This window comes from Microchirus variegatus (assembly GCF_963457635.1).
Source record: "Microchirus variegatus genome assembly, chromosome: 18".
Classification (NCBI taxonomy): Eukaryota; Metazoa; Chordata; class Actinopteri; order Pleuronectiformes; family Soleidae; genus Microchirus; species Microchirus variegatus.
Genome location: NC_139819.1, coordinates 11,385,237 through 11,455,786, shown reverse-complemented (window position 1 = coordinate 11,455,786; position 70,550 = coordinate 11,385,237). Strand labels below are relative to the sequence as shown.

Below are 70,550 nucleotides of genomic sequence, written 5' to 3'. Positions count from 1 at the left end.
ATGTGATGAAATGTATGTAAAAAGAAGTAAATCATACAGAAAAGAAGAGGAGGAAGAGAGGAGAGCAGGGAGTTTATTCTCCATACCCCAACCCCATTTACCGATTGCAATGACCTTTCATTTTTACCCAGGTTGATGAGCCTGATTTTGTTTGTTTGTTTCCCTAATTTCTTCATGGTTTTGATCAACTATAATTGGAAGGTATTTCCTTTATGTATTCAAATGTGTGGCCCAACAAATCACTGCAAATGTGTAAAGATTTCCCCCCCCAAAAAAAGTTATTTGTCGATTTGTTCATGCACTACTATTATGTGAACCTGAGATGGTAAAATTATGTTCTAATGTGGAATGTGTCTGAGTACCATCAAAAAAGATGGTCAGTGAATCCAACAAGAATGTGTCAACACTGTAAAGTCATTACTGTGAAGAGTAAGGTTTTTGCTCAGAGGGTCAATTCAGTGCTGGTTTTGTTTTTTAATGCAATTTTGAAAATAAATAAATAAATTGCCAGATTAAGTATTTACTGTATACACTTATTACAGAAAAGTAACCCCCTTCCCGTTCTCCAACAAACAAAGAAACGTTTCCAAAATGATTTTATTGACTTGACGTTTATTTCCACTCCTGGCAACAATCAAAGTCAACAAGAATGTGTTTGGAAATCTGCAAGACCTTGTACTTTATTTCACTTATTTTGCTGAGGCTTTTCCTAAATCTTTCATTGGATTTTCTTTCTTTATTTAAAGAAAAGGGCTTACTTTGAAAGTCTCCATCCTTAATGCAAGAATCTATGAGCAGATTGAAGGTGAAGTCATCTGGGAATATTCCATACTGGACCTACACACACACACACACATATACACACACACACACTTAGTTCAGTCACATAACAATAAGATTGTTCCACATTGTTTATCTGTGCTCTGTTTACTCAACATGATTATATATGAAGTGATATATGTAATAAATATCACACAACAATAACAACTGTGGATAACTATTGCATTACTGACACCAATCTAAACAACTACAGAGGTGGCCATACAGGCAGAGTATACCCTGCTGAATCCTCAATGTAAACACATCATCGCCTGGTTTGAGGCCTCTGCTTTTAAAAACAACGCAGCGTATATCAGATACTACGGCACATTCAAGAACAATACGCATGTTGTACCGAAACTGTCAAACATGTTTGATGTTATTTGTTCTGCTCGCATCAGTTTAAAAAAAAAGAAGCATCTGTGTTGTTCAGATGGGGATCCATAATCGCTCACACTGGCAGATAAGTGGAGCCGTCAGCCCCAATCAGGAGACTGGGATTAGATTTCCCCCTCACCCCCCTCTCATTTTGATGATGAGACTCATCTGCATACCAGAGAGAGTACAACATGTTGTGCACCTTGTTTTTAAGCGTGTACAAGGCCTTCTCCCTGGCTCCGTACTTTAGACACTGCCTGACCCAGCTGTGAATGGTCCAGTCTCGCAGATACCAACAATTTGGACTGTGACGGAACCTGGGAAGACACACACAAACACACACAATTTGTCAAAAATCAACTATTTAGAAGCTTAATCTACACAACAACTTAAAATGCAAGAGTCTAAATGCATCAAAATCAGTTGAATGGATTAAAACCGGAGTATCTTTGCTGTTGATGTTAATATTCTGGCTTCGTTTGGTCTTTGTGAACACAAAAAACATACAACATAATGTACCATTATTATTTTATGACGCCTTCATCATCTGAAAACAGGCTCTGACAAACAATATTTGCCGTTGACACAGTCTGTCTTGACATAAAATAAACCACTTCCAGTGTGCAGTACGCTATAAAGAGCAACACCCGCAGAGTCTTGTGGACCTGATGGTTTAACTAGAAAAGCACTCCGAGAGTGCAGACCTCCGCCAAGGCAGCTCAGCGCATACAGAACACACCCTGCCGGCACGCATGGGTCAGACAGCGAGTGTTTTAACCAGCTATAACATTATGGTCAGTCAACCAGTGATGGCGTCAACGGATCACGCCCAAAATTAAGTCACTTTTTCCTGGTCCCATTGTGGACATTTCCTGAAAATTTCATCCAAATCTGTCTGTGACTTTTCAAATTATGTTGGTCACTAACAGACAGACAATCTCCGGCAAAAACATCCTTGGCGGAGGTCAATAAGCGTTGTGTAGAACTCATTTGACAATGTAACAGACATTTTTTAATGTTAAAAAAACATATACAGGATGGGGCGATACCACTTTTGTGTGTCCGATACCTGTATCACAAACTCAATTATCTCCCGATATCAATATTAGTCTGATACGGTCATTTTAGACCATTTACATTTGTACAGTCTGTGCACAGAGAAGCGCGATATATCGGAATTTTGGATTGTACCGATATACACTACCATTCCTAGTTTTAACAACACTTATTATGCTTCTCACTCAATTAAGAAAATGAACGTAAACAAGTGTGCAATTGGGGGGAAAAAACACTAAAGTGTACACTCCGGAGAAAGGAGTAAACAGGAAAGGTCTGGAGTTGCCCTGAACAAAGACAAGCATGTGACTGAACATAGACAACATAAACAAAGCAAACGGACAATTCATTCCAAGAAAAGCACACAAGTTGGTACCAAGGTCCAAAAGTGAGGCAGCAAAGAGCGATATTTGATACACTAATGAAGACGCAGCTAGATTTGTCTTACTTGTAAAGGTAATACTCGGCTTGATCAACTTCCTCCCGAGATGTTATGCTGTCAACAAACTGAAACACAAGCAGAAGAAAAATAAAGATGAATAACAAACTATACAAATTACATGCATTCCTTTTCCATTCCATTTAAAAGTGGACGCAGCTTACCCGCGACATAGTTAGAGAGCTGACTGGGAAATTCCTCTCATATATGCTGTCCATAAAGGCAGCCAGTTTAGCTGAAAGATGAAGAACATATAGATGTTTTATCATGTGAAAAACAAACACAATCGAAATAACGTGTCATAGTGTGGCAAAGTAAGACAAAAGGCTAAATCTGTTCTCGTCATGTCTTCAAGTGCTTCATCATCCCTGGTAATCAATTTAAGTTTTAAAACTTCTCTCTCAACAATTATGACAATTGAGCTATGACATACTGAGTGTAATAATTATACCTTCACTCCTGAACAGCCACCAAATCAATACACCAGGAAGCTGCAGTGTAACACTGCCATCATGTGTTGATCAAATGCACACACATGAGAATCTGATGCTGAGCACCAGCACTAAAGTCATTCATGCACCTAAAGGAGGTCTGCTTTATATAAAACTAAACACACAGGAAGCAGAAAAAGTACAATATCAGGAAGTATCTACTTAAATAAAAACACATCATACATCTTATAGAGTTTATTTTTTATCCATAAAACCATAAACGTGTTCTCAAATGTCTTGTTTTGTCCACTAATCAAAATTACTCTCTTTTAATTACTTTTATGTTATATGGAGCAAAGAAACTAGAAAATATTCACTTTTAAGAAGCTGAAAAATCAGGAAAAAAAACTCAAACCGATAATGAAAACAGTTGACAATTTAAGTAGTCAATTAATTGAGTAATAGTTCCAGCCCTACTTCACCTCTATTATGTATGATAGTATGCATTTCTAACTGCAGAAGCCTCATGGATGAGAGATGATTCAGTCACTTCTGGATAACGACAGTATTTCCTGGATGAATGAGGATCTACACTGACATCGAGGCGACAGTACACACTCACCAAACACTTCAAAACCAGTTTATGTGATTGGTCAATAAGCCAATCGTGTGATGGATGTCTCATTCCATTAAATACAGGTGCAGGTCAGACGCCTCAATTACTTGTCACACTTGAAGTGTTTCGCTCACTGTTAATCAGCATTTTCACACACTTGCCCCTTGATGGTGTGAAAAACTAAAAACATCCAGAGAGATTGGTCCGATCTGGATGCTGGTCTTTCTGAGGTTTCTTTAGGGCAAAAATGTCCCTGTGATAAAGATTTCAAACCAGACGTAGAATTCCCACATGAGATACTATCAAATTATTAGGTACGATATTCTAATGCAAGGAATGAAAACTTGAAATTAATGTATTTAAGGCCTTATTATTTGACATACAAATAATAAGATAGATTTTTGTGCTTCTGTGTTGAAGAAACACCAACTGTGGTTTCAGACTAGGGCTGAACAATCACTGTCAAATCAAAAACATCATCTAAAACAATCTAACTAGCAAAACGCAAAGGCTGCGATTTAATTCTGCTGTTTCTGATTATTCTCTTACTCTTTTATGCAAATTAGAAAATGCAACTCAAACAGTTCATATCTTTTAAGTTCTTATCCTTGCAGTAGAACATAGAGTAGTTACTGTTTTTGATTTGTGACATGTGAATATTGAACTGAACTGAGTTACTACTGATTCCTGTATATTTTCTCTTTTCAGACCATTCTCTCTAAACCCAAGAGGCTTTTGTGTGTGAAAATCCTTGATCAATAGCTCAGCAGTTTCTGAAATACTCAGACCAGAGTAGCTGGCAACTACAACCCTGCCATGTTTCATTAATCACCCGTTTTCCTCATCTTGAAGTTCAGTTTGAATTTCAGCTGGTCGTTTTCACCATGTCTACATGCCTGAATCCATGGAGTTGATGCTGGCTAATAACTGAATGAATGTAAGAGTGAGTGAATGAATGAATGAATGAATGAATGAGTCATGAGGAAAGATGCCCAGAACCAAATTAAGAAATAGATCGCAAGCGCTGCGTGCTGGTGAGACAGAATTCTCCAAGTCATTCATGTGAATTATTGATGTTTTTCCTTCATTCACAATTAATACAATAATATAAATTATCCAGGATTAACTTATAACAAGTGCTTTTAATAATATCGTATATTGTCCCATCACAAAATGCTTAAACAATATATTAATATTATGGATATTGAATCTCTTTTTATTGTTCATGAATGATGTAATGACAAATTGTAATTGACTTATTGCCCAGCCTAATTGTTGTCTATCACAAGCTCAATGACTTTCCGTGGCTTCCTCAGTGTCTAAGGCTGTGTATTGGCAAGCTTCTGGTAATATGATACATATCCTGATACCTGGGAGACAACAAGCCCATCCATCCATCCATCTCCATCCATCTTCTAACTCTTTGTCCTCCACATGACACGTCACAAGAGGCGCTGGTGCCAATCCCAGCTGACAGAGGGCGAAAGGCGGGGTACACCCTGGACAGGACGCCGGACCATCATATTGCCACATATAGGGCTTTCACACCAGCAGGGCTCCGTGCCTGTTCCGGTTCCCGAACCCAATTTGAACCGGCCGGTGCATTCAGACCTGGAAAAGTTGTTTCTCGAGGGAACCAAGAAGCACCTGGTTCTTCCCTGCGAACCATGACATCACCAGTGGGCGTGTAATATTGGAAGATGTGTAGACGAGTGTAAAGTAGAGGAAGTGTGGAGGTTTCGCGAGTAACTTCCTCCCTTTTTGGTTCCTCTTAAACATGTGTGAACGTCAGCCGGTTTGCCAGAAAGTACCAAGGTTCTCAGACTCCAGAACGGAACCAGAGCCAGCACCAGAACCGTGTCTGTCTGAAAGCCCTAATAGAGACAAACAACCATCCACTCTCACACCTACAGTCAACTTAGGGTGTCCAATTTGGCTAATCCCCAAATCTGCATGTTTTTGGACTAAAGGAGGAAACCACAGAACCCTGAGAAAGGTGATTTATCCCCTTTCCCCTTCTCTAATTTAAGAAAAACTGTCATAGTAAAAACTCACTACCAAAAAGCTGCTACCAACTAGTAGTTTTAGGATTAAATACAACACAAAACCATTGTAAGAAAACCACTGTATTTAAAAGATTTGATACAGTATCATGCCATGAAATGTCACAAGACCCGTCTCCCACATGTACAATTTAGTGATGTGGTATTCTGGTACAACAGGACATGGACATTGACATTGCAGGCAGTAGTGAGGGCAACCCAGCATGGTGTACCTAATAAACTGCTCATGTCTGGTGGTGTGGTGATGGGGAACATAACATTTTATTGAACTTACCCAGCGTGTGAGGATGTTTCGTCCTCGCCTCCCACGCTGTGGTGTCGGTGTAAGCTGCCGACAACAACCATCTTCTGGCTGCAAAACACAAAACTCTGCCCATCAGGTCAAATGGATCAAGTCACACTGACACTCTGACACACTCACACGTCGTCCACGAGCAGGTAAATACACACGCTTCACACACTTTAAAACGACATAGTAACTGCGCGTTAACGCCTCAGTTTGTCAACGAGCCGTGAATTTACCTGAAAAAGACGGAGAAAAACGTTTAACTTTGACAACTGCAGTCACACACTGCTTCAACACGGAGGTCGCCATCTTTGGAAGGTACCATTATAGAGCTGCGCGCGGGGGGTAGTAACACAATGAGCTGCATGTCACTTGATTTGTGACGTAGAGGGTCATACCAAAAGCGAGAATAGATGGGTAATATCACGTCGCATGCTGTATTTTATGATTTATTTTCGCACAAAATAAAATTCTTTGTATTTTTTATATATATAATATAAATACATTTTTAGCACTCCTTTTCTTTACCGCTTTAGCCTCAGTGACGTCAACATTTTGGCACCTGAAGCACATAAACCGTAATTAAACCTAATGTGCCCGTTTGCCTCGCTGACATCGCACTTTGTCTCTTAAACTGGAATACAATGTAAGTTGGTATTACTTTTCTTTTTCCCCTCGTGGTACATACTGTCTATAATGTGTCATGTGTAGAAATTCATGTCTATTAATGTTCAAAGTTACAAGGACACATACTATTATGGGCCAGGAATGTACACTATTGAGGCTATTCACATTTTTAAAAATCGAATTTCACCAGTCTGCTCAGTTTTTTGTTTTAATTTGAAGTATCTGACAATGTATTGAAGCAAACATAGGATTTTTTTTATTAAATTCAAATTCAAGGTTTGGAAAATATTAGCTTAATCCCACAAATCACAAGGTGAAAAATCACATGAAATTCAACAAATTCCACTTTAGTTTACAATAAAAAAAAACATGTAAAATATGGTTAAAGTGAATAATATTTTTGCCTAAATTACAAAAACATTTCGTGTTTTCTAGGCCTAAAACATTCCAACAAGCCCTTACATCGTACATTTGACATAAACTTGATTTATACCACACTATACAACCCTAAACACACTGGCATTAGTAAAACCTGTGTCCCACTATATGATGATTGGATAACACTTAAGCTGGAGAAATTTTGTAACTATTAATTGTTGAATAATTTAAAGTGATTGTATGTACTTGGCTGACAACAGACAATAGAGGGTGCTGTTTATGTAGAGAAGGAGACAGATAAATAGACAGAAGTGGAAGTGCAGGAAATCCACTTTAGCCTGAAGCAGTAGATAGCAATGAAAAGTCCCAGATTTAGTAATTTGGCATCATGAACAATGTTTCCTGAAGCTTGTGCGGAAATTAGGTTTGTCCAGTCATGTTTAAATCTTTAGGAATACTCCCTCCAAAATAGTAACGCACTCTAAGAATAAAGTGGATCTTTAACGGCATGATAAAAATGTGCTGAGCTGCTTCAATATTGACAGTATTTGGGTTGCAGGGCCATTGACCTACAGTAATGTTTCACCTCTTTGTCAGGGAGCCAGTGTTTTTGTTTGTTTTCATCAGCTGTGATTACAGTAAGCTCCGTGGCTGTGGGTCAAAGGGGACAACAGGTTAATTCTAGGGTGGGACACTTTTGTTGAACAAAACGAGGAAGAATTGTAGCCCCATCTTGTGTTTTCTCTCACCAGCAAAACAGGAAGCTGGCCTTTTACCTGCGCTGAGAGTGTGAAGCCATTTTTGAAAACACACTGCTCCCTTCTTAACAATAAAGCTGAGTCCATTAGGCTCTACAGTATTTTATCATGAAGCGGTTTTTTTTTAAGTTAATGTTGCAAAGAATTATGTGCCAATCTCAAACATGCTTCTACTCATCTACAGTGGTGTTTGTGGTGTGGACTTCCCTGTAATCTAAAGTCAATTGTCTTCTATACGACAACAACAAAGTCACATAATGATACAACAAGGCAATTTAATGGGTGGTTTTTCAAAAGTAACATACGATTTATACAGGTTTTTGTTATGAGCAATTATGTTTTTTGTGACGTTTTATTCAAGATTCAAGATTTTCTTTGCCATTGCTTATTGTTACAATAAGATAAGATAGTCCGTTATTAGTCCCGCAGTTGGGAAATTTACATTGTCACAGCAGCAAAGACAGGGATAATGAATAATAAACATGCATTTCCACATAGTGAAAGCACAATATAGAAATGTATTACCAATATGACTGTTAAAAATAAAAAGATATTGATATTTACAGTACACAAGGATTGAACAGATGATCATTGTATATCAATATCAGTACAAGTGAGCAGTATTTTTTAAAAAAGTGGTCAAATCTGAATTAATGAGGAAATAAAGAAAGCCATAACATCTGTAAAAGGCAATTAAATACTCACTAAATTTCACTTGGTCAAGGTCTATATTTAGAGATTTTCTAAGTTGGTGCCCATTGCACGCCTGTTTTTAAAAGGGAATATGCGAAGATCCAAGTATATCAGGACACGAAAAGATGATGCGTTCCTCCCTGTAATATGCAATTTTGTTGAGTCAATAAAGCAGCACTATGACTTATTGCACTGGTATTAGTTTACTGGCAAGTGAAGATCCTTTTAAAAATGTTCATGAGCATTAGTTAAAATGTCACATGATCAGATTAGATGAATCACAAGGGTATTATATCGTGTTTTTAATCAGATAAATTCTATGAACAAAGGTTTCCCCCACAATTGCTCTGTTGTGTTTATTTTAAGGGAATATGTTCTATGTTCTGTTTTCCATCGTTAACATCAGACCTGCAGGTTTAGGACACTGGCTTAGACATAATAAAAGACGAGTCTTTGACTCCAATAAAGTGATTAACTTGTCTCACCCCTTTTTCATAATAATTATCTCATAATCGAAAAATAATGAGTGGATTAAAATGATAATGTGCTGAGAATTAATGTCGTTTTGTCGCGATTATGCGTCACTTATTCTCGTAAAAGCACATCTAACTGTGTCTAACTGTTCTCATTGTCTCGAAAGTTTCACTTCATGCCAAAAACACACAGAATTGATCAATACCGCCCTTCTCTGACACATCGTCCCTGCGTGTGCTCCGATCGCTCGAGCTTAGCGGTTGGGATTGAAACATGAAGGTGAGGAGAGGAGAGGAAAGGAGAGGAGGATGTGAGAACTTCCTCAAACTGTTTGTAGTTTCGCCCTTTAGGACACGGTGGTCGCCACTGGCAGAAATGGAGAAGCTGCTGTTCTGCATTTCATCTGGGAAGAAATGACTCATTTACCTGAGCCGTCACGGTTTACAAAGTTATAACACATAATACCATATAGACCTGGCGTGTCAAACATAATGGCCCGCAGCCTGGAACTGGCCCAGAGTATGAATTTGTGAAAATTTTGCATTATGATTAGAGAATGCAACATTTTTCAGTTCCAGATGCCTGTGACTCAATATTTTATCCATTTGTAAATCCACTGTGATCTGTGAGTTCTAATGCACAAACTTAATATTGTTGACTTTTTCTCAAGACATTTCAGGTTTTGATCATAATAGGTTATGTAAAAAGACACTTAATTAAATATAATACAAAAGACAAACACTTCTTGTTGTTTATAGGTTATGATGCTATTATTTTAGTGGTACGGCCCACTTGAGATGTGGCCCCTGAACTAAAATGAGTTTGACTGAATCACAGTACATGTTAAATTAAGATAAGATTAATCAGGATGCCCTGTATGATAATGTGTCTTTAAAAACTATCCTTTCAATCCACTTGTTTTTGCAGTGGAGCTTCTGCACCGAGCGGAAACAATGCTTTTTTTTCTGACTCACACAGACATACGAAGCCTTTGTCTGAGACACCTACTGTGTCTGTCACTGCTGTTTGATCACAACGTTAAAAAAAGAGGGAAGGGGAGAGGTGTTTTCTCTTCCTCTTCCTCTGCTTTGAAAGAGAAGCAGGAGGGAAAAAAAACATGGTTTTCTGAAACTCACAGCAGTCATATCTGCTTTAAAATATCTGTCAGACAGTGAGGATTTAAAATCTAGGCTTATATTCTTTAAAAAAAAATGCCACAGGGATGTTTATGATGCAAACACAAGGTCCATTTTATTTTTGCTTAATTTTGCAGAATCACATTGAGCCGACCATCTTTACACTGTCATACAAAAAAAACAGTAGTTGCCTCAAATTACAAAATCATGTATTAAAAAAAACTAAACATTAAATGTAAAATAAAATAAAATCACAGTTTATTTCTTCAAGCTTTTGTCATAAATGCATTTGTCAAACTATTAAACTTTTTTAATGTTCCCCACAAATAAACTGACATAATTCACAATTGTTTTGAGAACATATATCTTTAGCACTATACATTTACATATAACAAAGGTTAAAGCAAAGCTCCATATTTGAGTTAAAACGGCAAAATGATTTGTAAAAATAAAGTGTATTTTATTTACTAAAAGCTACAAAATCATAGAATTTCATTTGATTCTCATTGATATGTTATGTACATGCAGTATGCTTCACAGCTTTGTATTCCAGTGACTTTATTTCTATTATTTGCTGCATTAACAAACATGATATGTTGATATTTCCCTTTAGGCTATGCTGCTCCACCACAACCTCCATCATCAGAGAGTTCCACACCTCCCTCTCTCCTCAGGCAAGTCTTCCTCTCATTATCTCACTATACTTTGCTCATTCTTTGCCATCTTCGTCATCCTGTGTGTCTATAAATTCACTTGTGTGGGAGCGACACACCATGTCACCTGTTTCCAATCTACTCTGGCTCCCTTCTGCCCAATCGGTCCCTGTCTCATAAAAGCCACCCAACTGCTGTTTGCTTTGCTCATTTGGCTCCTGGTGATGATCTTCTAGCTCTGAGTCAGAGTTATAATCACATGACGCTCTAGAGCCTGCTTCGTGGCGGTACATCTGCTCGGCTAGTTCTAAATCAGATTCATAAGAGGCTTCTGACTGCGACAGGTGAACCCGATCACCTCGGGGATCGTCAGATTGTCCTTCTCCTTCTTCTGCTGCTTCTGCGTCATCATTTAAACTTTGCCGGTACGCCGGCTTGTGTTTCTTGACTGGCCTCAGTTCATCAGGAGCTACTTGTACGCGCTCTCCCGGCTTCGAGTTGTATTGGGCATCGCCTGCAGGCTCATGTTGGTCCTCCTCAGGGCTGTACTGGCTCCTCCTGTACAAACTGTCTTCATCCTCCTCCTGACATGAGCTCCCAGGGACACTTTCCCCATCAGACTGGGCAAGACAGAGGCTGGGCAGGCCCGGAGTCTTCTGTGAAAGATCAAATGGCTCCTCTTGGCTGAAGCGCGTAAGGAGGCCCATTGGGGTGTTCAGGCAGAATCGCCCCCTCCGCCGAAACACTGAAACAAGCGAAGAAAAGCAATGACATCAGTTTCAACCAATTTTTAAACACGAATGCACATACTTTTTATTTACAGAAAACTCCCTACGTCTTTCGTCCAGCCCTCTGTCCATGACGCCGTGTTTGACCTTCATGTGTCTGGTGAGGTTTCCCTTCAGCGTGAACTTGCTCGGGCAGTAGAGACATTTGAAGGGTTTGCTGTCTGAGTGAAGATGCATGTGGCCCATTAAATTATGCATCCTGTTGAACTCCTTCCCGCAGAGCTGAAAGACAATCAGTCATTATTTGAATTAGTTTAACGGAAAGGTAAAAACATAGTTCTATGAGTAAAAATGTCCACTATGAAATCATATAAGCATGTTTTTCTGAGCGTCTGTAAATACGTGGGCTAGTTCTGAGTAAAAGGAAGTGTCATGTACAATAAATGCCTACATTCATTCAATGATTTCATTTTCATAAATGCATTAACATAAGCACCATTTACTAGTATACAGGCGCATACTATAACTTTTGAGTCTACAAATCATAATTACTCCAAAAATTTGATAACTTCAGCAACTGAGTAAATGTACCCAGTGCCTGTAGTAAACCTTATTTCAGGGTAGTCAAACAATAAGGGTACACCGTCTCTCTTTTATTTTTTCCTTAGTTATTCTCAGAATAGACGTAATCATGAATGAATGTGAAAGGCATTCAGATATACATAGACACACGCGCACCCTCCCTCTCTCTTTGTTTTCCTCCTTTCCTCTTTGTCTACCCCCCCCTTCTCTCTCTCTTTCTCCCTCTCATACAAGAAGCACAGAAAGGGAGAGAGAGAGGAAGCAACATGGAGACAGAGCAAGGAGGAGAACAGGGAAGGGCAACTCCTGCGCTGTCCTTCCTCTGCATTCTTTTTTATTAGGGTGGTCCTTTCCTTCAGGAGGAGAGAGGGACTGTAAACTGTCCAAGAGGACCGTGAGAAAACAGGAAGCCCCCCCTCCCCAACAGCAGAGAAAGCGAGATGAAATCTATTTGTGGGCCCAGTTCTCTGGGGAGGCTGGGGGACCATTGTTAGAGAGGCAGTTTGTGCGGCGATATCCTTCCTATGGACAAGGAGGCTCCCACTGCCAAAAGCCTCTCTGCTATCTGGTCATCATCTCAGTCCTCACACCAAACTCCAAGGTCAAAACAAACTCTCTAGAAAAGTGTGGAAATCCTTTAATAGCAGCAGTTACAACTAAATATTGCAGGTCTGTGATTGGAAATACAATTTGCTTCATAATGATAGCGATGGCAGAAACACATTACAGTGTGCATGTACAGATATCAGGATCTGACTGACCAATCCTTCCACCTTATAGTATTAGTACTTTGTATATGTTACGGAAATTTTGTATTGATATCGTATAAATGTAAAAGTATGAATCTTAATCTGCAAGTTGCTTCGTGATTGCTCTTTCTGTACAGAAATAAACTCTTGTTTGATTCCTGAGCTGGCTCCAACATCCATCTTTTACCAAATTATCCTGACAGTATACAGCACTTGTTGCCAAAAAATATTGAACTATTCCTTGAATCAGTGGGGGAAAAAAAGGAGAAACTGACCACCAACCTTGCATTTATAGGGTTTGATGTCCGAGTGGACGATCATGTGAGCCTTGAGAGTCTGCTTCTGGACGAAGCTTTTGAAACACATGTGACACTGGTAGGCCCGTATGTTGGTGTGGATGAGGACGTGACGCTTCATGTTGGCTAACAGAGTGAACTCACGACCGCAGATGCGACACTTATGCTCTTTCACGCCCTGAAAAGCAAGAGAATGTGGAGGTTCAGGCACGGGGAAATACTGTGTGGCCTTGTTTGATCTCATATTTGTACAGTGATCTTCATTTTTGAGGTCTGTATCTTTTAATCCTATTAGAAAAGCCCAGATTTTTCCAGAAACTAAATATGTCTTGCCTGTAATTGTCCACAGTTTATTGGAACGTATCCATTCAACACTATGGTTTTGTTGATTCAGTAACGACTTGGGACACATTAATACATCAACCAGGTATTTTTCTCAACCCATAAAGATTCTAGAGGGGAAATAAAGGAATGTCAAGGTGTTGTTAAGGGGTTAAAATAGCAAGGATTTAAGGGGAAATTGCTTTAAAACAGCTGCCAAAACAACCTGTTTGACTGGCGCCCAAACTCTCCCAGCCAACTTTACAATCGAAAAAAGTAAACAAGAAATAATGAGCTTGTCTTAACGTGACAGCTAAGTTGATGCCAAAGTCCATGCTTTTGCTTCCAGTCCCTGTCAAACAGCATAGTAAAAAATGTTGTGTCTTTTGTCTTCGGTCTCCTAATTAAACCTACTTTGTGAGTTAGCGTGTGCTGTTTCAGGTGGTGCGACTGGATGAACTCCATCCCACACTCACTGCAGATGTATGGTCTGATGTCTTTGTGCTTCATCATGTGGTTCTGAAGCTGACTCGGGTACTGGAAAGTCTTCTGGCACTCTGCACACCTGTAGGAACAAGAGGTATAACCTTCCTCTACAACCAAACAGAGAACTGACATTTTTTTAAAGCAATAGTTTAAAGTTTTTGGCCACTGCATTTCTTCTTGTTGTTTCCCAGAATTTAATTAAACTATTGATTCAACTATGTGTCCTGTCAAATATAGAGCAACGACTACAGGTAAACAGCTAACCTGGGTCAGCCCAAATATAAAGAATTTGCCAAAAGAGCTTAAATCGGATAATCCCTTTGCGTTGTTTTGTAGATTAAACTCGTATATATTTAAACTTGTATCATTTGTTTCAAGCTGGGAGACATTACGTGTTTAACTCGTAGCTTAACAGCTTAAACACTTTGGACTTCGACTGGTGCCGATTTTGTTACTGTTGGACTGAAACCAGGCAACATGTTTTCCACCATTTCCAGTGTTTCGTGCTAAGCCAAGTTAAACGAGGTGCTGGCTCCGGCATCACAATATGACAGTAGTAGCATCTTTTCATCTAATTCTTCTCAAGAAAATAAATGATTCCAAATTATTTAATCAACTCAGTTTCCAGGATCAAATATTTTCATTATCTATTTTCGCAAACCACACATGCATGTGAGCTCTCGCCTATTATGTGTCTCGAGAATGTGGGGGAAATTAAGATTGGAGGGTGATAATATTATCCTGGTTTTGAATGTGGATATGTTCAAGGACTTAAATCACCTTTTTGGGTCTGGGCCAGACCCAATGTCTTTTTCTCAAAAAGTTTGATATATGTATATATGTATGTCTATATATATATATAGACATACATATTTGTGTGTGTGTATATATATGTATATATATATATATATGTATATGTGTATATGTGTGTATATATATATGTACGTATATGTACTGTATATGTACTCACCTGTACAGCGTGGGACCACGATGGGCAGTCAGGTGCCTTTTCAGCTGCGCGAGTGTGGGAAAGTCCAGTCCACACTCCACACACACGTTCTCTTGGCCTTTTTCATGCTTCAGCTCGTGGGCCCGAAGCTCACTGGGGTAAGCGAAGCCTCGACCACACACGCCACAGCTGGAGGTGCAATAAAGAGTGTTAAAGACACTGATGTTGATGAAAAAGAGCACACAACACCTGCTGTGGTCATTCACCTGTACGGCTTCACGTCGCTGTGCTGCATCATGTGCCTCTTGAGGTGGCTGGTCTGGGTGAAAGCCTTGTGGCAAACCTGGCACTTGTGGGGCCTCATGCCCTGATGAGTGAGCAGATGCGTGTGCAGGTGACTCAGCTGCTTGAAAAGTTTGCCACACAGGTGGCATCCGTGGGGCTTGATGCCATTGTGGCCCAGGATGTGCGTGACCAGGTTGTACTTGGAGGTGTAGGACTTGTCACACATGCGACACTTCCATCGCTTTTGGTCACCTCCGACATCGACGTAATAGCTGTCATCTACGTGAATGTCAAGCCCAAGCTTCTCGGCATTGGTTGTCCCACCACGGGGAGCTCCATCACGGGTACGGTGAACAGGCCTGTGATCCTCTCTGGGGTAGAAAGCACCGGGGGTGAGGTGCATGACGGGCCCGGGTAAGAAGAACGGGTATGGGAGAAGACTGTGGTGGAAAGGTGAGAAGAAAGGTGGGTGGAGAAGGAGAGAAGAGGGAGGCCAAAGTGGGGAAGGACTGAGAGGCTCCTGCTTCACCTGCACAGGTAGATTCATCGATCTCTGATGGAGCTGCAGTCTGTTGAGCTCAATCATACCATGATGAGGTTTTTGGGACGGGGAAGGAATGGGGTGAAGTGGGAGGTTCAAGGGGATGTGGGAGAGGTCGACTGTCTTCTTAGTGCTGCTTTCCTCTGCCTTCTCTGTTCCTCTGTCCGGGGATTCACCTCCTTGGGCGTCCATCTTGAAAGGCGGTCTTTTACGTTTTTGGGATCCCTCCTTTTGAGTGAAGTCAGGGCTAAGCAATGGATAGAAATGAGGGGCGCTAAACATGCTGTAGTTTTCCCTAGTGGGTGATATGCTGGAGTATCTGGGAGGGGAGAATTTGGGGGGCTTTATATGAAGAGGTGGTGGACTTAAGTAGAAACTGTGCTGCTCAGATGTTTGTCTCAGGTCGTCTCTGAGAGAGGAACCTCTTCCTGGTGAGAAATTTGTTCTGTCTGATTCCATGTTCTTCCTACAATAGAGAAAGTACACAAATGTGTTAACAGTTGGAGCTTGTGCGTACAGTGGATCTCCACAGATTTCACATCGGTCTGTTTACAAGCATGACATGTGATAAGTTAAAGAACTGAGCACCTTAAAGAACTGAATCTTCCATTAAAATTGCCCCATGCCTAATGCATCACTATAAGACTGTATTACATTGTTTGTAGTGATCTTCAAGGAACAATTTACTGCTGTGTCCTGTGACAGAGAAAATACACAGTGAGTCCCGTGCCTTCACATAAAAATGTTAGTGGGTGGTGATGAGATGATTAACTGAGAAGAGGACAGTCCTACTACATATTTGAACTGTATGTGTATGTTTCTTGTGAATCGTTGCATAGGCTCCTCTTATGCCTTTAGGTATGGAGTTACAGCTGTAAAATAAGTGTCGTGGGGTGAACATTTCCATCTGAAAATAGCAGGTTGAAAAAGAAAGCAGCTTTAAATGGAAATCGCTGAGCATCAGATGACTTCCCGGACTGCTTACATTCAACCACAAACAGGCACAGAATTGACAAAAGTACATGCATTGTCTCTGCATCTGAAACTCTCTGTACATCATATGAAACTGTTCCAGTGAAGGAACAAATCGCAAGCAGGCGCATGTATACAGTCTAGAATGGTGTCAACACCCACACCTTTCAGTGGTCAACCTGAAACCTTTCACTTCCCCCTTTCTCACAGGTCTCCGTCTTTCCTGAAATTAGGAAGTTACCTTCTCGCCTCTGCCATTACCACATATGTTGTTTGTTTGCTTCTCTATCTATTTTTTTTCTGTGCTCTGTTCATCTTTTTCTGTTCATCATTCTGCACAGAGAGCACAGAGGAACTTCTCCATTTGTCCTCCACTGATGATGTGATGTGATACTGTGTGTGAAGTATTCCTGATGTCTGACTAAATTACCAATAAGAACTGTGATGTCTCAATGTCACAGAGCAATTATTAGAATATCTGCAGATTGTACAGTATATGTGTGCGTGTCCTTATGAGTGGCACAGATGAAACGATGGTTATACTCAGAAGGGAACTGTTTTACTTCTGCATCATATTTAATTAGAGCAGTTGCACCTATTCCTGTAACACACACAAAAAGATAACCACATGCAGGAGCAAGTACAAATCTGTATCACTTTGCATATTTTCAGTGCTCTCCAATCTGTTTTAAACACTACAATTACTTCCCCCTAGCTCTCCCTCATGTGATGCTCTGTGCAGAGACCCCAGCCCATGTTTGCCACACCGTGCATTCCAAACAATCCATTAAAACCAGAAGCCCCTCCTCACCCACAAATGCCAGTCAGTGCCACGAAAGTGCACGAGGCGTCTGTGAAGTCTGTGTGTGGAACTTACCAGTGTGTGTGTCTTTCTGTGATGCTGCTGGTGGTGGTGCTCATGCAGCTGCTGCTCTTGTACCTGCACCAGCGTACTCTTCCCTGCCGCTCGCACTGCAACTCTCCTGACAATGAGCCGCCCGTCCACGGATAGCATTTGAAGTGACTTAAGAAAGAGAACAGGAACAATCACTTTGTTCTCATTTTTCAGATGAGTACCTTCGGAGAGAAGGAAGGAAGGGAGGGGAGAGGAAGTCAACAAGCCCTAGTGCCTTCCTGAAGAAAAATAAGGAAACAAAGATAGACATCTCCAGTTCTCTATGAAATGGGGATTTGTGCAGCTTTTTGGAAGAAAATGTATAGGCAGGAGAAATCTGTGTTCTTTTTGTCATTGATTTTTATTGATGGAATGTAAGGAATTAATGCTCTTGGAGAGCTCAGGAAACTTTTAGGTTAAATATATGTCAGGCATTTCAAATCAAGATTTGGTAAATGTGCACTTTGATGATACTTATTATTAATTTTAAACATGTGGGTAGTATAATTAAATGCTGTAGAAAAGTGCTGCAACACTGTTCAGTTTGGGATTTATATCACACTACAGTGAAAAGTGTGATATTTGTCATTTTATTATTATTATTATTATTATTATCATTATTATTATTGTCGTTGCTGTTATTGAGTTATGGCTATGTTTTTCTGTGACCTATGAACTCATGGCAGATAATGAATATTGGACGCATGGACAGATGAAATGTGACACAAAAAATCCACTAGATGGCACAAGTCCCCCCTGTTTTAGAGACACTTGAGTCTGCATCACACCACTTTAAATCAACTGGTCACTTATAACATAGATATGTTATATAATCTATGCAGGGGTGTGTTTCCGTTGTGAACTGATGTCAGTCCACGTCCAAGTGTCCCGCTCCTCCTCTTTGACACAGAAGTTAGTGAACACTGACGAATGTCATCAGCCTGTGTTTTTAGTGAGATGAGGTGGCAGTTGGTGGATTAGTGGCGGCCGCAGTAATTGAGCTCATATCATTGAATCTGTGAAGCAGTCTTTATGAGTTGTGGAAAATCATTAGCCGTGTTAATTAGCTCGTAAATCCAATTAACCTTGGACCCAGACAATGTGTGCATCAATTCCTGTGAGGAATTAAGGATTTTATTAAAACACGGGAAAAACGCAGTGAGATGCGTGTGTTTGTGTGTGTGGGCATCGAGATTAGGTGTGTTTACAGTCATCCACTCGGCTACAAATTCTGTGTGCAGCAATGTTTTGAGCCAACATGGCCGCCAAGCAGGCCACAGATCACCACAGATCCCCACAGATGACCTTTGAAAACTGCTTTCCTTTTACATTGCCCATCTTTTTATTCTTCTTCTTCTTCTTTTACTTAATGTGAATCCTATTTTGAATAGATCAACGTTTTACACCCTGTTCATTTCTACTTTATTATATTTAATTTCACTTTCTTCTGCATGACTTTCCTGACTCCATCATCATGATGAACATGCATGGTCATGCAGCGCTGAGTCATCCTCTAATGATGCATGAATAGAAAAATGCAAACCAGGCCACACGACTGCCTGGCCTTTTGACCCCGGCCTGCCCAGTGGTCAGCCTCATCGATCTCCGGGAGGTGACCGTAACGGAAAAGAGAAACTCATTAAGGATCTCTAAGTGGCTTTTGGGTTTCTGTGTCACTCTCAAAAGAAGCTCTGCCAGTATATAAGACATGTCGTTCGCACCAGGAAACATACGAGAATCATTCAGGAGCTGATCTGAAACAAGAACTTCAAGTCTTCGCTGATTTCAACGCAACAAGTGAGTACATTTTGTTCACAGAGCGTTCATTTTGCTGTCAGTCACAGAAATGAGTTCATTTCTCCATCTCCTGCCTGTTGTTTTCCTTCAGTCTCTCCGCAGAAATGACTGGAGCTGCCGTATCCGTGTGCCTTCTTTTTCTCGTGTCTCTATGTTCGGCGTGTTACATCTCAAACTGTCCCATCGGCGGGAAGAGGTCCATCATGGACGCGCCCCTTCGCAAGGTGAGCTTCTTTTATGGATCTCTAAGATTTAACAATAGCAAAGCATTAGTTTCAACCTTTTCACTACAGTTCGGCCATTCACCCATTCACTCACACATTCATGCAGCCTAATTATGTGCAGCCTCTGTTCGATCAGATAGCTTATCATATCATTTCACACACTGTTTCTTGCCAAGTGTAGACCAGCAGATTCTGGGATGGGACCATGACTCACTCTATACCGCTGATCCATGTCATGTAGTGGAAAAATAGTATTGGAAATGTTTATTGGAGAAACAGAGGAGAGACATTTTATGACATTAAAGACATAAAAGAATCAGAATCATCATAGTCATTAATGTAGCTGTTGGTCAATGTGTGGCTCATTTTACGTAGTAGAACTATTATACTACAGCAAAATTCATGATAATATATGACTACAGGCCGTATTATAATTTTCTTGTTTTATGTTTCCTTCCCCAGTGCATGTCATGTGGCCCCGGAGACAGGGGCCGCTGCTTCGGCCCCGGTATCTGCTGCGGTGAGGGCCTGGGCTGCCTGCTGGGCTCCCCGGAAACAGCTCACTGTGTGGAGGAGAACTACCTGCTGACCCCCTGCCAGGCAGGAGGGAGACCGTGTGGCTCTGAGGGAGGACGTTGTGCTGCTGCAGGTCTCTGCTGCGATGCAGGTCAGCAAAAAATCTTGTTTTATAGTCGCGTTTCTCAATCCCCGTCGTGCATGTTTTTGGCGTTTCGCCTGCTCCAAAGGTCTGACAACAAATCCACTCATTTGAATAATCTAAATATCTAAAACATGGACCAGGATTGGAAAACCCTGGCTAAGGTATAAAGGCAGTCACTCATTTTTACCACATGTTAAGCTTTTCATGTTTTATTTAACACCTTTTTTTGTGGTTGTGACAAGTCAGATGTTGGACTCACATAGTGTCACATGACACCCAAAAATCTGAAACGTAGCTTGAGGATAACACAAAATGGCCATTGGTTTAATTGCTAAATTAAACCAATAATAATGCATCTAATTTTGAACACTTTTTTATTGGCCTTTGAAATTTCAATCTCTAAATAAACCTGGGGTGAAAAGCATAATAATTACCCTCTATAATAACGTTAAACTACTCACACACATCAGGATTATCAGGATTTTACTCATTCCTGCTAAGCATTTGAGTAAATACTCAGCACATAGTGTGTGTGTTTGTGTTGTTTTCTCAACATCTGTCTGATGTTTGATTACTTTGATTTACCTTAGAATATCTTATCTGAGCTGTGAGTTTACTTCAGTAACAGTTGATTCTAATTTCAGTCACGGTGAACTCACATTTGTTCTCTTGGTGTGAAAGGTCGTTGGTCTGATAACGACACGTCGTAAAACTAATAACCACTCCTGTCTTTAACCACAGAGGGTTGTACCACAGACCAGTCCTGCGACGAGGAAGGAGAAGATTTGGAAGGCTCTGACCCCAGTGACCTCATCCTCAGGCTGCTGCAACTGGCCGGTCACACCTCTCCTCATCAAATCCACAAGTGAGCTGTTTCTGACGTCTCAGGAATCTACCCCCGGATGTTGAGCTGAAACTGGACCAGTTACAGTTCAAATCTTTGTATTTCTATGTTTGTCATCATCACTCTGAATGGACTCTTTCTGTATTTCTGTAGAGTTCCTTTGTCAATATATTTTTCTGTATGAAAACAGGGGATGAATATGGACAGTGGTCATCCAGATATCTGCATGTTGAAATAAAGTTTTGAGAGAGTATATATACTTGTGTGTTTTTATTTTAGAGCATAAAAACCCTCCTAAATCCTTCTCTGTGTTTACCACTGTCACTCAGTGTCCAAACACCTTTAGCCAACTTTATCTGTCACATGTCACTCATTTGCACTGTAACCGATTGCCACACAAATCCAACAGATCCACAAGCGAGGCTCTGTGTGACTCAGCGTCACTGTTGAAACAGTCGTCTCGTGTGCCGCTAACCTTTGATTCATTTATGTTTACTTCATGATCAAACGGCAACTTCTCGCCAAATACGTTCAAAAGCAGCCTGACGTTATCACACGAGTCGGAAGACGCAGATGATGAAATCATTCAGTCCACTGTGCCGTGGACTGAATGATTTCATCATCCTGTATCTTGGTCTGGCTGCTCTTTGAAAGGCTTATCTTGAAATGTCACATCACCAAAGTAAAGTGATAAAATAAAGGCTATAGTTCACACTGTTGAAGTGATAGAATGAACCACGAGGGGTTTTACTGCGTTACTGCAAACCGCATACATTTATTTTGTTTTGCATTAATAATACAAAAGAACCTACTTAATATGCATTTCATGGATGGTGCACTGTAATCTGTGAAACTTCAATCCATTTTTTTGTGATTAGTGAGCTGTATTTTTGTAGATTTTTTCAAAAGCCTAAGGCAAATCTAAAAAAAAAAAGACATTCAACTCTCAGGGATCTTTGAAACATCTTTGAAACTCCTGCTCCCTTTACAACCCTTCCTTATATATTCTAAAGAGCCTAAAAATTTGCATACAACATAAACACAGAGAGGAGGTGGCAGGGAATGAAAACAGCAGGGAGAAACAGGATAGAAAAGGGGAAACTTAAAGCAAACAGCCAAAATTTAAGGGTCGAGGGATGAACTGAAACTGGAGAGCAGCATTATGCACTGCGAGGACTCACTGGGTATAGGATTCACGCAAAGTCATTGACATTGAAAAGTGCAGTGTGTGCATATCTGCAACAAAATGTACTCTCCTGCACAGTTTGCACCGTTTCCCCTGTGCATTGAGGGTTACCTAACTTCAGTCTGGTCACTCTGTACTGCTTTGTTATCTCTCACACTATGTCCTTATCAGTGCTCTGTGGCTCATCTGTGAGCTCTCTGTGTTGCATGAAATGGGCCTGGATCTGCCTTAATTTGAGACACCTGTGGTTAATGATTGCCCGCGCTGCAGCTTGAGAGTATAAAACAGGCAAATGCCGCTGCTGTCTTCACCTTCACTGTCTGCCAGACTGCCACCATGTCTTTCTGTGGAAAGTACCAGCTTGAGTCTCAGGAGAACTTTGAGTCGTTCATGAAGGCAATTGGTAAGATTTATGGCTTCCATGCTTGTTGTACTTATTTATAGTGGTTTAATATAAAATGTTGTCTTTCTGAAAGCCTTAAAAACGTGCAACTTTTATTGCATTAAAGTTAACGTCCCTGCATGTTTTAGGTCTCCCTGATGAGCTCATCCAGAAAGGCAAAGACATCAAGAGCGTCTCAGAGATTGAGGAGACCGGTGACGACTTCAAGGTGACCGTCACAACTGGCTCTAAGGTCCTTGTTAACGCTTTCACCATTGGAAAGGAAGCCGAGCTGGAGACCGTCACCGGGGAGAAGATCAAGGTGAGCCAAGCTTCAGTGACTCAAGACGCCAAGCGTGTGATCACAATCTGAAACGCTAAAAATCCCTCACGCACTGAAACAGAATTGCCTCAGATGAAGCCTGATTTTAATTCTATTTCTGTCTGCTGTGTTGCTGCAGTCGGTGGTACATCGTGACGGCAACAAGCTGAAGGTCTCCCTGAAGGGAATTGAGTCCGTCACAGAACTGGTCGATGGGAACACGATTGTTAATGTGAGTATGCAAACTGAGAAATTTGATTCTGTGGTTTATTGTGACCAGCTTTTAACATTTACTTTTTGCTTTTTCTCTGCACAGACGATGACTCTTGGTACCATCGTATACAAGAGGACGAGCAAACGAATGTAAAGATCTGCCCTGGGGAAAATAAAACCTTAAAAGCTACTCTGTCTTTTGGTTTTCTTGACTTAATTAAATGAAGCTGGAAAAGCGAACTTTTTTTTTTTTTTTTTTTTTTTTTTTTTTGTGTATCCGTAATGGCAACTGACCTTGCTGATACGGTAGAAGGCCAGCATGTCATGGTTTAAAGTCTCAGAACAGCTTATCTAAAATGCACTTCTGTCTTGGGATGAAAGGGCACAGCTTTTAAAAATTACTTCCAAACCTTCCAGCTGCTCTTGTTTTCTTTGATGGGGGCGTAACATCCATGTGACTCTAAAATCACGCTCTCTGCTTTTTGTACTGTGGAGTTTGAACTAGGGATGTTCTAGAGATCGAGTGACTGATAGTGGTGTTGATGGCTAATTCTAACAGCTGTCTTTACATTTGTAAAATGCTACCTGTGCAGGGGTATAAGAGAGGCTTTTAATGATAAAATGACTGCTGCATACTGGGATTATAGCTTTGCTCCTGTGGGAGCTTTTGCTGGGCAAAGTTGTATGGTGTTTAAATTCAAACACACTGGCTACCAGTTTGTTTATTAGGATGGATTTTTCAAATTCTCTTTCCATTTAAATCATTAGATGATCTGGCACCTCCAATATGTCTCCAGTTGGCGATTTTTTTTTTTTAGAAGTCCCAAAAACAACAGCTCTGGAATGCCCTGCCCTGGCACATTAGATGAGCCTCTTGTGCCTTTTACATAGTCTTTGAAAACCCATTACTCCACGGCATTTAACACCGGTTGAGCTGGCATTTGTTTTGCTTTTACTATGCTCCGTATCTTTCTATTTTTACCGATTCTTACATGGATGCATATTTTAATTGACATCATTCTGTGCAGCATGTTGGTCAACCTCGGTTGTTTTGTTAAATGTGCTCTACAAATAACTTCAATTTAATGTCCAGGACTAATGAGCTGCAATGGAAGCATCTTGATAAAGTCAGCAATTCATGCCCAGAGGAAACTTGCAAACAAAAAGGCCTTTTATCAGAATAGGTCATTGGAGCACACTGTTTTATGTGGATTTCAATGGCAACATGGCCAACAGGAAGGGAATTGGACTTGTAACCAGAGGGTTGCTTATTCAAATCCCAGGAAATTTTGTGGTCTGGGAGCAGGGCAACCGTTGCTCCCTGGGTGCAGATAAGCGTGGGTTAATTGAGGTCAAACTCACTATCGCTAATTGGCGTATGTGCAAATAAAAGATTGTTCTATTCAGAATCACTGACTAACTCAATAGTCTGTGGTTAAGTGAGTTTGTATGTTAATAGTTGACTTAATGTCGTCACTGAAAGTATAATTTTAGGATGTGTTTGAAGTGAAAGATTAAGATCTTTATACAGTATACATGCAAATTATAAGAAACCTGATTTAAAAAAATACTGCCATTGTGGGTATTGTTTTTTATTCTGTACCATTATCATGAATTTCTATAGTTATGCTCTGTTTGGAGTCTGCAAAATGTAAATGTAAAGTGTAACTTAAAAAAAAAGGGGGGGGGGGGTACAATGAAAAATCATCATGTGACTATTTGTAAAGACTCTCACGCCATCATTCAAAACAGTAAATAGGATGCATTTATTGACTGACATCCGTCGATTACTTCCTCCGGTGGAAGAGATTCTTGATCCCCTCTTCCACCGAATTGGGTTCGTGCAACATGGTCATGGGTCTGTTCTTCAGCGCTGCCTCTCTCATACTGTGGTAAACATATTCGTTCTCCTTGAACATCCTCAGCTCCATCTCTGTCTGGACTCGCATGGACTGTGGAGACAGCAGGAAGGGAACATAATAACAGTTTTTCAGGTAAATTCAATTCAAGTGTTCAATGCTGTTTTGAATGCCGGTTTTTGAGGGGTCTACCTCCAGGTCCTTGGTGATTGGATGTGTTGGGCCATGGGTGACCATGAGAATGGCATAAGCCTTGCAGACCATGCCGTGTCCGACTTCTATCAGCCCAGCTTGCCAGTGGTTCACTCCTGCACGCATGGCAGCCATACCGAGAGCGGCATTGTTTGGGTGGTACAGCTTCCTGTGAGAGGAAGGCTTGAATGACTTGACTCATCCATGTCTTTATCGTCAATACAAAGTAGAAAATGACATAAAAGAAGCACACGGGGATGTGTACAGTGTCTTTCGCACTCACATGTATCCTTCCACCATTTTACGGGCATAATCTGCGGCCTCTTCAAAGAACTGCAGGTAAGCTTGCACCTCACTGTACGTGCTCCACACCCTCAACAGGTAGATGTGACTGTCAGCCAAAACTGGCTCTGTTTTATCGATGCAGTCCTTGCAGAACTTAACAACCTGAAGTGGAAAAATCAATCAAACACAGTCTTTGTAAGATATAGGGGAAAAGCAATGCTTGTCATATATGGTTGAATCAAGTTCAATGACATTGGATGATACAATACCTCATGATAGTCGCCATTTAGCCGAGCCTTTTCCATCTTCTCCAGCATTTCATAGACATAGTCTGTTGCCTCTTTTACCTGCTCCTCTGAAGGCTAGAGGGTTGGAGATAGGAGAGATTTTACTAGTGGGTTTCCAACACTGGTGAAACTGTTGCACTGCATGCTTTTCCGCTTTTCCACTAGCCTCGCCACGGCACGGCATGGTTATATAGCTTTTCCATTAGCGATAGTACCTGGTACTTTTTTTAAGTACGTGCTCAGGCTAGATTCAAAGCGAGCTGAGCCGATACTATGTGTCAACTGAACAATGCCAAACTGTAGATAAAAAGATTTAACAATCCTGAAAATGTGGGCTAATCTCCAACATTTTGCAAGGAAATGTCTAAAATCTCACCATGTAACAGAGGAGTCTGGTGTTTTTAGCAACAGCACTGCTGAACTCTGAATCACAAAACCTACCACTGTATTTTAGTTCAGTGACTGTGTCAAATGGAGTCTGTGCTCCGGTCATGGAGGAAGTACTGAACTAATCTTTTTAATTCTCTGATTCTAATGATTCAGTACATCGAAAACAACTGCTTTACAAGTCACGAGTCACTAGTTTGTTGTCACGTTGTCGCATTGCGTCGCGTAGAAAATGAAGTCACGGCAGTTTCACGCAGCCGTGCTGTGATGATCCCGCCCACGTTGTTTTGTTTGAGGCCATAAATGCAATGGCTATTTATCTCCAGTAGAGCCAAAAATATACTCCGGAAGTTATAATCGCAATCAAGCATATTGTCATACTTTTGGTTAATATGGCTGCGGGGATCAATTTAGTGTGTTCAATTATCAATAAACAATGTGCAATGCGTTGCTCAGGGGAACCCCAGCCCTTGGCCTAGTGAGGATTCTGGTTACAAGCCCAATGCCCTTTTGCTCAGCTATGGTAACACAGAGAGAGAGAGAGAGAGAGAGGGAGAGGGAGGGAGTGATAAAAAGCTGAAAGAATTGGGGATTATCTTTGCTTTAAATAGCCACTGTGGCTCTGCTTCTCATGTTTCACGTGTTGTCGTCATCTATTAGTCTGCACTAAAAGTGGCAACGACGTTTGGCCTTACCTTGTATGGTATAACAATAATAATAATAATTTAAAAAAATCAGATCAATAGCAAAATCAACACAAGCACACACACAGACAGACTCGAACCTTGACTCCTTCCACTTCCCTTCCCCCCATCTTCAAGTCGTCCTTGATGTGGTCCTTGCAGTGCTCACATGTGCAGTCGAAGAAGTACTGTGTCTTCAGCAGCCGTTTTCTCTCCTCGGACAAATTCAAGAAGTCCACATATGAGACTGTCAGCTCCTCGCCCTCTGCGATCTTACCCAAAGAGCGCAGCTCAATCCTGAGGAGGCAAAAAACACAGTCACACGCAGAAGACGGCACTAAACCCTTAAAAGTACACTGTCCATAGAGTTAAATCATTAAGACTTTCAATTATAGTCTTTAAATCATAAAGAAACCCTGTTCCATTGTGATAGAAAAAACTAAATTACATACAGTATACTCATGATCACAAGAGAATGTTTGTTACCACTTTTTATACCTGACCTTTTTGATTTGTTCATAAAAAATCAGAAAGCGAACAATTAAAGGTGCATTATGTAATAAATCTAAAGCAACTGGTCATAAAATCCTCCTAATATGTCACAGAGACTCAGGAATAATGTTAATATAACAAACTGAACTCACCAACAACAACAGTACAGCCAAAATATATGCATAAAAAAAAATATATTTTGCAGACTGCAAATCCTGTTTATGTTTTGAAATCATGTTTTGGCATGTGGCGCCACCTACCGCCGTCTACCAATCATTGCAGTCGGTAGAGTCTCAGCTGCCGAGCAACCACGGGTTGCCAGTTACGTCAGAAAACGAATCCTAAAAGACCTTGGTATATTGAATTTGAATGTAGTAACCGTTTTTGGCCACATTCTTACATATGACACCTTTAAGTGCGATGTAAATATGAAATAGTTATGAACACTGACACTATCAAGATTTGCATTTGATAGTGTTACATGTGTTAGAGGTGAAGTAGAATGAAATACTCTAACTGTGTCGGCATTAAAGAGTCACACATGGCCACACACACAGTGACAAACCAGTCGTATAAGTGAAGATGAAAATGTGGGGTTTAAAAAAAGATAAAGAAAAAAGATTAGAGCATTCAAGATGACGTGTTTATTCCTGGCATTAACATTGTCTGTGTGTAAGTATAGGAGTGGATTAACCCACGGTAAATAAAGGACATATCTATGATATGATCATTCAAACCACTCTTGGCTGTGGATGTACCAAGCTTGAGTTTCCCTCTTATATTTGAGGCAGTCTCACATGCACATACACACACATATGCAAACATATGCCACACCTCATATTTAAATTGTATTTTAATGAAGTCAGGAAAACTACTCTGCTGTCTGCTTCGATTATCGTCTCATTCTCTGTCACTTCCCATAGCTGTCATTTCCCTGAGAGTGAATCTTCCTGCCTGAGTTCTAACACTCTGCTGTCATGTATGTGCGTCCTCCTCATCATCACCACCAAGTCTTCACAGATCCACCATTCCTCATTTCTCATCGGGATCACCAACCTCCATCACCACCAAGTTATTAATGAAAACTCAAATTTCATACATAATCTGGGTTCAATCATAGTTTGGGTTCTTGCGAAGTCAGGGTGGCCGAGTGGTCTAAGGCGCCAGACTCAAGGACAAATTCCTTCCTGGGAAAATGGGACTTCTGGTCTCCGAATGGAGGCGTGGGTTCAAATCCCACTCCTGACAGAAAGTTTTTCCTATCTAATGGAGTTCTTTCCAAGACTATACTTCTAAATATGTAGCTCAGGGTTTCTCACTCCTGGTCCTGGGGAGCCACTGTCCTGGACGTTTTAGACCACATGTGTCAAACTCAAGGCCCGGGAGCCAGATGTGGCCCACCATGTCATTTTATTAATCAATTGGTCTTAAAAAACTGTGTTAAAATAGGTCCATGCTGCTTTAAGGCGGGCGTTGACCATGAACTACATTTCCCACAATGCATTGCAATTGCGTTACCCGCAAAGTGACGGCACCGCCACTAGATCGGATTGTATATGAATACAGAAAGAAAGTTATTTAGCAAAATGTTACAGAGTAGTTACCTTTATATTACATTTGGTTACATTTAGTTACATTTATTCTGTATGACAGTTTACTTACATTTATTCTGGTCCTTTGAGGGTAACCGTTATGCTGATATGACCCATGAGTTTGACACCCCTGTTTTAGATGTTTCCCTGCTCAAACACACCTGATTCAAATGTTCAGCTCGTCAGTAATCTCTGCTGAAGCCTGATAACGACCTATTTATTTAAATCAGGTGTGTTGGAGCAGGGAAACATGCAGGACAGTGGCTCCCCAGGACCAGGAGGGAGAAACCCTGAAGCTTATTCTTCTTTTGTAAGTCGCTTTGGATAATATGCTTAAATGCTTAATGTTTATTTAAATGTTTTCAATTTGTTTTTGATTACAATAAGGCTATGCAAGTCTTTTGTTGGGTTTTTATGACACAATATTGGTTATGACTAGCTAGCTAGTACGTAGCAGCTAGCTAAAAACTAGCAAACACGCTTTTAAAACTAACTCACAAAACAAAAAGTCCAAATTAAATAAATACTAAAAAAAAAAAAATCCCCCAAACTGAGGGGGGAATTAGAAATGTAAGGTTTACAAGTTGTTAGTCTATATAGTTTAGTTAAATTGTGTATACAGCTTGTAGGGGTGGGGGGGGGAAATCAATTCACACAGGAATCGTGATTCTAATCATGCACGATTCTGAATCGATTCAGAATCGGTTTTTTTTTTTTTTTTTACGAGTTTCTATTTTGAAAAACCACATAAAACACCAGTTTGTGTTATTTGTGTACAGTTTATTTTTGTAACTTCTGGGAGAAAAAGGCAGCTAGCCTAAGCTTTTATTTATGCCATTTTTTTTGTACAGTAAATACGTTTTTATTTGTTTTGAATGAATTTGTGTTATCACATTATCTTATACAAGCTGTATTGTTTTGATGCCATAATTTGCCTTAAGAATCAAATCGAATCATGAGCCACCCAAAGATTCACATCCCTAACAGTTAGCTATTTACACATTTAAATGTTCCCAATTATTAAATGCATATTTGCATGTTTAAATATTTACATCAGCATGTTTAAAAACCTTGAATAATTAGCTGATTCTGCCTTTGTGGTTCTGACTCACATTTACATGTCTAAGTCCTTCTAGCTTCTCAGTGGTTGATTCACACACAAGTGTTAAAATCAAAATTGTTGAAATCAACAAATCGCTCTGTTCACTCACTCACTCATTCATCTTCTGCCACTTTATCCTCCACATGAGGGTCATGGGGGTTGCTGGAGCCAATCCCAGCTGACCCAGGGTGAAAGTCATTGGACACACCAGACACAGGTCAGTCCAGGGTCAAACACACACATACACACAGACAAAAAAACCACTCACGCTCACATTCACTTATTTTGTTACATTTATTTTCATTCACTCTTGTCTCTCTTGAGTGAATTTATTTGAATTTTAAATAAATCCACTTTTAAATCATTAAAATCTTCTCCTTTTTCTTTGCCATAACCAAGAGCCAGGATTTGACAACTGAACTGATAGACACTGCCCCTTTATTTCCCATTCAATGATTTATATGTGGTGGGACAAGATAATCCTGTGACCCTCATGTGGAGGATAAAGCGTTAGACGATTAATGAATGTTCTCTCCTGTGTCTGATCAACTTTAGACACATAAATAATGCTATGTGTGAGCAGACATGCTGTACCTACTGCACGTGTTAATGCCAGGATGAAAACCACTGAGTCACAGCAAATCTACAAAATACTATTAAGACGAAGATGAAATTGGAGTTATATGAAATGATACTAACTCACCGGCCACCTTATTAGGTACACATGTTCATCTGCTTATGAACACAACTATGTAACGCAACTCAAAGCATGTAAGCATCTAGGCGTGGTCAAGAAGACAAAGCTGCTGACGTTCAAACTGAGCATTAAAAGGTGATTTATGTGACTTTACATGTGCCATGGTTGTTGGTACCAGACAGGTCTGAGTATTTCAGAAACTGCTGATCTACACTCTTAGAAATAAAAGTGCTAAGTAGAACCATATAAGATTCTTTGGCTTGTCCTCATAGGAGAATCCTTTTTTATGAAGGTTCCACCTGGAACCCTAAGTGTTACCAAGAACCTCAGCCCTTGTAGAAGAACACTTTTGGAACCCTTATTTCTAAGAGTGTATAGAGAATGGTCCAAATGGTTGTCCAGGCAAAAATGCTGTCTTCAGTCTAGCCATTCAGAAGAATGGCCAGACTGGCGACCACTTGATATAACCAAGTTATACAGAATCTCTGACCGCACAACACGTCGAACCTCTAAGGAGGCGGCCACATCGGTGCCGTTACTGACACTTACGCGTGTATCTAATAAAGTGGCCACTGTGTGTCTTGGTGAAGCAGGGAAGTCTAAATGAAACTTAAAAATGCTTCGGTTGAGGTAACGCACCTCTGTTGAGAATGAAACATAGTATTCACAGCTGATCGACTGAAAGACAAACAGGAAGCAGTTGTCTGACAAACAACCATTGACACACTACATATACTACAGTATACATGTTTTTTTGTGTTTTTTTACATACTTGCCATGGTTGAGGATTACAGTGCAGTTTGGCCAGCAGTCGTGATTCAAAAGACACAAATTTGGGAAAAGGCCGACTCCTACCGCCTGAAGGCCTCTCTGGTCACTCACTGTAAAGCCATTGCAATTGATCTGGACGAGAAAGAGATATATACATGTGCATGAACATGCTGAATTAACATTTTCCAGAGCACTTGTGAATATTTTCTCCGTATTATTTCTTGTATGTGACAACAAGTGATGGCGGTGCTTAATCTGGGGAAACCTCAGCGAGAAGCTGTGAAATTATAACTGAGCTGAAAAATGTCTCTCTCTTTTTTACTGTGGTTAATTGGAATTGTGAGCTTTTATCCTTTTGTGACGAACTTATGTCCAGTAGATTTCAAACTGAACGGCCCCCGGTTCTTTCATTTCTTGGTAACTATTGTTCTGATCACATATAATTTCACATGTGATGATTTGCTCCCAGAGAATCATCATTCACATGACCTGCCGCTGGTGAATAACTTCTTTTGTTTGCACAAGGTGTCTTTAGGGGAGGGAGTTCCACTGTCCTCTTTTACTGTGTCATTGAAAGACGCCATGATTTCGGCACACAAAGCAGCTATAGAATAAATAAAATATTATTATTATTATTATTATTATTGTTCATTACATTTCTAGAGTGCTTTTCTAGACACCCAAAGGACTTTACAAATTGGCCATTATTAATTAACACATTATCACAGGTGGTGGTAAGCTACGTGTAGCCACAGCTGCTCTGGAGCAGACAGACGGAAGCGTGGCTGCCAACGTGTACCAACCAACCAACACCATCATTCATACAAACATTCATCGCATGTTTTTTCGAACTGTGGGAGGAAGCCGGAGAACCCGGAGAAAACCCACGCACACACGGGGAGAACATGCAAACTCCTTGCCACTACACCAAACAAAAACATGCTGATACATCAAGACGCACCACTCCAAATAAATGTGAGATTTCGTCAACTGTGTGTTGTTTGCTACTTCGGGGCCAGTAGTCAAGGAAGTTGTGGATGTCCACTTTGAACTCCTTCAGCTCCTCCTCTTCCATGTCAGCGACATGATCCTCCAGCTCCTCCAGCGTCGTCAGCTGCATGTCAGACACCACGCTACCTTCCTTGTCGAGTCGCCACAGGATGCGCGCCACCAAACTATAGCCGAAAAAACAACAGTCAATAGACATGCAGCTCATTATATAACGTGCTAAATCAATGTCACACTAAACAAGTTTCTTCTTTTACTTTAGAAAAAGGGTTATGTAAAACCTAAATCAACTAAATGAACAAGGCTTCTGTGAGCACACTGCACTATGAGTAATTACATTATGTGACCCTGAATGTAGGCAATTGAATAAATATTATTATACAAATATTTAATTTATTTTTGATAAATGGCTGAGCGTGGCACAGCGCAACCCTCATGTGGAGGATAAAGTGGTAGAAGATGGATGGATTGATGGTTGATTATCTACATATATAGAGTGTAAAGTTGCAGAGTGACCACATAAACCTTTATTTTACTCACCGGATGTTTTCGTTTGGTGCTTTGCCAAACGCCTTGGTGGCACCGCATTCTTGCTTGTGCTCGGCCCAGCCGGCTCTTTGGCAGGTTCGGTCACAGTAGTGAGCGAATTTGCACTGGCCGCACCTTTGGAGCTTGTCTTGTCTGCGGAAGCAGCTGTGGCAAATACGCTCGGCTAAACTGCAGGAAAAGAGGAGAAGCCGTGTGGATACAATGACGATTATGTTTTTTTTTTTTACCTTTCGTGTAATTTATTGCAAATATTTCAGATGGGAAAGGAAACCTGTCTACAGTTACTTTAAAAACAGATAAATTGTTTAATTTTCCATCAGCTGAAGATGGATCTATAAAAGAAAGATGCAAGGAATTTTGAGTAAATTATAATTCTATTAGAAGAAGAAGAATTGGTCTGATTTATATAGAGCTTTTCTAATCTTGATGAGCTGCTTTACACTACAGTTTTTCCATTCACATGCTGCAACATGGGGTTAAGTGTCTTGCTCAAGGACACATATAGACTAGCAGAGCCAGGAATTAAACTCACAACCTAGTTGAAAGACAATTCTCCCTACCGCTGAGCCACCATGGTTCAATCCTAACTCCTAACCTTTTTAATACTTTTACTTCTAAAACTTAAAGTACATATAATACCATACAAAGTATATTTTCCATTAATAATCATACTATACTGGAAAATAAAACAACTCAATGCAGAATGTCACAATTTTAAAGAGATATTCTGTGACAAACAATGTTGATGCTGTGTGAATGGGGTGACATGATACAGGTCATTGTTTCCATGACGAGTGAGTGCAAAGTTCTATCCTGGAGATAAGCTCTGTCTCCGCTGAAGACGCAGTCATCTACAGTGAAATGTGATATTACACCCACTGGATCAGGGGTCTGCTACCTTTACGATGAAAAACAATAACATGTATAAAGGTTTTTATACAGGTGTACTATATATGTATATATATATAAGAATGATAAATTGTTGCATTTGTGAAATTTAAAAGAAAACGCTTGACATTTCATGGCTTTTCCTACCCAAACTCTTACAAAGTGGAATGAAATACATATAAATATATAGACCAAGGCCTTCCATTGTTTGTGGCAAACTAATGAAACTAAAAGTAACCTACTTTGGAATAAATAAAGCAATATTTGGATTTTATGTAGTTCCTGCTTGACAAAACCTGCTTGGGATTAATTATTTGGACCCAAAAATGTGTCCTTCTTTACGTACACATTACTTCATTTAAGTAAGTAAATTAATAATAATAATAATAATAATAATAATAATAAGTAAATTTACCTCCCATATTTAAAAAAAATAAAATAAATTAAAACACTTTTATCACCAATGACAACTTTTTCCTTCTTTTTTCTTCACAGTAAGCCCCTGGCCACATGAGGCCCTAGGGCCACAGGTTGCAGACCCCTGCACAAGATGACCCAAATCGTGAATAAATGTTCCTAATTCTTAAGGGAATGACAGAAAACGTGTGGACACACCCTTACTGCATCACCGTACCTGTCGAACACAACAGCTGCAACGCTGGGTTCAGAAAAAATGACATCTCCGGCCCAAAACTCCTTGGTCGCCTTCAGGCCCCGCCCCTTTCCAGGTGAGTCAAATATCGCCACGTTGTCCATGGTAGCTGCGCAGGTTTCCTGAGACGCTGGCGTGTGCAAGCTGAGCTGAGTGTGGATCAGAGAGGAGGCTAAAATACAGCGACAGGGTAGTTGAGGAACGTGTGGACCAATGTGTGCCCTCTGTGTCCGTCAATGACAACAGTGCATTCCTCAGCTAAGGTACTAAAATAGCCGCCTAACTATTGCACTGTACCAAGAAAGACAGAGAATGGGTTGGTGGTCATTTGTGTCATCAGTTCATTGTGGAGTTTGATGTCTTTACTGAGCAGATCTGTCAATAAATCAAACAGCCTGGCTTGGGATTGACACAACTTTGAATTATAGTTTGAGATTTCTCTTGATTCGTTTAAGTATTTGGTCTCACTTTCAGTTTGTGATGCTGGTGACTGACCCCAGGCTGTGACTTGGTAGGGTCCTGGTCACTGAGGGTTATTTTTGGAGCCTCAGTTGGTGCCGTCTGTCAGGAGTGTGTGGTGATGTTGGACAGCTGCGAGACATTTGATAGAAACGGGAGCTGATGGGTGTCCCTGCCTCTCGTGTGTTCTGGGGCCTTCTCTAACTTACTCTCTCTTACTCACATCCACAATCCAACAAGTACTTACTGCTGTATTTATATCTTTGTGAGGTCCAAAAACTGTAAAAACCTATCTTTATGTGGTCATTTTGACCTTTTGTGGGGGGGGGGGGGATTTTAGGATTATGGTTAGAATTGTGTTTAAGTTAGGGTTGGGTTTCAAATCCCTTCTTAAAACCCACCTCTTCTCTTTGGCCTTCGACACTTTGCAAGATGTTTGATTTTTATTGTATGGGTGCCATTTTCCTTGTGTTTTTATGATTTTTAAATTATTTTAATTATATCTATTTTATGTTATTTTATTGTATTTCATTTTGTAGGTTAGTCATTGTGTGTTTTATGTACTATGTACAGCACTTTGGTCCACTGGGGTTTGTTTAAAGTGCTTAACAAATAAAGTTGGATTGGATTGCGTTAAGGGTTATGGTTAAGCAGTTAGTTGTGATGCTTAAGGTTAGGGTACGGGGGCTAGGGAATGCATTGTCAATGATGTGTCCTCACCAGTGTTGTTATGTAACAAAGGACAAATCCTTTGTTACTGCACTTAGTTAAAAATCATCTATCTGTGCTTTACTTTGCTATTTATATTTCTAGCAACTTTTACTCCACTACATTTCCTCTAACTATCCTCTAACTAGGTGAAACCTTCATAAAAACGTTCTACCTGGGGCCAAAAAGGGTTCTCCTATGAGGACAAGCCGAAGAACCTTATATGGTTCTACTTGGCACTTTTATTTCTAAGAGTGTAGACTGTTCAAACAGATGATCTAGCGTATATGAGTATGTCCACAAGATTTTCAGGCATAGAAATAATGAATTAAATATCACAGTATGAGACATGACAGCATGGTGTTAAAAGGCTACTACAAGCTTTAAAAATACACAGACAGCTGGTCTGGTAAGCATCACACACGCACATGTTTGTACAGCTATTCCTCTGAGGACACTGCATTGACTTCCAGTCATCAGGACACCCTAAACAAGGCACACAACCATAACCAGTAAATGCCTAACCATAACCTTAACCACCTAACTGCAATTCAAAGGCAGAATGAGATTCTGCCTTTTTAGGACCAGGTTTTTGTCTCCATGAGGACTACTGGTCCTCCTGAGAGGGTCAGTGTTAATGCCAGAGAAAATCGAGGACAATCAGCATTATTCTTACACTGAAAGAAAGTTGACAAACTTTAAGAAAATAGTTCAATAGGTAACAACTAACTTGATTACTGTCATTCAAACTAAAGATGGAAGGTTAAACGACAAGTTTGTCAGTCATTTTCTTTTCTTTTTCCAGTGTAGGATCTCTTAATGTGTGCTGTTACACGTTAAGCAGGTCAATAGTGACAAGCGGTGGCTGAATTAAAGGCCCAGCTCTCTTTATCCAGAGTTTTTAACTTTATTAAAGGAATGACATGTGATGATTGGATATCCGTCTGTTCTGTTGACGTCACACTTCAAAGAAGTCAAGGTGCTTCCCTGAGGGATAGTCGTTGTCAAGAATCAACTTCATCAGTTTGGCAGCAGACACGTGGCAGGGAAACAGACTGTAAGCGATGCCCGACTGCCTCTGAATATCCTCCTGCATCTCCGTGTCCATGGGACCTCAAGGAAAAAAATAGCAATGGAAGACTTAAAAATGTGCTATGTCAACTGCTGTAAGACAGAAACAAACTGCCTCTTTCATCACAGAGCAGGGCTTTACTTAAGCAGTTAATAGTCAGGTGCTACCTGGAGAATAGCTGAGGACTTTGACATTTGGTTCCTCCTCGGCCAGCACGCTGAACATCATCACCCTGGCTGCTTTAGCAGTGCAGTACAGCACCCACGAAGGTAAGGCCTTGAGCGCAAATACTGACGAGATGTTCACCACGCTCCACCGCAGGTCGGCTCTGCACGGGAACACCTGCAGGAGTCCTGCCGTCAGCACCAGAGCTGAGCTAACGTTGAATGTGAGATAGGAATTCACTTTTTCAATATCAGTGAAACTCCCAAAGCTGGAAATGTTACCCAAAGAAGCTAGAAGCAAAAAAAGAGAGAAACAAAGAGTGTGAGACATGTGGGTAAAATGTAACTGAAAAAAACTGTAGTGCATGGTATGGAACTTATATCGCCCCCTGTTGACTTCTGAGGAATTACCAAAACATTGCAACCTCTATGACCTACTTCTATCTCTCCTTATCTCTCCCGCCTCACTACTTTCTCTCTGTCACACACAGAGAGAGAGAAAGGTAGAGAAAGGAAGATAGAGAGAGAACCTTGGAGCCGCACATGGAAGATAACAGCAGCAGCTCAAAATTGGTCAATCACGTTAACGAGAAGCCAGAATCAAGAAAAAAAATACGAGCGTGCAGCCTGATTTATTTTTAGCAGTGGAGTCCACTTCAGCTGCACTTTTCGGCATTTTCAGCTATTGTTCAACTGCGTACAGCCGTCTCGCTTTACTAGCACCATGTGGCTTCGCCTTGCCTCCGTCAGTCACAACGGAACATGCATCTCTGTGTCGCAGTGTGACATGCACAAAACATCTCTGTACTAGGAAACACACAGAGAGTCGTCTGGTGGTGACACTCTGAATGAGCACCGTGTGAATTCGTTACACAAAGGTTTGAATGTAGCATATGACTGTTTGCATTTCAAAATGACACATTGTCAAATAAAACTGACGAACCAGCTCCATGTGCCTGCATCTGCACTTTTCACTGCAGCTGTGTTTTGCTGTCAGTGTTTGAACATCCGCATTCCTTCCTATCCACTATGCATAGAAATTGATTTGTTTTGTCATGGCCGATTGGAGGTAAAGCGGAAACACAACAGTGTGCAAGACAGCAGCAAAATCTGGTCGTCCCGGAAAATAAATGCGTATTGACAGAACCTAAGCACTGGTGCTTCAGTCACGCTGGCTACATGAAAAATCATATTCTCCCTTCTTTCTCCAGGTTCCCCTGTTCAAGTCCAAAAGCATGCAGATTTGAGGATAAGGTAAATTGGACACACTACTCTCTTAGAAATGGGTTGTCCTCATAGGAGAACCCTTTTTGGCTCCTTTTTATACCTTTTTATAAAGGTTCCACCTGGATCCCTTTTGGAGGGTTCCACCAAGAACACTTTTAAAAGCCTTTATTCTGGAAAGGAGTTTTAAAGGGTTCTCTGCATCAAAATGGAACTGGAACCATTAGTTTTACCAAGTACCCAGAAGCAAATGGTTCCAGGTAGAACCTCAGCCCTTGTAGAAGGATCTTTTTGGAACTTTTGGATGGTTGTTTGATGGACTTGCAAGTGGTGACCTGTCCATGCAATTGTCCTATGTCAGCTGGGATTGGCACCAGCAGCCCCATGACCCCACAAGCGGAGGATAAAGTGGTAGACAATGGATGGGTGTTCTCCAACAAAAAAGGACTTACCAGCGTTGTTAATTAAGAGCACATGATCCAGTTCAGTGACGGCTTCCTGCTTTGCCACCCTCACTGTTTCAGCCACTCCTTCCCGTGTGCTCAGATCGGCTGTGACGCAGTGAACCGCCAGCTGCTGTCTGTCCGTGAAGCTGTAGATCTCTTCCTTCAACTCCTCCAGCAAAGACCCAGAGCGAGCCACCAGCAGGAGAATGGAGCCTGGCTCCAGCAAGTGGGACACCTGAAAGAACACAAGTCTGTGTCGTCTTTCTTTTTTTCTTTCCTTCCTTCCTTCCTTCCTTCCTTCTTTCTTACTCACCTCATGTGCCAGTGAACGACCAAACCCCTTAGATGCTCCGGTGATGATGCAGAATCCTCTGCCCAAAGTCGACATTTCCACAACTGCAGTTTTGGTCAAAAATATTGACCAACTTGAACTTGACAACTTGGGGAGTAAATGGAATATGATCAAAGTGAGAGGACAGGAGTCTCCCAAGCTTCTGACCTGGACTACAGCGCTGAGCTGCTTTTATAAGCTGTCATGAGCAGAACTAACTTGCTTCATGTGTTTCCAGGATTCTTATAAATCACAGTGTGATTAGAGTCGAGTACCGGCAGATTTTAAAGGCTTTAAGGAAGCAATGATTTTATTAGTGTTTGGAAATCATTCATGTTTTAACAGGCTTTATTTTTATTTGTGATCAAATTACAAGTTATGTCCGAGTAGCTTAATTTAAAAAGAGCTGAGATTATGTAAAAATACTACCATTTGTGCGTAAAACGGGTGCTTCAATACTGGAGTGTCCTCATTTGGGTTTTACCTCAATTTGCTTTTTATTTACTGATTCCGTGTGGTGTAATAAGAGTCAAGACACGAGAAGCGGCGCGTCACAAGACTGACAAGCCAGGAGCACTAAAGCCACATGGACACGCTCCATTTATGCTTTATTATCTCATGTGTTTTATGTGACATTGCAACAAAAAAGGCTATGGCTGCTATGGTTAAAAGGTACACAATTCTAGACATTTGTCTAACAATAAAAGTGTTTATACACTGTGTGGTGTATGTATGTAATCATTTATGAACGCGTTATTCATCAGACCCAGTCTCAATGTTGTGTTTGGATAGGATAGAGCAGCATTGCATAATGGATGACTAGACAAAGTCATATCTGCTGATAAATGGCCGTTTCCTATTAGCAGAAGTAAGCACATGAACAGGCTATGCATTGTTTCCATTGTAATTTATCAAACCGACAGTGAATCATGGACATGTGATATGTGATTTAGGTAATGCCTCCGTTGTTTTTTCGCAGTATATGTGATACGTTTATCTATTTGAAAAAATTACTAGATGGGTTTGGGACCCTTTCGGGGGGTTCCCGCAGTTGTCATGCTGGAAAATCCACGGATGTTACAAGAGGCTCCAGACATTCTGTGTGATCACAAGAGGCTCTTTGTAACATTGTCAAATCACGCTGGCATAAAAGAGTTCATTAGAGTTGCCTTGCCTGTGCACGCTGTCATCAAAGTCCAAATGTTTTGCATCATATTTTAAGATCTACTTTGCTGTTAGAATTAATATATATATATGTATTTTATCATTATATTATATTATATTAAGTCATATCTTCATCTCTCAATGTTCATACAAGCATGTCACTAGGGTTAGGGTTAGGATAAGGGTTGTTTAGGGTAAGGGTGACATGACTGCTGTTCATATTTCATTAGTTGTCTTGTTTGAATTGTATAATCATTTTTAAATATCTTACTGATATTACGGAAAACCTATGGAGGTAGAACAAAAAGTTTCTGGAGGATTGTTGTTATTTGGGGGGATTTTTTAAAGCACCCCCTTGTGGTCAGTGGGGGGATCTCAGAGACTACTATCTTTCCTGCCCACTGCTGCCCTCACATGGACATACACATACATTTCATAGAGACGTCCAGGAGGTTCACATTAGGTTACATTGAAAGTGAGTATATGTACATCAATTTCCCACCCTTTTCTTGTGAAATCTGGGAGTACTGGGAGTAAATCTAGGTTAAAGTCCTGGATGGAGAGAAGTACCCAAAAGGGATACTTAAAAGTACAAGTATCTTCAGAAAATGACTGCTCTCGCCCTAACAGTGGTAGCTCAGTGGTAGGGTGAGTTGTCTTTCAACTGGAAGATTGCGGGTTCAATTCCTGGCTCTGTTAGCCTATGTCCTTGTGCAACACACTTAACCCCATGTTGCATCATGTGAACGGGTATTAAAGTACATTGGGTGAATGGCAAAACCATAGTGTAAAGCAGCTCGTCAAGACCAGAAAAGTGCTGTATAAATACAGACCATGACCAACTCTTTTGATTGTATTTGGTAGTAACAAGGAACAAAGAATTTGGGGAAATGTAGTGGAGTAAAAGTAGATAGAAATAGAAATAAAATGTACAGATGTGTGAATTCTTTACAATAGTGTAGTCAAAGTATTTGTGCTTCCACCTAGTCAGTGTTTTCCCCTCATCTCTATATGTAAAACTTAAAAATTCAGTTCTGTGCCTGGCGATGCAGAAGTGAGTGAACGGGGCGTCACACTCTGCTGTTGCCCAGGAAACCCTTTTTGGTTTTAGCTATCTGCATTTGAGCTGAACCATAAGTCATCTGTGTGTGCAGGCCCACAGATGATAACTGAGGCTCATCAAAGTATATTTTTATTTTAATTGCCATTAAAATAAAAATAAAAAAAAATTTTGAACGGGGAAGTCCTACTTTTTGCTGACCGCTTAGGGTGCTTTCACACCTACAGCATTTGGTGCGCACCAAACTTGTTTGGTCCCTTGGTTCAGTTCATTTGCGTTGGTGTAAGTGTAATCTCGGTACTTTGGTGCACACTAAATCAACCTTTATCTGCCCTACTTTGGTACGTTTCCTACTTTGGGACGAAACGGTATAGTTTAATGCATGAAAGTGGCGCGTTTTTTCTAATTTTTGAAAATTAGTCTGGTTCCGATGGCGATGGTCTTCGTGGTCTATTTTGGTTCGTTTAGACTTATGCATTATGTGAAAGCAAACCTTACCCACATCTGTTTGCTACATTGTCACAATTTTCTGATTGGTGAGGACCGAAGCAATCAAACTATAGGTCTGAAAGCGCCCTTAGGGCTGCGGTCACTGGAGCTGATCGCTGCCACTCTAATCAATGTGAGCATTTCCACCGGGCGCGTCGTGGCTTCTTATGTGAATACGGCTGACGTGCAAGGCCGCGAATCAACGCCGTAACGCACCTGGTGGGGATTGACGCTGGGCAGAGGACGTCGCAAAACCGCAGACACTATACCGTTTTGTCCCATTTGGTTGGTTGCTTTCACACCAGAGGAATCGTACCAAAGTAGAGCAGATAAAGCGGTCTGAGACCACCCCTTCAGGCAGGTATCTGACGGGTTGATTTGGTGCACACCAAAGTACAGAGATTACATTCACACCTACGTAAACAAACCGAGGGACCAAACACGTTTGGTGTAATGCTGTAGGTGTGAAAGCACCCTTAGATTGCACATTTAGGGGCTGTCCACACGGAAACGGGTTTAGGTGAATACGCATTTTGTCCACATGGAGACGGCAACATTATTTGCCTATATATTTGACGTTATCTGTCAACGTCTTCTTCTCTTTAGTGTAACGTTACAGCCCAACTTACAGTGCTGGCTATTGTCCTACAGCTGTTCCGTGTGGACTGGGATATTTCCTGAAACGATGCTGTTTTTATGGGGGAACTTTTTGAATAAGGTTAAGTTATTTTTTGGTTTTTGGACAGTCGCCTACAGGCACAGTGGTAAAATGTCAACATGGCTCTGATCGAATCGCAAAATCTTGAGGCGTCAAAATAAGAGTTCAAATTCTTCACAATCACAGCCAGTTGCCACTTGGACGCAGCAAATATTGTTGTATTGTTTCTGTTCATGAAGACAAAATTGAGGCTAAATCACAAACAAATGACATCACCAAAAGTTATGCACTGCAGCTTTAAATGTGAGCTAAATCATTACCATCAAGGAGACAGAAAGAGATAAATAAAGTTGGAGAGTACATGCCCTAATAACAAATAATAGTTTGCGTCCATCTTCATCCATGTCGACTGTTTGTGACTCTGTAGGCCTTTCCCCAGGGGGAAGCTCTGGATGAATGCCAAAAGGGGGCGTTTGCGCCATGTCGCCAGAGGGGCGGGGCCAGAGGTGGGTGTGTGTCTCTCAGCTGATGCGCGTACCAACCGACCGACTCCATCATCAGCATCCGACGCTGACAGCGGTCGAAGACACAGCATCCACTAATATAACCAATTCCGAGCCGGGCCGAGCCGAGCAGCGCCGACGCTGCCGCTACCACCGCCGCCGCTGCTGCTGCTGCTGCAGTTGATGATGATGATGATGGTGACGGTGATGATGCTGATGCTGCCTTGTGACAATATGGTTTACTGAAGCTGCCATCTTACAAGCCGCCGAGCTGCAACATAGTGAGTAGCCTTTGATGATGGATCGCCAGGATGCAACAATCGGTAAATCAAACGCACCCGCATGATTCTCCGCAAATGTCAGTGACGCTGTGTACGTGCACCTGGCTTGACATGTATGTATTCTGCTATTCAGCGAGCGAGGGCCGTGCGGGGTTTTCTTTCTTTTCTTTTCTGTTTTTTCTTTTTTTTTTTAAATCTCAGGCCTAGCGAGTAATTGTTTGGGAGCGCAGTGGATTCGGGGCTTGATGCGGATGCTGCAAAAGCCGCCCTTATACCGCCCAGGGATGCAGAGAGATGGAGGGAGAGATGGAGGGAGAGAGAGAGAGTCGTGAGGGAAGGAAAATGAAGCAGAGCAGTGGATAGACGGGCTGTGTATTTTACTACTACTACTATTCACCCAAGTGGAAATAAACCGCTAGTAAATGGCCTGAGTATTGAATGCGCAATTGTGTGACTGCATCTATCTATCTATCTATCTATCTATCTATCTATCTATCTATCTATCTATCTATCTATCTATCTATCTATCTATCTATCTATCTATCTATCTATCTATCTATCTATCTGTCTGTCTGTCTGTCTGTCTGTTTGCCAGATGCTGTGCTATTATGAGATTCTAATAATATTTAAATGCCTATATACGGTTTGTGTATAGCCATCATATAAATGTAATTATTGCTGTACCAACACAGGCTTCATATCTCACATATACCAGTGTGTGTGTGTGTCAGTTCAGTAGGTACACCTACACCAGCACCCTGTCTTCATCATGATGGTCCTATAAGCTGCAGTTTTTGCGTTGATATTGAACCGTAATCGTGTTGCATTACATGCACATAATGTATTATGGCTTTGTGCACGAGAGGTGTTTCTGCTTTTGGACATGTTGTGCCTGTGCCATGAAAGAGGAGACTGTATGTTTGGCTTATGTAAACGACAGAAGTCCCAAAGAGGACTCAGATGGAGATGTAGTGGCCGTGCATGGTCAGCATCCTGAAGCTGTCGACCATGAGGAGGTGTTTATAATGCAGACAGCAAACACTCCACTTTATTAGGCACACCAAACTAAAACTTAAACCATTCCCCTCAACTCAACGAGTCCAAAGCCCAAAACAGACTCTTAGTCCACTCACAGTGTAACACAATACATCCATAAAGTCAAATAAACAAACAAATACATTGGTTCAGTTTTGGGCAGATGTACCTAATAAACTGGAACTGAGTGTAAACTCAGCAGATGAACTCATTAACAGGAAGTCATGTACTGCAGCCTCATGCAAACGAATACACCAGCTCATAATTGTTTTTGGCAATAATGTGGAGATGTTGGTATTGAGTCTGAGATCATGATAAAGCTCTATGTTAGGCCACAGGGACTGGTATTTACATGTGTACTGCAATATAATGTAATGTAATGTAAAAACAATTGATTTATTTTATAAAACAATGTCACGATTGGCTACACTTTCAAAGTTAACCATCGACTCTATATGTACATTGTAATTCAATTGTGTTATATAACAAAGGTTCAGCATATACAAATATAATGTGTGTCTGACTGAGTGTTTTCTGTCTTTTAAGAAGTTTATTATAAAAAACACTAATAACTGTTTTCTTCACTTCAAAACTCAATCATTTACTGTGTGACATTTTAGCACATATCAACTTTTTTACTGCGGTTACGTTTTTGCCCATATTGTCCAGCCTTAGACTCAAATTTAGAGATCTGAAACAACACTAACATCATACCTTACTATACCATAACACCTCATGTCCTTGTGAATCTTGAAGTTTTATGCAATTTTAAGGTTTAAAACAAGTGATTATTCCTGTTTGGGGACTCATACACTACGATTTATGATCCCAAACCCCAAACAAGGCAATCAGAGATGGCAGACTTCACTCTGTGGGGTGAAGTAATGAGTATTTTCAAATTGACTTTAATAATTTACCATAAGTGGAGTGCCCATCTGAGGCCTCACTGGCTGCATACATACAATATTTGATGTCATATAAAATAATGCTGTGTAATTGACATTAATAAGACTTAGTTTGTACAGACTTTATTGGTCTGAGGACCATGCTGCCCTGTATGTGTATGGGCTCGAATCTGTGCTGCATCAACTATCACTGTATAACTAAACTTTATGCAATTTCAATCTTGTATAACTCCTTTCGTTTTTCTGTGTTCCTCTAGTGTGTGTGCCCCCACTACCTGCATTAGGTTGTGATGACCCACACTACTTCCAAATGTATCTGTGACCTTCCCCAAACCTGACTCCTAACCTCTAATCCCTGACCTTTGACCCCCACTATGGGCAGTGTTGGCAGTGGGGTGGCAGGAGAGCAGGAGTTTGCCATGAAGTCTGTGGGCACAAGGACCACCCTGCCCCGTGCCCCTCCTCTCTCTCGCCGTTGCCCTGCCGACCGCAGCTGCAGCGCAGAGAGACTTCCGCGCCCCCCGGCAACTATATCAGACGGGACGGCTTCTAGTGATGAGCGAGGGAGTGTTAGTATCGGGACTGGGACCTGTACCGGGACTGACCGACCCACCGAAACAGCCTCCTCCACCAACACTGAATGTACCATGGCTGCCCCGTCCAACAACAACCAGTTGGAGTGTGGCAATGGAGCAGGCAGGAGGGAGTGGGAGAGGCAGCGTGAGAGGGGGAGAGACAGGGACCGGGACCGAGACTGGGATCGAGAGAGGTTAGAGAGAGAGCGAGAGAGGGAGAGGAACCGGGAAAGGGAACGAGAACGAGTGGAGAGGGAGAGGCTGGAGCGAGAGAGGGAGCGGGAGAGGGAAAGAGCGAGGGAGAGGGAGAGGGAGAGAATTGAAAGGGAGAAGATTGAAAGGGAGCGGGAGCGAGAGAGGGAACGGGAGAGGGAAAGAGAGAGGGAGAGGCTGGAGAACGAGAGGTTGGAGAGAGAACGAGAGAGGGAGATGCAGGCCGCAGCCCTCGATGTGTGTGGCAACATCGTGGGCCGAGGAGTGAGCGAGAAGAACGGCATCGGCATGAACCCGCACCAGCACAGAGAGATGGCTGCCGCCAGAACTGACAGTGAGAGCAATCCGGCCAGCCATAACCCTCCAAACCATAACCCGCCCAAGATCCTGCCAGTGTCAGGAAAACTAGAGCAGGTACTTCAAGAGTGAGGAATGTGCTTCTCAATCAATCTCAACCTGGGGGGGGAGGTTGTTGATGGGCCTTGAAGGCCTTAAAAAAAAGTATTCAATCTGAGACAGGAAAATCATTTATACAACCTGTAAGAAAGGGTCACAGGCAACATTCTCAGGAAACACTGGGTTTCCGTATGTATTTCCATTCGTAACATACTCTCTACTTAGATTTTGAAAGAGTTGTAAGAGTTGTTGTGTCCTTCTGCCCACACCGGCCGTAAAAGTGATCCCCCCCCCCTTCTCTATTTGAATAAGAAAAAGGATGGAGAACATTTACAGATGACTGTTGTGAAGCAGCAGTGATTAAACACATTAAATGGACACTTTCTTATGTTGTTCCAGTCTAAGATTTACTCCTTGTTTTATCCGTCCTCTGAAGTTCAGTGAGGAAATGCTGAAAAAATACATCTTATAGCTCTTAAACGGCCTGAATCAGCTCATGATTCAATATCAATACCACCCAATAGACAGTATCATAAAGATACTTCTTTATTGGCTTATAGTACATTCTGATGTAGATATAACTTCTATTTTCCTATTCAAAATGTAATTTACAAAAAATATAGCATGTTTAATGTATGCACAACTGTATATTCCAGTGTAATGCTTACTCAATGCTGAATTTTGTCACAGATTTTTTTTTTTATTATAGTGTATTTTCTCTTATTTCTCATTCCATCTTTCCTTCCTCGCATCCATCATCATATTTTGCAGGCAATGCAGAACAACTCAGGCCTTGTCCGTCCCTCTGCCTTCAAGCCGGTGGTTCCCAAGAGCTTCCACTCCATGCAGAACCTGGTGGGCCAGGCCGGAGGAGCTGGGAGTGAGGGCAAGACTGAGTCGAGGAGTGAAGGGTTCAGTGAGAGCAGAGGAGGCAGGAGAGGCAGGGATGGAGGAGCAGGAGAATCAGGAGAGGTGCCAGAGGCCCTGCTCCTGGACCAGGACAGTCCGGTGAGGGTCAGCAGAAGTGAGGGTGGAGGGAATGGGAATGAAGTGGTTCAGGGAGGGATGTCTGATTCAGGTAGAAACTCCCTGACTAGCCTGCCCACCTACACAGGCTCGGGGTCTGGTTGTGGGCCCCCAGCTGTCCTGGGGCCTCTCAGTGCTTCCACCAGCCACATCAATAGGTTGGGCATGGCTGGGGCAGCTGCAGGCCTAGACAAGCTGGAAAAGCCTGGCTATCAGGTTTGGACGTCATCCATACTTACTTCATCTAGCGCTCAGTGAGTGTCGCTATTGTCATCTGAAACTTTTTTTGGGATGTGCTTCCTTCCTCCAGAACGGGCTCAGCACCTCGGACAGTGGCCGGTCCTCCTCGGGAAAGAGCTCCTCGTCCTATCAGAGGCTGAGCCACCTGAGTGATGCCCCGGCACCTCTGCGCCCCTCCCCCTCCTCTGATGACATCATACAGGACCTCGAGGACCGCTTGTGGGAGAAGGAGCAAGAGGTCAGACTTAGATGAATCAGAAATGTCTGATGTTATTACGGTTTATCTATTTTGTTTTGTCTGCTTCTGCTCCAATCCATATATATAGAGACAGAAATATTGAATTTAAAGCTGCAGTGTGTAACTTTTGGTGATTGTTATTATTCTGCCTCTATTTGGCCTTCATGATGCTGCGTTTTTCATCTGTCAATCGAAACAATCACCCCTGACTGAGGGAATGAGATTGAGAATTATGTGAAGTCATGGTTTGAATCTAACTTATGTTTAAATACAATACAGGCCTTTAAAACTCCTGAAGATCCTTAGTATCTGAGCGTATCTGGATGGATTAAAGGAAAGTGAGCTCATGGCAGTCAGAGGAAGTATAATTTTCAGAGGTGGAAAGAATACTGAAATATTCTGCTCAAGTAAAAGTATCAATATTTTTGATAACATTTTACTTAAGTACAAGTAAAAGTACTCGTCTGAAATGGACTCAAGTTAAAGTAAAGAAGTAGCTTGTTGTTACTTACACTCTTAGAAATAAAAGTGCTAAGTAGAACCATATAAGGTTCTTCGGCTTGTCCTCATAGGAGAACCCTTTTTGGCTCCGGGTAGAACCTGGTTCCACCAAGAACCTTTTTAAAACCCTTTATTTGGGAAAGAGATTTTAAAGGGTTCTCTGGATCAAAGTGGTTCTTACTGGAACCATTAGTGTTACCAAGAACCGTTGAAAAACCCTTTCTACGGGAAAGGTTTTTCAGAAGCAAATGGTTCCAGGTAGAACCTCAGCCAATGAAAGTGCTGACAAAATAAAATATGCAAAGACATAATGTGTCAGTCACTCAGTAACAGATTTAAAACATAGCACAAGTACAGAATTAGGGCATAATGTGTAATCAAAGTCATCAGAGCTTTGTTTTTGTTACAGTTTGTCATCAAAGCTTTATTTTTTGATAGAACTGTCATCTGCTTTCATACTGTGACACAATTTACAATTAAAATTCAAAATGTCCTATGTGACACTTGTGATTTATCCAGATAACATGCCTCAGTACTTGTGTTTGACTCCATGCGCCTGTAAGCTCGCAACACACGATGCACACTTTGTTTTCCTGTTTTCGTTCTCGAGTAAGTTATATTTTTACATTTATTTTTGTCTTCAGTATACTAGAAAAGACAGCTCTGGCAAACTATCTTACTACAAAAGGCCCAGTTGGATTTCTTCTACTTTTCTTATTTTGATGTATTCTCTCTTTTTCCCACTATAGGTGCAGCATATGCGCAGAAACTTGGACCAAAGTGAAGCAGCGATCATTCAGGTGTTTGAGGAGAAGCAGCGTGTCTGGGAGCGACAGATGGATGAGCTGAGACAGAACTATGCCTCGCGCCTGCAGCAGGTGACCTTACTCACTTTACAGTGCTTTAGGGCAAAAATGTGTCCACTACCGTTCAAAAGTTTGGGGTCATTTATACAAGTTTTGCATTAAATGTCACACTTTTATTCATCAAAAGAGTTGCAAAATGGATCAAAAATATAGTCAAGACATTGACAAGATTAGAAATAATGATTTTTATTCAAAATAATAGTCTTGCCCTTTCGTCAGAGAACCAGCAAAACTGTTTTCACCTGTGCTAACATCATTGCACAAGGGTGTTCAAGGGTTTTCTAATCATCCAATAGCCTTCCAACACGATTAGCAAACACAATGTACCATTAGAACACTGGTTGCTAGAAATAGGCCTCTATACACCTATGTACATATTCTATTAAAAACCAGACGTTTGCAGCTAGAATAGTCATTTACCACATTAACAATGTATAGAGTGTATTTCTGATTCATTTAATGTTATATTCATTGAAAAAAAGTGCCTTTCCTTCAAAAATAAGGACATTTCTAAGTGACCCCAAACTTCTGAACGGTAATGTATGTTGAGTCCAAACGCAGCTCATGTCAGCTTGTTAGATACCGTGTAGATTGTGGATAAACTTGGGATTGTTTTTCTTTGCAGGTTACACGGCGTGCTCAGCGCTCCCAGACTGCCCTGCAGGCTCAGATAACTCGTCTGTCCCAGGACAAGAGGAGGCTCCAGGAGGAGATAGCAGCTCTGTTGGCCCAGAGAGAGGATCTGGAGAGAAAGTGTCTGGATTACAGGAAGGAGCAGGCTGACATCTTACCCCGTCTGGAGGAGACCAAATGGGAGGTGAGATACATGGAGTACATGACTATTTAATTTAAAAGAAATATGTAAGAATTCATTTGATATATCCTTACAAACAAGGGCCTTTATGCATGGAATTTGCATGTTCTAACTGTGTGTGCGTGGGTTTTCCCACATCCTAAATACATGCAGATTTGGGGATTAGGCAAATTGCACCCTCTAAATTGACTGTAGGTGTGAGAGTGGATGGTGGTTTGTGTCTCTGTGTCTCTGTGATGGACAGGCAACCTGTCCAGTGTATACCCCACCTTTCAGGTAGAACAGGGGTCTCAAGCTCAAATGACCTGGGGGCCACTGAGTGTTTCGTTTGGTCACTAGAGGGCTGGTGAGGTGAAAAAAAAGTCCAACTTTGAGGGAAAAATACATAGTACAATAGTCTGATTCGATATGGAACGATAAATAGTTCACAATATAAATATTTTTTGTAGCAAATTGAATATAGTCATTAAGAAATAACTCATAAGTTGATATTAAGTGGCGGGCCACATGGTATTGATATGGGGGCCGCATGTGAATGAATGAATGAGAGAATGAATGAATGAATGAATCTGTAATGTATTACATCACTCTATTTTGAACTTTAAATTTAAATAATTTGTTCTACCTTGTTACTTTCCTTTTACTGACACGTTTTACTTCTTTTAATATTTGTAATCTTTTCCAAAACATAAATTTTTTTAACACTTTTTTTAAGCATTTGTTATTGTTTCTAAAAAACATTTTTTACAATTCTGTTATTTTGAAATGTAATGTTTTTTAAATGTTTAGGACCTTATTTCTGCTTTTGTCTCTGCAGGCTTTGCCTAAAGAATATCATCAGGGTTACATTATAGTAGACAAATTAACGCTAAGCCATGACCGAGCATAAAGGGAACTTGGAGACTTTTAACTGGAGGGTTGTCGGTTCGAGTCCCCACCAGATTAAATTCTAGGAAGGTTCCTCGTAGAGTATGGGTTAAATGCAGAGAAAGAATTTCCCCTTATTTATTCAATTCAAAAAACTTTATTTGTCTCCACAGGGCAATTCACAAACAAAACAAAAACATCATGTAAACAATACAAGCATACTGTGGAAGTGAGTATATTTACCACATATGGATAAAACACCGCCCTCTCTTTCCTCAGGTGTGTCAGAAGGCTGGAGAGATCTCGCTGCTGAAACAGCAGCTGAGGGAGAGTCAGGCTGAAGTGACGCAGCGAGCCGGAGAGATGGTGGCCCTGAGGGGTCAGCTGAAGGAGCTCAACGTCCAGCTGAGGGAGCGCGAGGAGGCCATGCTGGGCCTGAAGGACTCCTACAGCACCAAGAGTCTGGAGCTGGAGAAGTGTGAGGTGGAGCTGAGGAGGACTCTCTCAGAGGTCGGTGTCGTCTACACACAAGACTCTGACACAAAAATCAAAACCGTTCAGTCAAATTCCTCTGATTTATGTTTTTGTTTTATGTTTGGCTACAAACAGTTAACGTTCCAGAGCTTGTGTTATCAGACAAATCACATAGAATCAGGTGTCGTTAGCATGTCAAGACTTTAAAATTATAATTCTAATCATAATAGTTATAAACCCAGTGCTTAATCATAGTGTCTGGTTTGAAAATGTATTTAAATTTATTAAAGGTGCCATATGTAAGAATGTGGCCAAAAACAGTTACCACATTCAAATTAAAAATACAGAGGTGTTTTAGGTTTCGCTTTCTGACGTAAAGGCCACATTATACTTCTCCGACTGCGTAATGCGTTATCTGACTGCGTAACCACGGAGACACCTCGAGCCTTCATACTTCTCCGTCATGGTGACGGATACGCACTACAATTTCCCGCCCGATCAGTAGGGGTCGCTGCCCAAGGTTGTTGTGCTTTTGGCTACAGTGAGGAATGGCGTCCGAGAGAGAAAGAGAGAGAAAGACTGTTGTTGTTGAAACAGTGGCCGTTTCACACTTTTCTGTGTCACGGAACGTAGTTTTGAGATAATTTGAGGCGAGAAATTGGCCATTTAGAGTCTAAACATGTGCTGTGTGTGTTAAGATATGACGTATTTATAGTTTGGCAGCGACGTTGGTGGCGGTGATCAGCTCCACCTCTCTGGACGCTCGGTGCGCACTGTGAGCCGGCACAGAGCAGCGTTATCTCGGCCTGTCCTGACGGCCTGTCCTGCTCTGCGTAACCTGCGCAGAGCATTTTACGCAGGAGTATAAATTGGGCTTAACTGGCAACCCGTGGTTGCCCGGTAGCTGAGACTCTACTGACTGCAATGATTGGTAGACGGCGGTAGGTGGCGCCACATGCCAAAACATGATTTCAAAACATAAACATGATTTGCAGTCTACAAAAAAAAACATTTAATGCAAATATTTTGTCTGTACTGTTGTTGTTGGTGAGTTCAGTATGTTTTATGAACATTATTCCTTAGTCTCTGTGACATATTAGGAGGATTTTATGGCCAGTTGCTTTAGATTTATTACATAATGCACCTTTAAACCACCACCGAAAGCCACAGCTGCCCTAAATTAACAGCATTGGCAATTTAAAAACAGTATTTAAATGTACATTTTTGTGATGTTACGTACGTATAATGTTATAGTACGTATAAGCTCTTTAACTGAAATTATAATTTTAATGCCACAATATAATACTTATTGTTGTCCAAATGGAGTAAAGCACATGATTATTTCTGAATTAAGATTTCAAATACTTATTTTCCTGCATTCCTTAACAGTGGTTGAATGTTATTGATTAATTACAGACTGTATATGAGCTATTTATCACATATGATGAATATGTGTTGAATATGATCCAAAGTAGTCAGAATTTAATTTATTTACAGCAAGTAAGACTGCTGGACTGGATTGTTTACTGCTTAATATAGTTTATTGATCATTATATAGTTATTATAAAACATTAGAAGCTTGGCCATTTTCATTACTGAATAGTTTCTGATTGACATCCTCTCTTCCAGTCATCTGCTCTTAATGAGTACAGTATACAATTTATATATTGTCTGATACCTTTTAATCAGTGTAGTTATAGTAGAGTGAGTTGTCACCTGCTACATCTAACACTGAACTGCATTTTCTGTAATAATCTACTATATCTTTACCTTTTCTCAGGTGTCCATCCTCAGAGAAAAGCTGGGTGTGTTTGAGGCAGAAGTGCTCAGTTTAAAGCGGGCTCTGAATGAAGTGAGCAGAGGAGCAGAGGTCGTCGTGAGCCCTAACTTAGCTGCGGCCGGACTTTTGCCACCGTGGGGAGCTGTCCACTGCCCACGGAACCCCGGCGAGTCGTCGGCCATCTCCCTCACCCCCACCGCTGACACCCTGCTGAGTCTTCAGAGTGATGAAGCCAAAGCCCAAAGGCAAGAAGCTCAGAGGCAGGAGAGGCAGCAGCGTGAAGAAGCCCAGTGGCGCGACGCACAGCAGAGGCAGGATGTGCACATGCAGCAGGACATCCAAATGCGACCCGAGGCTCAACTTCGCCAGGAAGCCCAACTCCGCCAGGAGGCTCACCTCCGCCATGAAGCCCAAATCCGACAAGAGGCCCAAATACGCCAAGAAGCACATCTGCGTCAAGAGGCACAGCTCCGCCATGAAGCCCAAATGCGCCAAGAGGCCCAACTCCGTCACGAGGCCCAACTCTGCCAGGAGGCCCAACTGCGTCAGGATGCCCATCAGCCACAGCGGGGGCAGGAGGGTCACTGGGATGAAGCAGGGGAGCTGCGCAGACAGCTCGAGCAGCTGCAGGCCGCGTTGCGCCTGGAGCGGCAACAGAGGGAGCGTCAGGCCCTCAACTTTGACCAGGAGCGACACACTTGGCAGGATGAGAAGGAGCGGGTTTTGAAATACCAGGCTCAGCTGCAGCTCAGCTACGTGGAAACGCTGCAGAAGAACCAGGCTTTGGAGAAACGTATGAGCCAGTTGGGAGCCAAACCGAACACAACCTCCACCACCACCACTATTACAACTACCACCACCACCTCCCCGACCTCCTCCGGTTCGCCACCTCCACTGCCAGCTCTTTCACCTCTGTCCCCTCAGTCTCTCCCTTCTATTTCTGGCCCTATTGCACTCACCCTTTCCCCACCTTGTGAAGACCAGAAGGGCTCTCCTTCTCTCCACCAGCTTGCCCCTCCTTGGGCAGGACCCACTCGCCTGGAGAGGATAGAGTCCACTGAGATTTAGTGACACTGTCATGAAATGGACACAAATTGTCCAGTTACGGCGAGTTCTCACACACAAAACCACTTTAGCATACAGTAAAAAAACAATAATTTCAGTCTACAATAGAATAAATCAGTACAGTCTGACATACTTTTCAAAGCAACTATAGACACTTAACAGCAACAAAGGCTAACTGTAAAGATCCAGCATCATTAGAAACAAGCAGATTTTCCGAAACAGCCTTTTTCTTACTAGTTGCACACAATTGAGTCATATCCAATAAATATTTATGAAAAGTGTGCCATACTGATGGATAGCAGAGAGAAAAAAAATAATAATGACAATGTTAAACAGCACTAATACAGGGGTCATCGAATGCCCAGTACTAGAAAAGGACCAAGACAATCAGGGATATTGTCAGAAATGATCAACAAGAATATCATGCTGTATTTATTCATTGTAAGTCTGTGTCACTGGTAATGTAAAAGTAGAAATAGTGGTCAGAGTGCGTGATGTTAACTTGCATTTTTGGCCAGAGAGCGCCTTACTCCATTCATTAATCCCAGCATGTATAATAGAGTAACTAATGCTGGGAATAGATGAGAAAAAAAAAATCAAAAGTAGAGTTATTATTTTGAGTGCTTTAGTAATCATATCAGAAAAAAAATCAGTTATACAACAACATAACACATGGCTGGACTTTTTCCATTTAAATCCCAGCAGATGTTGACGTCGAGGTCACACCGACTGATTCTTAAGTCATTTTAAAGTCCTTTCATGCACAGGGTCCAACATGCATGACCCATTTAAACACATTATTAAGACCAAGAGAGTTTATATTTTGTACAAATTGAATTAAATAGATATGTTTAGTAGTAGATAATCAGCCCTGAGAGGAACCAGGTTTGCTATCAACTGCAGCTTGCCTGCTGTTCCTAAATATGGACGCTAGAGGTCGCTACAACAACACAACTGAACTGCAGAGGAGGGTGTGAATGCAGGCACACAATTTGAATTTGATTATTATGACGATTGTGTCACTCTGTGCACTCATGGGCCAAGATCGCAGTCAGTGTCCGCCCCCAAAGTTGAAAACTTTTATAGAATGTATGATACACTAGAAAGAAATGAATATAATAGTTATAGATTGTAAATGTGTGGACGAGCGAGTGTACTGTGTGCAAGGAGATGTGTGCATGTGTGTATACATATTAAAAGCTTCAGCGTATGAGATTTTGAGGACAGAGGGAATAGTGGCAATACAGCAAGTGAAGATATATCGAGATCAGAGGGATTTTTTCTTTTCTCTTTTTGGAAGTCTGACAGAAGAGCAGCGAGACCGAGGGGAGTCTGTATATCCTGGAAAACTCTTACTTTCTTCTGTATAGTTTGTTTTAGAAACGGAAGCGATGAATAAAAATAAATGCGGGGAGAAAAAAAAATTCAGGCTAACTGCACTACATAGTATCCTACACACAAGTTGTGATGTACAGTCGACTCAGATGTGAATATCATGGCTTTTATATGTGTTGTTTATGCCAGCATACAAAGATGTTGCTCAAGACTATTAACTTATCTCTAAGGTATTACATAGTATTATCATCTTTATTACTGTTATTATATTAATGGTGAACTGACAGAGAAAATATGTGCCATTTGAGCTTTCCTTTAAGTGTTTTTTTTAGTTTGTTTTGTTTTTGGTTTTTTTTAACTGTGTATAGATAGCCTATTGGCCTACCATAATGGTGCGATCATAGCAAAACTGTCCAAAAAAAATGATGTTCCTTTTGATGTAGGTGATAAATGTAGTTGCAGTAATGCATTGTTGAGAGAACAAAAATACTACCAGTTTTATACATATTCCAATTTTATCGTTTGCATTTTGGTTAGTAGTACTGTTCTGGCTTGATTAAAAAACCACCCCCCTTTGTAAAATTCAGAAGAACTAATAAAGATATGTGAATATTTCTTTGCTTGTCTTTGACGTTATTTGTCCTGTGGTTTTAAAGTACAGCCTGTGAGAAGCTGTGACATCCCAACAGTCTGTGGAGAAAAAAATACATTTTAAAATAATAAAGAGATCTAGATATTTTTTTATATATTTAGATATCTTAATAGTGTTGATCTTAAGATAGTTGGTTTTATTTTTCAGTTGAATATATGCTAATTTAGTGCACATTTGCACAAACTGGTTTACTTGTTTAATGCGCTGCTAAATGTCTACATGAAAACACAATACACCTAGATGTCTGAGGTGTCCTTGAAAGTAGCAAGATCAGCTTTTTAATGGCAAACAGGCTTTACCCTGATGTAAACAACTTATGTAAAAAAAAGTACCTTCTTTCAATGAGAAGATGAAGAGTTTGTAGTTTAAAATATATATATATATATATATATATATGTGTGTGTGTATATGTATATATGTATATATATATGTGGCCAACAATAAAGTAAAAAAAGAGTGTTTGCATAAGAAGGAGATCATTTTTCAAGGAAAATATTGAGCTCTCAGTGGTTTGTATGAGAATATAGGGTAATGTGTATCCTGTGCCTGCAGAGGGCAGCATTACGCTCTTTTGCGTACAGCCTGCCGAAACCATATTAGAAGAAGAATCCAAGGAATATCGCAACTACAACCCATGTGGGGTGTCCTTCCTCGGCTTCCGTATCATAGCTACCTATAGCTAGTAATTATTAGCTTCCTCTCCACTATCAGACAATGTTAATATATGTCAATTGACAATATAACAGCGTCCGTGAACTTTTCACAACACACGACTGTCATAGTTTGCTTTGAAGTTATTGTGTGAGCGTTAATGTAAATGTGACGCACAGAGCGGACAACATTTTTTCGGTAAGTGAACATTTGTTTGTTACCAACAGTAGTAGTTTCCTGCACCTGGGAGAGACAGTCTGCGTATTATCAACTTCCGGTAAAAATGTCCCAAAATAGCTGGTTGATATTGTCATGTAGAAATTGTATGCCATGTTTATCTATCTATATATCGGTATAAAAATTAAATTGCCTCAACCCAACCTGAGTGACAAAAATGTATATTTTTGTTTACATATGTTTCATTTTAAGGTGCCAGAAAAATCTGCTGCTATCAGTGCTAGTGTCATAGTGTTGAATGGATGTAAATTTGCCTCTTGCGTTGCAGTATGTTGTATTATTACTAACTGGCCAGCTTATGAAGGCAAATAAAGGTTACCGTCACTAGCTGTAAAAATGACCGCCTTTAATTTACCATTGAAAATTGTCAATGACAAGAGAGTGAGTCAGTGTGCGAAGGTCATATTGTTTAGAAGGCATAGGTTTTGTGAATTAAAGGTTGTAAACACAACAAACATTGCATAAACAAGGTTCTTGACTTTTGCCTTGACCCCTGAGTGTAAAGGTGACATCAGGGTATTGTTCTAAAAACCAGTGTGTGTCTTCCTCACAGGTTGGAGAATATGGTTGTGAATCTGTGTTTGCCACAGTTTCATACAACGGTCCATTGCAACAAGGTGCGATTTATTTTAATGACTTATGAATTAAATACATGTTTTTCTCAATGTGTTGTTTTCCTCAGGTAACCAATAACAATGACAATGACAACGTTTTCCTGACATTTCCAAATACACTTGAGCCCTAAACTGAAGCAACATCTTCATATTTATTTAGAAATTAAAATATGTCAAAAGACCACTCTTATTTTTACTCTAATTTTATGTGTTAAGCACCACCACATTATTTCATCCTATGAATGGGTAATGAATCGGTTCAGTATGCAAAACAGAAGAATCCAAGTACATGGACAGGGCATAGTGGAGCATGGAGGGAAAAGATGTGAAAATGAAGAAGCAGAGGGACAAAATGGTGCGTGGGAGACTGAATCACAGCTGACCTTGTCATGTTCCTCTTATTGGTATTTGCTTATCTGATCATGGCTGTATTTTCTCCAGAGTTTGAGAGAAGGTCGTCTTACTCTTTCAAAAGACTAATATTTTTATCCTCCATTTCTTCGTCACCCCCGCAGTTAGCATCACTCCCATTCTTCCCTCTCCTGAAAGAAATAATAAACTGCCTGTTTTTTGTTGAGTATGATTTAATTGTGCTGTTTTCACTCACTCGGGTCCAAACCTGCCAAACTTGCACATTTTTTTTGCAATTAGTAATATATTTTGTGGCACATTAATAATAACATACTTAAAAGTAATTTGCAAATTAACATTAATCAGAATTTTAACACACAATATTTAACGAGTACATTTGACAGACACATGAAGTTTACCATATATTACCAGATAAACCTACACTCTAATTCTCTAAGACATTTACACTTGTGATGACTATTTTCTCATTTATAAGAACATCGTTGATGCGCATGCTGACATTTTCTCAACAGTTTACTGACTCTCATGTTGAAGTTTGTCAATCTCAGGCAAAAAAAATTCTGCAAAATTCTTTTTTTGTTGATGTTTTTAAGGTTAAGCTTTGACTAAAAAAATTGTTTTTCAACTGCAGCTGTGTGCAGATGGCTATGATGTATCAAACCTTGTGTCAGATGACCCTGCTCTTCGAAGTCGAGGATTCAAGCTGGAGTACTTTCTACGTCCACCTGTTCAGGTAATAAGGCTTTGTCCCGTTTGGTCGAGCATAGGTTTAATATTTGTCATACAGACTGATAAAAGCCGTTAAACATGAACATTTATCCCGTTACCAGATGTAGCAACATATGTTGAGGTTACAATCTGTCAGAAAAAATGCTGTTAAATTAAGGGAATTGCACTCCAACAACATCAATCCCTACACATTAATAAAGCGTTATCCAAATGTCCTTCATTCCTCTCAGGTGACGTTGAAGTTTGGCTTCCAGGTGGAGCTGAGCAGGGTGGATGTGGAGCTGTGGCCCTGGGGTATGGACCGAGGTCAGACCAGCAAGAGACTGGAGATCAGTACCTGCTCTGATCCGTTATCTTCCCACAGTTTTCAACGAGGCCCTAAAGAATGTCAGCAAAAGCAACAAATGCAGATGCGAGTAAAGAACCAGAATGAACCGCGTGAAAAAGGAGGACAAGAGTGTGACCGTGATCACCGCAGTAATAGCCACGATTGGAGTCTTCAAGCCCAGCAGTGGGGTCAAGAGTCTGAGCATCAACATAGGCAGTCGGTGAAAGAGCGGCCACAAACTAATGCTGAATCCAGCCAACTTGAGCCAGAGTTTAAATTGGTTGGCCGTTGTGAACTTAGAGAAGAAACGCGAGTCTGTTTTTCACATTCAAAGTGTAGACCCCGGCCCCCGTTCCTCTCCCCACCTCCCCCACAGCCTGTGAACTGTCAACAACAGGAGCTGTGGAGTCGGGGTCCGCTTTCGTTGGGCGCAGTGACGCAGCTACGTGTGACGGTGCCGTTTGGCGGCGCGGCATCTGCTCTGGGGTTCAAGTCTTTGTCTGTTTGGGGACAACCGTCTCGCTCCTGCTCCGCGCAGGAAGTCAAGAGGATTAAAGTGGTGCATGAGGCCAGTAATAGACCGCTTCCACGACCTGTGTTTTTTGACCCTTCTGCGAGAGAAAGCAAGCCGGCACTTCAAGCAGACACACCTCAAAGGTACGTTTGTAAAGAATACCTTTTAGTTGTATCTTTCTTGTTGTGTCACAGAGCAGTGTTTTAAGCTGCTCTGTTTTGTTGTTGTCGATGTTATTATTATTATTCTGCCTCTGTTTGGTCTTTGTGAAGAGAAACCATTTAACATTATTTGTATGGTTTATCTGTCATATTTAAACAGGGTCTTATGTACACATTTGAATGTGAAACAAAATATGTAAAACTCGGAGATATTTAAAGGTTACACTGCATTTTACAAATTATTTTAAATAATATATACGTTTTCTCTCAATAATAACGGGTAAGCATTTGTCAGCTTTCTGTCCAGCAGTCGTCCTGTCCCAGAAGAATTCCTGGACCCATTAACCCAGGAGATAATGACACTGCCTATGCTGCTGCCAGGTGGTGTATCAGTGGACAACAGCACTCTGGAGGAGTACCAGAAGAGGGAAGCCACTTGGGGTAGACCCCCAAATGATCCCTTCACTGGCGTCCCGTTCACTTCGACCTCTCAGCCTCTTCCTAACCCCCAACTGAAAACACGTATTGATCATTTCATCCTGCAGAGTGGGGAGGCGAGGAGGGACGGGATGTTGGGACGACGAGGGGAGGGAGAGAATCCACAAGCTTCAAGACTTGTAGCTTCTAGTGTTGACAGACAGTCCCAGAACTCAAAGGTTCTCTGTCAAGACTCCATGAACAACACTGCTGTTCAAAATAATGATGTTTGTAGAAACATGAAGAGCACAACACGGGTAAAAGACACTGGATTAGGAGAGTCATCAGATGCTGGTAATCCTAAAACGGACTCAAAGCCTCTTACTAAAGGTAATAAATCAGAGAAAAATCAAAAGAAGAAACGTAATTTAAGTACAATTACTAATGAAGCAACAGAAGAGAAGGAACTACTACCTCAAACAAAAAGACCAAGAAATGATGCAATTTCAGGTGAGTAAGGTATTTTTTAAGGAAAAATCCTAATATCGACACATTATCGTTCAAAAGTTTGGGGTCACTTAGAATAAGTAAAAATAATTATTTCTAATCTTGTCAATGTCTTGACTATATTTTCAATTCATTTTGCAACTCTGTTGATGAATAAAAGTGTGAGTTTTAATGGAAAACACAACAGAAATTGTATAGGTGACCCCAAACTTTTGAACGGTAGCGTACATTAAATACATTTTTCACAATGTTCACTCCTTCACAATACTACAGAAGCCCCCAGCTGCAGCTCCCATGAGCAGCGATTGTCAGCCAGCCTGGACGAAGCCCTCCTCTCCGCCCTAAAGGGTCGACCCTCCTTCACCTCAAACCTGCCCCATCAAAGACGGCTTACTCCCGACTCAGAAACCCTGCTCACTACACAGCAGTGCAACAGATCAGGCACTTCAACCATCTTTCCAAGTAGGATTTGCATAGATGGAGTACTTTTTCATATTTCAGATTAAGATAAAGTTCCTGCTCAACACTTCTCTGTTGCTCCTCATGTCACCTAATGAGTGTGTAATGAGAAAGGGCATTGATAGCATAACTTTGTGTAGTTCTCCCTTCTCACACACTCACTATATAGAGCTATTTAATCCATAGAACACAGAGCATTTAAGCTGCTTTTATACTTTGTTAAAACACACACAGAGGCTATAATAATGTACAATATAGTGTCTTATATCCTAGACAATCTGATGCAAAAAGTACTCAAAATGTTTAAAATTTGAATTTGTCAAATTTGGTTCCGTCTATTTTGTGACTTCTGCACAATTATTGCTACTTTATATCACTGCTAAAATGGGATACAAATAACTTTGACTCAACACATAAGTAGACAAAAAACACATTTTAAAAGCCTGAATATGTGACCTATTAACCCCCAATTTACCATGGAGCACTAAGGGTTCACCATATTTTTAAAGTATTTTCACTGGCATTAATGTGGCTTTAAAACAGGTGTACCTCACTATGTGGCACCATGTTCATTTCTTTTTGAAAACGATTGAAGTTTCTGCAGTTATACTGAGAAAATCAGTGTCGAGATAAAAATGGATGTCGTCTACTGGTTTCAAAACAAACTCCTGTTGTGAGGCCTTGACATGTTTTCCACAAACGTTATGTCAGTTTCTGCAACCTGAAATTCACAGACATCGCCTGTAACCAGGCTCCCGTTGTACATCCCTTGCTTTATCATCTTTTGTCCTCTAAAATGGAACATAAATTTGAAGGAAATTGACATGGATGTGCTATTGAAGAAGATGTTAAACTAGTGATTGAGACCATTCACTCCTCAGGACAATGTTAACAGTTATACAACAAGTGAGAAGTAGGCTAAAGGTCTCATAAACTGCTACTTCCTGGGCTTTACTTTTAAAAACAGACAATTACATCCATATTTATATAGAGTTTATGGGTCACACTTGATAAAGAAAGTACATAAAGTCCTCGTAATGCACAAAAATGGCCCTCCCATTTATATGAATGAGATGCAGAAATATTTGAAAAATTCAAAAAAAAAAATTGAAATCCCTCTATATAGTTTAATACTGTGTAGTGCTTTGACTTCACATAACCAATGTGTGATTTAATACAAATGTATGTCCTTTGCATATTTTTGACCAGATGAGAGGACGTGCTCGTCGTGCTCCTGTTCCGTCTCCGCTTACTCCACGTCGTCGTCGCCCATCTATCGTCTAGCCTGCGCTCATTTGCTGTGCCGCGCCTGCCTACGGAGGCAAACGCATCCTCTGAACTGCGTCAGCACAGCAACATCCAATCACGTCTCGTGTCCCACCTGTCGAAGCTCTACCCCACGCAGTGACATCATGCGTGTACATAATTGATGGGTGCCGTGAAAAGGTAAAGGTACTGTCACTCATCAAAGGAAGGGTTTTTCTGTTTTGTTTTTGTGTTGTTTTGTATTGTGTTGCCTCTCGTCCACGTGTGTTCTGAACACTTCAGGTCTAACAAAGAACTGTACTTTGTCCTTTATGATTTGCAACATCAGATTACTCAGGCCAAACATGATTTTCTAGTCCACAGCTGGACTGAAAGCAAAGACCTTAACAAAATTCCTGCTTACAAAAGGATGTTTAAAAACCCATTCTTGGGAAAGGTTCTCTCGCCTACTCACTGCGTTCAGATGATATTGTTCATCTTGTTGGAGCCTTGGAGCCTGCAGTTTTTATTGTTGATCCTGGGTGTGTAGATGGATGAGTATCCACAAAGAAAAGGCCAAGGGAAAAACGCACCAAGAGCAAGAGGCCAAAAAGAATAAATGTGGAAATTTAGTCGACTCAAGGCTGCGTGATCATTGTGAAGAAATGGGCAGTGTAATGGTTTACTGATCGGCTGACCACCTGAGGCCATTTATTTCTCTTCTTTCCTCCTGAAGGCAGACATTGCAATGAAAAGGATGCACTGGAACTGATTGTGTGTTTATTAAACTGTACATTCTACCATGAATTCACAAAATTGCACGTGTTTTGTCGTATATAGCGTTTACAGGCAGATGCTCTCCCGGTGTCTTTGCTCACAGTTTGCACAAAAGGAGTTAAAGCAAAGCAAAGTCAAGAGTATGGAGTGGCGAATAAGGTGTTTATCGAGCTTTATGGTAACAAGCAGCATCATTCAAATGTTCTGTTTCCCTGACAACATTAAGCTTAACCAAGGTCGTGATCCTATATCCGCTCAACAAGAGTCGTTCTGCATGTGAAATAGGGACATTGGCTTCACTGTTACAGCAACAAGTTGGGTACCAATCACTTAAATTGCACTAAAGCTGGGAAAAAGTGAACTTGCGTCCAATCTTCTAATTTGATAAACACTTCTATTAGACCCTGGGGTTACATGTAAACGCTTAATTTCCTCTCTAATACATGGAGGAAATGTATAAACATAAGAGTACAGTACCCTTTTTGTGAATGCCTCAGTGCGAATTAAAACAAGGCCTTCACACCTCGACCTGCTGCCCCTGATGTTCCGTTTTGCCTTCTAATTATGCACTTGTTAATGAGCATCACAACAGCTTAATGGGACAAATACAAATCTACGAATGTAGCAGCACCGAGCGGAATAATAAACTGGAAATATGTATGTTTATTTGAAATGCTAATCGTGTTTTTGCTCATTTATAGATTTTAATTGGAGCTCGAGGAGGTTGACATGATGCCGGCGCAGTCATGAAATGTGCGCGTGTTGCGTTAAATCGAATTAGTTTGTCCACAAACTCAAATTAAGTCTTTATTGTTGTCTCTTCCTCGGCGCAGACTGTGATTATTCATTAAAAAAAAGAAAAGTTGTGCGAATACATGAGGATCATCACCATCATCTTCTCTCGTCGCTGTTGTTCTTGTGTACATTTGTTTGATGGCACACTTCTGATGCAGAGACACATCTGCCGCGACCTCTCGCTCGCCAGGTGTCCTTCGCGCGCGCGCGCGTGTGTGTATTGGTTTGGATTGGATTTGAACGGCAAAACACTGACGTCAGACAAAACACGAGAGTGTCAGTCGCGTCCATGTCCGTCCGCTTATAAGTGAGGAGGGGACCGCGACATCAGTCAGACATCCATCCAGGCGGAGGACACACAGATTATCCAGCAGCCATGCCTCGCTCCTTGTTCCCGCTGTGCGTCCTGGGACTGATCGCCCTCTCCTCCGCCTGTTACATCCAGAACTGCCCCCGAGGAGGGAAACGAGCGCTGCCAGAGAATGGCATCAGACAGGTGAGATCCTCTTGCTTAATTATTACATTTTAACATATGTAAAGTAAGGAAATTCAACTTTTTTTAAAAAACTAGTGAACTGAATGGTTAGAAATGTTGAAATATCAGATTTATCATTGGTTTTCCCAGTTGGGGTTCAGATGTGAAGATGATAGAATCTGAAACTGTCAAATAAACGTAGTCTGTAAATAAGTCTACAGGTTTTTACCTTATTATAAATAATAACTTAGACAGTTTACTCATGCAAAGTGATTTAAACTGGTAAAAGACCATGATAAAATTCAAACTATCTGAGTTTAAATATGTGTTTATCTTATTTTGTGCTTGTCATTAAACTCAGATAGTGTATGTTAAAAATGTTGTATGTTAAAAAGTGTGAAAATGAATCATTATATACGGTTAAACATATAAATATACAGTAGGTAAACCATGTTAAACAGTATTTAAGAAATGTCTCTCAGGCAAATTCAATGTGCATCATGAAATAAACAAATGCAAAATTCAAAGTCTGGATCTTGGCTTTTATAGAACCAAATTAACACCTGCGTCTTCTCCTCCAGTGTATGCCATGTGGCCCCGGAGACAGGGGCCGCTGCTTCGGCCCCAGTATCTGCTGCGGAGACGGCCTGGGCTGCCTGATGGGCTCCCCGGACACAGCTCACTGTGTGGAGGAGAACTACCTGCTGACCCCCTGTCAGGCAGGAGGGAGACCTTGTGGATCAGAGGGAGGACGCTGTGCTGCTTCAGGTCTCTGCTGTAACTCAGGTACAGTCTCCACTATGTTTTTTTTTTTTACATGTTTGGATGAGTATCCAGGTCCATGTACATGTGTGTTTATAACATTTCCTTTTCCCAGAGAGCTGTGCTGTGGACTCTGACTGTCTGGGTGACACCGAGGGTTCAGATCCAGGCCACGGATCAGCAGGACGCTCGCCCACAGAGCTGCTGCTCCGCCTGCTCCATGTGACCAGCAGAGGACAGACTGAGTACTGATGGAGGCTCCTCTGCTCCTCACGGGGGCCTGGAGGTGCAACAGAAATCGATCCGCTCCACTATTCCACTATAAACCTTGACATTTCAAACCTTGAACCAATAAAATACCATTAAGTCCTTCTTTACCCCCTCCTGCTGTGCTAATTTAGTTTGGAGAGCTAACGTCAACTTGCTATGGAAATGGCAACATTAGACTTGTGTGTTTGTTCCCAAAAACATAGAAATGTATATACTAATGCACATACTGTAAACAAAAAGCAAGTATGGTATCGCTGAAAACTGTAAATAAGTCACACCCTGGAGATTAACATTGGAAACAGACGCCCATGTATGACAATGAATGAAAATGAAAGAAACGATACAGACTGCGTCCTTCTCTGGTTTCTGTTCTGTTTATCCCCAGCTTGTGTGTGTGTGCGTGCGTGAAATAAAATCAGAGTAGCAGGAATGCATTGTTACCTACCACATATATCTTATTACTGTCTGTCTGTGGGCAGATTTCCTATCATATTTTCTGGAAATAAAGGTAGAGCAGAATGATCTGAATTGAAGAATATACAGGATAGATTGTTGTGAAGAAAAACCTATATGATTAGAGTAAAGTTGATCAGATGCAGAAGAGAACATTGATTCATCTTCGACCGCTTTATCCTCCACATGAGGGTCGCAGGACACAAGTCCATCACAGGGACACATAGAGACAAACAACCATCCACTCTCACACCTTAAGAGCAGTGGTCTCAAATTCAAATTACCTGTAGGCCACTGAGTTTGGCAAGCAGGGGTTGGTCAAGTGGAAAAAAGTCCAACCTTTTGTGAGAAATATGATTATTTATGTTGATATTTCAAAATAAAAGTGTTTGCTTGGATATGGAACGATAAAAATAGTTCACAAAATAAACATATTTGGGATGCAAATGAAAGATGAAACTATTAATAAAAAACATACAGAAATAACTCATAACTATTAAGTGCCGGGCTGCAAGAAATTGATTGGTGGGCCACAAGTTTGAGTCCTCTGATTTAGAGTGTCCAATTTGCCTAATCCCCAAATCTGCATGTTTTAGACTGTAGGAGGAAACCAGGGTCTTCTTGCTGCAAAGGCGAGAGTGCTAACCACAAGTCGACTCTCATCTCAAACTTTATTTCTAGAGCAACTTTGAAAATAACAGCAGTCGACCAAAGTGCTGTACAGAAGAGGACACAGGTTACATCCAAAAATATATTAAGATGAGAATAAAAACAATGGAAGTACAGTGAAAACAATCATACGTAAAATGTGCATGTGCTCATTTATGAAACTCCAGAGAGAAGAAGTGGGTTTTAAAGGAGGATTTAAAAGTCTCTAGGGTCTGGGAGGTTCTAATAATATAGAGCAGGGGTCACCAACCTTTTTGAGTCAGAGAGCTACCTTAAGGGTAAAAAATAATATGGAGGGCTACCATATAATATTTTTTTGTTTGTTTACCATTTAAATGATTAATATTATGCATTCAACTGCATACACATTAATTCCAGTGCTTACTCCTAACGATTACCAGTTTTTATAAACAATATCAAAGATATTTTACTGACAGATCATACGGATACATGCAAGTGAGGTGAAGTGAAGTGAGCCCGCGGGCACCGTATTGGCTGCCCGCGGGCTACCAGGTGCCCGCGGGCACCACGTTGGTGACCCCTGATATAGAGACTGTTCTAATAATATAGAGACTGTTCCAGAGTCTGGTTTAAGGATCCTCCAGCAGCAGTTGGTCAGAGGACCTTAAAGGTGCCATATGTAAGAATGTGGCCAAAAACGGTTACTACATTCAAATTCAAAATACCAATGTCTTTAGGTTTTGTTTTCTGTCCTAACAGGCAACCCGTGGTTGCTCGGCAGCTGAGACTCTACTGACTGCAATGATTGGTAGACGGCGGTCGGTGGCGCCACATGGCAAAACAGGATTTCAAAACATAAACATGATTTGCAGTCTGAAAAATATTTTTTTAATACAAATATTTTGTCTGTACTGTTGTTGTTGGTGAGTTCAGTTTGTTATATGAACTTGATTCCTGAGTCTCTGTGACATATTAGGAGGATTTTACGGCCAGTTGCTTTAGATTTATTACATAATGCACCTTTAAGGTTCTGGTTGGGGTGTTACAACAAATTAACTAACGGTGGTTGAGAGAGGATTGGTCCAAGCCAATGTACAGGGAATTACAATAATCTAGATGTAACGAAGGCATGGATGACCTTTTCAAGGTCGATCTTAGAAAAATAGATCTTGGCTAAGAGGTGAAGTTGGAAAAAAAGCTTGTTTTCACAACAGCATTTATGTGCTTGTCAAATTTAGGAGAAAACATTTAGAAATTTCATGACTAATGGTATTTGAAGGCCACAAAATTCCTTTTGTCAATGAAGTGGTGAAAATATTCTATTTGAGACTCCGTTTTAAACCTTAAACAAGGTACCATGCAATGTTGGTAGAGAAAAGAGAAAACTAAAATAGACAATACTTGACAATTTCAAGTAACACGATATGCAGTTCAAGGATATAACCAAAACATTTCCTTTTTATTCTCTACAGTTTAAATTCATTCAGAAAAAGAACATTCATTTGGTTCTGTTCTATTTTTGTCTCGACTTTATTCACTAAAAGTACAAAAATATTGTTGTTATTTGCTAGCCAGCTAACTTTAGCATAACAGTTGTTTACTTACCAGTCTATCAAAAATGTACCTTGCCCTGGTCTGGTCACCCTAAAGTTGTCCTAGCACTGGTTTGAGAGAGGATCATCACCTTCTGTCTTATCAACACAACAATAGCTGAAATGTCTTTGTAAGAAACCACTGGAGTGAAGCTCGGCCCGCATTTATCTGTCTGAACCCAATCAAACCCAACAGAATATTGACCTGAACCTGACACAGAGCTTATCAGAGCCCCAACCTGAACCTGACACAGTTAGAGTAAAGCTGGGGAACAAACTACACAACTTTCACAACCGTTACTAATTTTAAAAACACTCAGAGTTCACACTAACCGACTGGTTTCAGCAGATCTTTGTTATGACGACTGAAAGACGGAGAGCCACACAGTTGATGTAGTGGTTAGCCCTCTTACCTTTGCAGAAAGAAGACCCGGGTTCGAGCCCTGGTTGGAATAAGGGCCTTTCTGCGTGGAGTTTGCATGTTCTCCCCGTGTGTGCATGGGTTATCTCCTGGTTCTCAGGCTTCCTCCCACAGTGCAAAAACATGCAATATGGGAATTAGGTCTGCGATGGACTGGCGAACTGTCCAGGGTGTACCCCGCCTATCGCCCTATGTCAGCTGAGATAGGCACAGCAGTCCCAGCAACCCTCCGGCGGAGGATAAATCGGTAGATAATGGATGAACTGAAACACTGGGGGATCACAGACTACATTTGTCAAACTAAAACCAACTGAACGCGTCAAACTCTTGTGAGAGTGACAGTGTCTGAGAGCGACAGTTTCACCACCCTGTTGGGTGCAGTCGGGTCTTGTCTTTTTACCCTCACACACACACGTCCAGATTGGAGTCTTTACCCCTCACACATTAGCAGGTTTTTGTTCCGAGCCGCAACCAGCCATGCCGACTGTCCCCAACTAGTACTGGCTGGTGCAGAAAATCGTGTAGTGTTAAGCTGAAGCATACTCTGACCCTGGTTTCCATGCTCTAACCACAACCTTTTCCCCGGGTAACGGTCTTGCCACTCTTTCCACCATTGTGTTCAAAGACAAGTGCACTGGTAACATTCACCCCTTTAGTTCCATTCTCACTAAATTGAGGGCCCACAACAGTCAGCTTGTGTACCTAATCCCACATTCTGTCTCATTCCAATGGATGTTGCATCTAACCCTAACTCACAAAGGTGTCCATGGGTGGATAACGATATTTACCTCAATCTAAACTTGAGTTAAACTGGCAAATGCAAATGTCATACTGTACCTTCAACATTGGTCAAACAACTTAATGTCTAAAAGCAGGGGGGAAAAAAGGGCACGACTTTGTCAGATTGAATTAGTTTAAAGGCTAATTAAAGGGTGAATTATTTATTGAGTAACCCACTCGATATGTTGTGTACCAACATGTCTGTTCTGTGCAGCAAAACAAACACATATTCCGGTCTGTATTCTTCTTTGTATGATGATTGAAAAAAATGTTTCTGCCAAAAGTGATGATGCGTGTGGATGTCGCATTGAGCTGGAACAGGACGCGGGGACTTCCCACATTTGACGGTTTGACGGTTGCATGTTTCAACTGATTTCGCCGAAGAGCTTTGTGTTGTAAATCTTATTGACGATGCCTTTTTATTTCTTTCATTTTTATTTTTTTGTTATTCAGTTCGTCAGCGATTGCTCTCCATTGTCACATCAGACACCCATCGGGATCAGGTATGTAGAGCTGCATTATGTCGTACGTGGAAAAGCCAAAACGAACGTCACACAAAGACTTCTTTTATGCGTTTTTGACTGATGCCTTGTCCACTTTCCAAGTCACTACATAAACACCCACTCTGAAAAATCTGTCAGTCTGTCATTTGTGATCCCCCCCCCCCCTTGGGAACCAGTTGGATATTCTTTTACAGTAATTAACTTGTATGTTTGCATGTTCAGTCCAATTGCACAATATGCAGCTGAGGTCTGAAAGCCACACCTGATCTTATGTTTATGCTCATGTTTGAAGAAGCTGCATCTCTTTTTTTTTTCTTTCATCTGCTTTTTGACATCAATGTTTGTTTGTTGTTGGGTTATTTATGGCTGGAGTTTTTCTGAGATTGTGGCGTGGAATTATCTGAGCGTTGGTCGGTATCCATCAATCAAATTCTGTTCAGAGAAAGGTTATTATAAACCTGTCGGAACTTGTCTGAGAGTAGCATACCTGTATTACACACACACACACATTCAGCACCAGGAGCCAGGTTTGAAAATGAAAGTTACAGTTGTTTTCAACGTCTAGTCTAATTCCAATTGTTTGCACGTGTGTTGGTGTCGCACGGTATTTAAGCAACAGACACGGATCCTCTC

The 70,550-nt window shown here is 41.0% G+C and overlaps 10 protein-coding genes across 11 annotated transcripts in view; 6 read left to right on the top strand and 4 right to left on the bottom strand.

The window, feature by feature from the left end:
- mrps27 (mitochondrial ribosomal protein S27) overlaps window positions 1–6,397 on the bottom strand; it is a gene marked incomplete at its 5' end in the record, with an annotated part of 10,946 nt that extends 4,549 nt beyond the window's left edge. Inside the window, 6 exons of the mRNA XM_083905462.1 lie at window positions 759–837; window positions 1,400–1,514; window positions 2,702–2,760; window positions 2,857–2,927; window positions 6,077–6,154; window positions 6,325–6,397. Coding sequence (XP_083761588.1) covers window positions 759–837; window positions 1,400–1,514; window positions 2,702–2,760; window positions 2,857–2,927; window positions 6,077–6,154; window positions 6,325–6,397 — 475 coding nt within the window. The remainder of the gene's footprint in view (window positions 1–758; window positions 838–1,399; window positions 1,515–2,701; window positions 2,761–2,856; window positions 2,928–6,076; window positions 6,155–6,324) is intronic.
- Window positions 6,398–10,863: 4,466 nt separating this feature from the next.
- On the bottom strand, window positions 10,864–17,686 carry znf366 (zinc finger protein 366; the record flags this gene model as incomplete). Its single annotated transcript, XM_083905177.1, has 7 exons — window positions 17,594–17,686; window positions 15,185–16,210; window positions 14,940–15,107; window positions 13,898–14,048; window positions 13,149–13,340; window positions 11,643–11,817; window positions 10,864–11,552 (listed from the first exon to the last, which is right to left on the bottom strand). Exons 1-7 carry the CDS (start codon window positions 17,635–17,637, stop codon window positions 10,864–10,866), a joined length of 2,445 nt encoding a protein of 814 aa, XP_083761303.1. The 5' UTR covers window positions 17,638–17,686.
- A 1,826-nt stretch (window positions 17,687–19,512) lies between these two features.
- Window positions 19,513–21,162, top strand: LOC310940245 (isotocin-neurophysin IT 1-like; the record flags this gene model as incomplete). The annotated part of the gene is made up of 3 exons (XM_083905176.1): window positions 19,513–19,632; window positions 20,095–20,299; window positions 21,035–21,162. The coding sequence occupies 3 exons, from the start codon at window positions 19,513–19,515 to the stop codon at window positions 21,160–21,162; spliced, it is 453 nt and encodes a 150-aa protein (XP_083761302.1).
- Window positions 21,163–22,659: 1,497 nt separating this feature from the next.
- LOC310939863 (fatty acid-binding protein, liver-type) lies at window positions 22,660–23,394 on the top strand (the record flags this gene model as incomplete). The annotated part of the gene is made up of 4 exons (XM_083904712.1): window positions 22,660–22,726; window positions 22,855–23,027; window positions 23,167–23,259; window positions 23,344–23,394. 4 exons carry the CDS (start codon window positions 22,660–22,662, stop codon window positions 23,392–23,394), a joined length of 384 nt encoding a protein of 127 aa, XP_083760838.1.
- Window positions 23,395–24,822: 1,428 nt separating this feature from the next.
- smyd1b (SET and MYND domain containing 1b) lies at window positions 24,823–34,915 on the bottom strand. Of its 2 annotated transcripts, XM_083904708.1 has the most exons (10): window positions 34,667–34,915; window positions 33,136–33,312; window positions 32,549–32,762; window positions 31,589–31,719; window positions 31,456–31,494; window positions 27,035–27,230; window positions 25,846–25,938; window positions 25,575–25,738; window positions 25,292–25,460; window positions 24,823–25,192 (listed from the first exon to the last, which is right to left on the bottom strand). In XM_083904708.1, exons 1-10 carry the CDS (start codon window positions 34,786–34,788, stop codon window positions 25,028–25,030), a joined length of 1,470 nt encoding a protein of 489 aa, XP_083760834.1. In that variant the 5' UTR covers window positions 34,789–34,915; the 3' UTR covers window positions 24,823–25,027. The 2 variants fall into 2 exon arrangements, with proteins under 2 accessions (XP_083760834.1, XP_083760835.1); XM_083904709.1 differs by lacking the exon at window positions 31,456–31,494.
- A 1,894-nt stretch (window positions 34,916–36,809) lies between these two features.
- Window positions 36,810–39,168, bottom strand: sprb (sepiapterin reductase b; the record flags this gene model as incomplete). The annotated part of the gene is made up of 4 exons (XM_083904710.1): window positions 39,071–39,168; window positions 38,764–38,992; window positions 37,091–37,378; window positions 36,810–36,964 (listed from the first exon to the last, which is right to left on the bottom strand). Exons 1-4 carry the CDS (start codon window positions 39,143–39,145, stop codon window positions 36,810–36,812), a joined length of 747 nt encoding a protein of 248 aa, XP_083760836.1. The 5' UTR covers window positions 39,146–39,168.
- Window positions 39,169–46,187: 7,019 nt separating this feature from the next.
- Window positions 46,188–54,241, top strand: lzts3b (leucine zipper, putative tumor suppressor family member 3b; the record flags this gene model as incomplete). Its single annotated transcript, XM_083904707.1, has 8 exons — window positions 46,188–46,385; window positions 47,139–47,391; window positions 47,482–47,609; window positions 47,704–47,871; window positions 49,122–49,250; window positions 49,864–50,055; window positions 51,199–51,429; window positions 53,174–54,241. The coding sequence occupies 8 exons, from the start codon at window positions 46,188–46,190 to the stop codon at window positions 54,239–54,241; spliced, it is 2,367 nt and encodes a 788-aa protein (XP_083760833.1).
- Window positions 54,242–56,999: 2,758 nt separating this feature from the next.
- Window positions 57,000–63,066, top strand: ubox5 (U-box domain containing 5). Its single transcript, XM_083905175.1, has 7 exons — window positions 57,000–57,074; window positions 57,667–57,730; window positions 58,731–58,832; window positions 59,059–59,813; window positions 60,142–60,758; window positions 61,029–61,217; window positions 62,424–63,066. The coding sequence occupies exons 2-7, from the start codon at window positions 57,677–57,679 to the stop codon at window positions 62,642–62,644; spliced, it is 1,938 nt and encodes a 645-aa protein (XP_083761301.1). The 5' UTR covers window positions 57,000–57,074; window positions 57,667–57,676; the 3' UTR covers window positions 62,645–63,066.
- Window positions 63,067–64,407: 1,341 nt separating this feature from the next.
- On the top strand, window positions 64,408–65,520 carry avp (arginine vasopressin; the record flags this gene model as incomplete). The annotated part of the gene is made up of 3 exons (XM_083904711.1): window positions 64,408–64,527; window positions 65,088–65,292; window positions 65,384–65,520. 3 exons carry the CDS (start codon window positions 64,408–64,410, stop codon window positions 65,518–65,520), a joined length of 462 nt encoding a protein of 153 aa, XP_083760837.1.
- Window positions 65,521–70,521: 5,001 nt separating this feature from the next.
- Window positions 70,522–70,550, top strand: part of ccl27a (chemokine (C-C motif) ligand 27a) — a 1,954-nt gene continuing 1,925 nt past the window's right edge. The window contains exon 1 of the mRNA XM_083905433.1: window positions 70,522–70,550. This exon is cut by the window's right edge and continues 84 nt beyond it. The gene's annotated coding sequence lies outside the window, so the exon portion shown is untranslated.

Excerpts from the sequence above, each read along its gene's own strand:
- smyd1b (XM_083904708.1), bottom strand. The coding sequence starts at position 34,788 with ATGGACAACGTGGCGATATTTGACTCACCTGGAAAGGGGCGGGGCCTG. Across the intron at positions 33,313-34,666 it reads GCAGCTGTTGTGTTCGACAG|TTTAGCCGAGCGTATTTGCC; the intron begins GTACGGTGATGC and ends CTTTTCCTGCAG. Across the intron at positions 25,739-25,845 it reads TAAATGGCGACTATCATGAG|GTTGTTAAGTTCTGCAAGGA; the intron begins GTATTGTATCAT and ends TTTCCACTTCAG.
- ubox5 (XM_083905175.1), top strand. The coding sequence starts at position 57,677 with ATGGTTGTGAATCTGTGTTTGCCACAGTTTCATACAACGGTCCATTGC. Across the intron at positions 60,759-61,028 it reads AAGAAATGATGCAATTTCAG|AAGCCCCCAGCTGCAGCTCC; the intron begins GTGAGTAAGGTA and ends ACAATACTACAG. Across the intron at positions 61,218-62,423 it reads CACTTCAACCATCTTTCCAA|ATGAGAGGACGTGCTCGTCG; the intron begins GTAGGATTTGCA and ends ATTTTTGACCAG.